We start from the raw sequence: 72,089 nt of genomic DNA, 5'->3' as shown, positions 1-72,089 counted from the left end.
TACCAACTCCCCCTCAGAAATAGCTAATGCCTTTAACACCTTCTTTACTTCAGCCATTCTAAAGCTAGCTGATCAACAACGCCCTGACATCTCCAAACTCACTAAGCCTAGCTCCACCCCTCCTCCATTTCACCTCCAACCCATATCTACCTCCTACATTTTGTCCTTACTTCAAAAACTTAAGCCAACAACCCCTTCAGCAGATAAATTACCTGCAGAATACCTCCAACTAGGTGCCAAAGCAATAGCATACCCCATCTCTCTACTAATTAATAGGACTGTAAAAGAATCTACTATCCCTTCTGTCTGGAAAATCTCCTACATCATCCCTCTCTTCAAAGGCGGTGACTCTTTAGAGTACTCTAACTACCGCCCATAGCATTACTATCTCCTCTTGCAAAATTATGGAGAAATGTATTCATAAACAGTTACTTAATCACCTGCTATGCAACGATCTCCTAGCTAACTGCCAACATGGGTTTCGCCCATACCACAGTACTACCACCGCCCTACTATCCTTCATCGACTCTATCAACATAAATCGCAACAATAACACTACTTCTTCTGCATTCTTTGTAGACCTGTCTAAAGCCTTCGACATGGTTAATCATCAACTTCTCCTACAACGCTTACATTCCCTCTCTCTTGACAATCAAGCCTTAAGCTGGTTCTCATCCTATCTTGAAAAACGTGAACAGGCAGTTCTCTGGGACAACCATCTCTCAAATCTTCTCCCCACCTCTATAGGAGTTCCTCAGGGCTCCATCTTAGGTCCTCTCCTGTTTTCCATTTTTATTAACGATCTACATCTAGCCACTCCTCTATCTACTTGTATTCAATATGCTGATGACACAACCATCATTTGCTCTGCCTCAACCCAGACTGAACTTCCCTCACTAACACAGCACACCTTCACCACCATTGAGCAATGGTTCTCTAACCACTGTCTCCTACTTAACCCCAAAAAAACCAAACTTCTGCTCTTTCCACCCACTCACCTATCACCCTCCATTGATTTCACACTTACATCAAACAATGGCACTCTTATCACTCCTGACCAAACCACTAAACTCTTGGGTATTACTATTGACAACCAACTAAAATTTGACTGTCATATCAACTCCACTATAAAACAACTAACAGGAAACTCGGTTCACTCTATAGAATCAAATCTTTCCTAACCCTGAGGCTAGAACTACTATAGCTAGAACCCATTTAATATCAACCCTTTTATATGCTTCTTCTATATACACTAACCTGTCTAAGTACAACCTCAATAAACTAACCACATCCTACAACAATATCGCCAGATTTGCCACTGCCTCTCCTTACAGAACTCACCATTGCTTGAATCTCATAAAACTAGGGTGGCTGGAACTACCCCATCTCATCCAATACTATCAACTCACTATTGCCCACAAAGTCCTCTACCACCCTGAAAACACACCAATGCTCTCTACCCTCATAAAGCCCTACCACAACATGAGGAATCTACGTTCCTGTAACAAAACTATTGTAAAAACCTCTAGAGCAAATAATGTAGCAGGTGACTCCATATTTTCTAACTCAATTGGCAAAATATGGAATCTACTACCACCAGACCTTACATCCCTGACTTCTATTCCACTATTTAAAACCAATCTAAAACTCTTCCTAACTAACCACTGGCTTTGCTCTTGCAATAACCCTGGGTAACATTGCTCTCTTCCTTTCTTTCCCTCCCTTCCTCTCACCTGATTTTCCTTTCCTCTCTTCCTTTAAAAAAGGTTTTTGGCTATAGCTCATTAGTTATATAAAATTATAGATTTTGTTACTTATGTCTATATTAATAACTTTCATAACCTAGTTAAGCATCTATTATAGACTCATGCTATTGACTCACACTGTACTCAGACACTTAGATAGCCTCTAATGAAGTTTGTGAAAATGGTTTTATTGTATAACTTGTATATTCTTAGCTTGTTAAGTATTAGATAGTGGAGCTTTTCTCCTCGGGCCTCCACTGAAAATGGACATGTATCCAGTTGGACTAGCCCGGTTAACAAATGTAAAATAAATAAAAAAAATGTACCTATGCATGAATTGGTTAAGCAATACCATTATTTATGGGGACATAATAAGATGAAGTATTTAGGAGTATGAATTAAGAAGACTTATTTTGTTGCAGCTAAGGACATGTGGGAAGAGACTAAACAAAAGATATTACAAAAAATGAGAAAATAGAAGCTGTTGTTTATGGATATGGATGGTAAGATACAATCAGTGGAACTGTTTTTAGTCCCTTTAGTTTTATACACAGGTCAGGCATATTTTCATTAACCAGAAGAGAAGATGTGGACAATGTTTAATAAAGAGTTGAAGGGATTTATCAGGGAGATGAAGAAGGCAAGGGTTAAGAGGGGTAAGGTGATCTTTCTAATAGAACAAGGTGGTTTAGGATTACCTGATATAAGGAAATATTTTAGAGCTACACAGTTAAGGCTCATATGTGTAACACAGGCAGACAGTTATAATTCAAAGTGGAAAGGGATGATGATGAACCAGGGGGGGAATTCAAGAAATAAGGAGATAGTTAGAATCTGGGTGCAGATCCTTCGGGAACATAAAAACAGCCATACAGAATATTATATTCATAAAGTAGTAGAGAATATTCTAAGAACTAAGCCAACATGAGAATGGAAAAATACAGTTTTCCCAATAAGAATGACTGCAAGTAGAGGTACAGGGAAAAGGCAAGAGAGGGCTGGAATTTACTGTAGAAAACTGGCAAAGGAACCAAGGTATTGGGAGCAAATAACTAGAGAGTGAAAGGTAATACAATGGGATGAGGCCAAGAAGACACTTGGGCTCCAGGCTAGAGACTACCTTCCCTACCAGGGATTGATATCAGAATATAGGCAAAGAGAGAGGGATAGGGATATCCTAAATGAAAGACCTGTTCTGGTAGTTTTTAGTTGAATCTAGAGCAAAAGCTGCTGTTAAAAATGGATAATTAGTTGGACATATAAAATATTACATGTTAACTATAAGAATCAATCAGAGGGGACCAGAAAATATCTAGAAGAGAGACTGAATAAGCAATTTACAATGAACAATGAGAGGATATATGTGTGGCTCCCAAGTAGTCAACAAGGTTTTAAAGGTTAAGGATTTTTTGCTTGAAAGTGTTTGTACAGCTATTTTTATAGCCCAAGCAGACTCCAAAGAATTTGCCCTCAGGTAGATGTCAAATGTTGGAGATGGGATGGGGAAGAGAAAGTTAACTGGGAGCATATGCTTTGGGACTGTGATGTGTTGGCAGAGTTTAAAAATTTCAATACCGAGTACTCTGTCAGAAATATTGGGTGAGCAAATGGGTTTAACTAATGAAATTATTATTTTAAGCTGGGATACAGTGTCTGAATTATCTAGACACAATAAAGCCTTGTAAAGCTTAATTTTGGTGACTACTAAAAAATCATTTACTAGAAAATTAAAATCAAAGTCTAAACCAACTGTATTTGAAGTATTGAATATTGTAACAAAGATAAAATAACTGGTAGTGGGATCCTTAGAAAAAGAAAGAAGCAAATTACACAGAAATAATTGGAAATAGTGTGAACAATACATGTAGAATAATGTTCTGGAGGAGGAGTGAAGTTTAAGGGAAGGCAGGGATTGAACTATTTTTGAAATGTTGAACTGATGATAGTTTTACAAAAGAACATATGTGATGTATAATGTATGTAAATGGAAACATGTTAATATGGTTTGTTTTCTTTTATATTAATATATGTTTGCCTGTGTCTTAAGTGATGATTCAATAAAGGTGTTAAAACAATTCTTAGTCATATAGCTTATGTGAATCCTCATTTTTGCATAGTGCCTATAATGGTTTTCTAATAGAGTCAAAAAAGCTAAAAATGAAATGATAACCTATAGGATGATGTTAGGGGCGAGAAAAACTGATGTAGCTACATAATCCTTGTATGCTATTAACTTCTTAGTAAGATTTGAACAAAAAACAGAAATATTTTTCTATGTTTCAAGTATACAAGTAATAAATTGTCCAATTCATACTCCTGATGATTAACAAATGCTTACAATGTCTGTAACTCACACATACACTAGTATTTAGGCAGCAGAGCCCAAGTAATCTTACTAGAAACCTAGATATAATGAGATCAGGATAGTATAATCAGGCATAAGCAGTACATAGTAGCATGTATGTAATTAATGCAAGAAAAACTAGTTTGGTGCAACTGAGAGCTACAGTTACATACTTGAAAGACTTCTCTGTACTAAGCCCTATTGACCTGCCTAACCCTAATCAGATGACAGATGTGTGTGTGTGTGTCCAGTTTAAACTTGAAAGGTCTTATTATCAAGGAGCAAAAATGCTGTTTGGGCAAATGGCTGGAAACTGATGACAGTTATCTACATCTATTTTTCTTTCTAGTGCATAGTTTAATTTATTCTTAGATGTTTAACCAGACTGAACAAATTGCAAAACATGCTTTCAGCTGTTACAACTAATTAGTCTTAAAGCTAAAATGTTTCTTATTAACAGTTTCTTAGAAAATAGTCATGGCTATTTGAAATAAATACAGAGCTTCATTTGCTCTTAAATAAACCAGCCAACTTTAAGTAAATAATATAAACATATCCTTTCAATCCACTGACTTTCCAGTACTGTCAAATAGTACAGAAGATGAATATGCAATATTTTAGCTGAATAGGAGCGACAAAAATAGTTGTGTCTCTGTATCATTTACATTTTCATTACATAACTAAGTCTCCTCATTTGCAGATTTTACATTGTTGCTTTTCATAAAATACGGAGTTCTGTCTCCTTGGATTCAGGGATTTCATTTTGTGCCCCCACAAAAATATTAAAATGAGGAAAATATGTCATTTCTTTTTCATTTACATGGGAGCAACACAGGTAAAGTTGAAACTTGCTGAATAATGTTGCAGCAAAGTTTGACAACAGCAATAATAATAATAGTAATAATAATGAAAAATTATGCCATTTGAAGTAAAGGTTTTTCCTCCTACCATACCAGAGTTGGGACCATTTCTTTCTTGGCTTTGGATCTTTTCCCTGATAGCTGTGAACATAATGTATTGTAAAGAGTTACCTGTAGACTGCCATGGGCCTTCATTTTCACTTGGTCCCATCCACAGAGAAATTATAATCTATTGAAGGAGTGAGAGAGAGAGAGAGACAATGTTTCTTTTCATCTTTTTGGTTTGATTGCTGTCTGTACCAATGTCAGCTTTATCATTTCTCTGCAACAGCTAGCTTTGGGAACATTTGATAGAGACTGACAAATACATTTCAAAAGAGTGCTGTTGCTTGCTTATCACAATGTTTAATCTTGTGCATGTCCTGACCAGTGTGTTATTTCATCATTAACACAAGAATTATTCATGGAGAGTTAATAATAATAGGTATGCAATTAACTAAAAGGAAGCAGGCAGGGGAGCAGCCTGAAGGCTTACACCTTTATTTGTAGTCACATGTTTTTACCAGATGTGCCCTAAACTGTACAGGTCATGGATAGTAAGCAATGGCCCATTCTCAGAATATAACCTCCATCCCTATAATTGATCCTTCACTTTTTTCTTAGTCTTGTTACACAGTTACAAATCTGTGCCATTGCATAATTAAGGCATGTCACATAAAATCCTATACTCTCAAATTTTGTGTATCTGAAACAATAGGTAGTGGTACTCAGCTCAGTAGGTATTGTTTAATGATATTTTAAAACTATTTGCAATATCCAGTTTATTTTTTTTTTGTCTCATGGATATTGAAAAATGCATGCTTTAGAGTTGGACCACCCACATGCAAGCATGAAGTGAGCATTGTTTAACACGGTTTAACACTGGAAGCAGGGCCTGAGGCTTTTGTCATTTGTTTTCAAATTATGATCCAGATCTCCAGTCTTGATAAACTTCATATAAAATGAATGGTCACCACCTGCAGCACAGAGAATACTACATGTTTTATTTATTTTGTTCATATGCAAACCAGGTAAGCCCGCTATGCATTTATCTCTTTTTTAGGGCTTACCCAGGAGCATTGTCTTTGGTGATTGCTCAGGACTCCAGTCATTAGTGCAAACTGAGAAAACTCAGACCCATGATTACTGTATGAAGCTCATTAGTAGCTCATATCTTTAACCCTCTGAGGTGACCTGACAGCTTATAACTGATTGCATTTTCCATGAAGCAGCTCATTATGAAACCCTGACATCAAAGTACAAGTTCTCACTAGTAATGCAAACACAGAAGTTTTATCATGGTGACGCTGCATAACTCTGCAATCAGCATATTTCATACTGTATAAAATAGTATTTTGCAATTTTTGTTAGATGAAAACAAAAATCCATAAATTAAAACCTCATATATTCCTATAGCTAGTGCATAAGCACCTATCTGGTATGTGGCTATCACAACAGGGCAGGCATGTAGTAGCTATGCCCTCTGAGACATTGTACATTATGCATTTTTGAGAAAGGGTAACAGTACAAGTAAGGAGAAAAAAGAAACATGGTGCCCTCTTTTGCTGCCAAGTGAGGTATGCTGTGGAATTCATTAACTTGCTCATTTTTTAAGCTAAGTAATCTAATGATTAGACTCACCCTTTTCAGCTGAAACTTAGATACAGAAGGAAAATTACATATTATAAAAGAAAACACAATAGTGAAGCTAACAATTTACACAAAGGCTAGATCAAATATAAAATGTGAATTGCTGACAAAATAGAAAGCATAAAAATATTTTTTTATTCAAAAAGGAAAGCACAAAAGCATGAAAGCAAGCAAATAAGTATTTCAAGTAAACTGAAAGAGCTTAAGCATGATTCAGTAATTTTAAGGCATATATTGCCAAGATTAGTTCAAAAGGGATAATGTAAGCACACATATTGTGGAATGCTGTAAAGAAGTACAATTAAATGGAACCAGTAGATGGAGAAGAAAGAAAGCATGCATAGAAAGGCAGTAAATTTGGATTAAGGGGCAGAGAACACATTAAGCATGCAAAAGATAATGGCAGGTTCTCCTTAGAAAGTTATATGCCGCATATAGAAAGACAGGAGGGACATTCAGGATAAAGGAATAAAAAATCAGGGCAATAGCAGGAAACAAAGTAAAGGAAACTGGGCACATACTATGCATAAGTAAAATTAGGCTTTTATATGAAAATGTAATGCCACATATAGAGTAGAGATAGATGGCATATTCATGATATAGGTAGAATGAGCAATCAGAAAAACAGAAAATGGAGAGGAGTATAAATGCTGTGGTCCAGAGGCTTTTTCTATATATCAGGCCTAAACAGGAGTCTTATGAGTCTTATCAAGTGTCTGTTCAGGTTAGGTATACATATTTAGCTGCTTTTGTGGTCCTGTATTTAATTTATTTAAAAGGCCAAACTTATCATGCATCTGTATCTATTTGATTTTGCTGCTACTGGCTGTATTATTGCATTACTGCATTATCTGTTTACATTGGTAAGCTATTTATTTGTATCATCATACTGTCATTGTAAGGGGAGGTGTACATATTTTCATGTTTGGGTGGATAATGAAAAAATGTGAAATAATATGTCTGCAAATTATGCCAGCCTTGTTACATATTTTGTATAGGGCACTGATTCTCCTTGTTTGTTTAAAACTAGACATGCTTATTTCAGCCAAAGTTTCATGTATTTCATTGTTCTGGCATTTAAATATCAAGCCTATTTTATAATTTCTCCTTGATTCTAGTATTACCCTTTGGTTGTTCCTCTAGTGCATGCTTTTCTGGAGTGGTCTTCTAAGTGCCTTCCTGGCAAGAGGGAGGGTAGCAGGACAGTTCAGCCATGCTCTGTACCTTTGGAATGATAAAAGAATGTTTATTTTTATTAATGAAGCCCCTTGGGGGCTACTTCATATATGTACACCTGACCTACAGCTCTCTGTGCATGCTTTTGTGTGCACAATGACAAAAAATGCCCATCAACTACACGCTGTCCATGTGGTGTTAATGTATCATTTATTTCTATCAGGGCTCATTGTCACAATGAACGACCCCCTCACCTGTCCCTGGGATAGGAGTGCTTATTACTGGCCACAGTTACCCCCCTCCTTAGTTGGCACCACAGAACCAATTTGCTACTGGAATATGGATCAATGGTAGCATAGCCAGGAATATAAACCTTATGAGAGCCTGACTGAACCGGCTGTGTCTTAATTATATATATTATGCCTGCTAGATAAATGTGGCTACCAGCACCCAGAGGAGACTTCAAATGTGGCCCAAATGCAGTAAAACACAGTGAAGAAAAGTAGCATTTTATCACGTTTGAATTGCATCAGAGCAGCATTTATTAAATGTCTGAGATCTGTATAGAACTGTGGTTTCCCATGCCACTAGAAAATTTATTATTTTCACATTATTGAATAACATAGTACTACCCAAATTTGTACAGTTACTTATGTACCATTTGGAATAGTATATGGTTCCCTTTTGGTTCATCAACCCTAAATTTCTCCAGAATCCCTTGTATATTTCTATATTCTGTGGTAGACATGTGGATGTAATTTTCTTTTTTTATCAGAAATGATGGATAAATAGTTCTGTACAATGTTCTGATAGCACACATTAACTGGCAAAAGAGGGGGTGTCATTTTGTTATTTGTAAATCTTTCTTTCATGAATCAAGTTCCAGAATAACTTTTAGTGAGCTTTATTTACTTGTTTACTTATTTTAACTGGGTAAGTGGACTGCTGCAAATACTCTTTCCAGCCACGGAATATGAACTGTACAAGATAGCTTTGAAAAGTTGCAAATTTCTAATGAGATTTTGGGGTGGATATGCTCCTGGAATAATTCAAGTGTGTTCTTCTGTTAATCCTTTTAGCATAACCACACCTCCTGTTTAACAGACATTGAGGCTGTTGGGTTGTTGCTGGGTTGTTAAATATAAACATACATACATACATGCATGTTAACCCTCTCTAATAAGTTCCCCGAATTGTGAAATAAGTTAATGAATGCCCGGAAAATTCAACCACTCTCACATTGTCCCTGCAGTTTACTGATACTAGGTTTCTGAAAGACAGAATTCCTGAGTGACATACATATTAAGCATTCAGAATGTAATAATCTGTAAAAAGATTGCACAAAGTAATGACTTTTTCCATCCATACAATTATTATTAAAGATGTAATTTATAGCCTTTCTGAACATCAGCACTATTTTTAGTTTCAATTCCTTTTTAGTGATATCATTTGATATACTACAGAAGGAAAAGTCTATAGACAGCTCCTTTTCAGATGACCCTAAGTGCTGCAGTAGGCTCTACTTGTAGAAGGGGTACAGGAAAAACATATATTTAGCAATCTAGGGAATGTTGTACTGTAGTCAAAATAGTTTTGTGAGTGAGGATAGTGCCAAAACTAAATTCAGAAAGAGAAATGATGACAGAAAAAATGTAAATCTTGGAAATATCATCTGGAAAGAAATCATCATGGCTGTGTGGCATGACTAGGCTGTGAGCTGCAGATGTGATGTACTATAATTTGCTAAGAGAAGGTTCTCAAGTACATTGAAGGTGTGATGTGAGAAAGCCTTCCTTCTTCGACAAAGCACAATACATGGTGTGACATTTTGAGTTATTGCCATGTGTGCCAGGGAGAATGGGACAGTGTATATGTAACATATACCACCATAGTTAGCTGGATTTTTGTAAATAACTTTCTGTCATTTGACTATCATACTGACTTGTACAGATGCTTACGTTAAAATGTATCAACAGTGTTATTATAACTGATTAAATAAAAAAGCGGTCCAGGCCCACTGGAAATGGCTAATAAATAATTTAATTTATTTTAAAGTACTCAACACACAAGCGCTTTCACCCTGATACAATACAGGGCTTTTTCAAGTGGAAAATCCACATGGCATGAGCTACAGGCAAAAATGGTGATACAGACTAGTTGGGGGAGTTCAAAACTTCATTGTGTATGCATACAATCATTATAGGATGCAGATAAATTTGAAATTAGGAGCAGGACAGGTTATCTAATCATGTGCCCTTGACTCAGAATTCAGTGGCTACATTTAATACAATTACAGTTTATTGAAAGCCATATTTATCAACTCATAGATTCTCAGGAGTAAAGCAAGCATGTGGCATGTGTGGCTGTTCATGAACAACAGAACAGTCCCAATGAGAGAAACTCTGATGTCACTGGCTCCAGGATACTTTTTGTTGGTGTTAGGAGTTTCAGTGGCTTCAGGCTTCAGGGTCAGCCTCTAAAGGTCAGTCTTGGTCTTGACAGTGTTGAAGTCATTGGTAGACTCATCTGGGTTGCCCTTTGAGCCCATGGCCTCAGATCTCTTGACATCAAAATTGTGAGTGATAGAATCATTTGGTCTCATTGGTCAGGGTTAAGCCACTCAGGTCAGGCCCAGAAACAATTTTCATAGTGTCAGTGACAAGTTTGATTGTTTTATACCTTAAGCAAGTAAGATCAGTGCTCTTGACCCCAAGCATGGCATTGATGTCAGTTATGCATTTGGCTCCCTCAATGCCAGTTCCTGTATCAAACATAGCCTTGACTAGAGACATTTCTCTGCCTTCTCATTTGGCTGCTCATCCTTCTCTACAACAGAACAGAGAGACTGAGAGACTTTTGTAGGATCAGCTTGACATATCTGGACAGGTACCAACGTCTTTCTCTTTCTCCCAGACCCTTCTCATCTGAGGTCAGGTAAGAAGCAGAGGGGCAAGAGGAGGCACCTGGAATCTCCATTGGAGGTTTCCACTCCATGTTCTGATAATGGAGATAGTATTGCTTTCCCACCTTCCCACCAGACAGCCCAAGTTCAGAGAAGTCCTTGAAATTATGAAAAAGAGGACAGGATGACTCAAAAACCCCACATCATCTCCACAGTAGATCCTCCAGGAATCCTTTAGTGTTTCTACCTTTCTCCTGGGTAATCCACGTGTGGACAAGATGGTGTCCCCTGTAGTCAAGACAGCATGGGAATAACTTGATGGTATGGTGTCTGTTCTAAGGAGACCAGACAAGAATTTCTGTCCTCCCAGGGAATGGTATTTCTGGCTGGAGACTTCAAAGCCAGATTCTTGTGATCTGGCAGCTGCTGTTAAAAAGGCATCTGCTTCAGAGATTCCTGCTGTCCATCCTCCTGCTAAGGAGCCCAAAGTGATTAACATATTTGAGCAGTACCCCTCCTCCAAGTTAATAATGAGGGCAGTAAACTCTCTGTCACAAATGCAATGTTTCCAGCATGAGCTGGCCAATGAGATGTTCCATTTGCTGGAAAAGTTGCCTTATGAAACATTCAAGACAAAATTACAGTCACAGATGGCAGCTTTATGCTTTGTTTCAAATCATGCTATGCAACTTGCATAAAGCTTATGAGATAATCGTGAAGTTAGGTCAGGAGGTGCCAGTATAGTTCCTTGACACCATGCTTGGCTATGCCTGGCAAACTTTGCTGAAAATTCTAAGATGTATCCTTTCATAACATCCCCTGTGATGGCTCCATCCTAACAAGACTGTTTGGACCAAAACTTAAAAAAGAACTGGAGAATATACAAATGGAGGGCAACAAGACTCCCACAAATGCTGGTGTTAAGTTTCAGGCTTCTCAGAGTCATTTTTCAGGACACAAAAGAATCTATGTCAGTTATGGTACCAGTGTGACCAACAGCAACGAGGGAATTAAAATGAAAAATTTGAGTGGAGCCAAGGAAGTCACAGAGACCTCACAAATCAATGCCAGCTTAGACATAAGAATAATCAACAACAGCAGAACTTCTATGCTTATTGCTTCAGGGATAGCAGTTAAATCCATGAGGCTTTGCCCAGTTGTGTAACTCTGGTGGCAGTTTGTGGTTATCTGTCCTTCCACCTACAACCATGGCTGACCATGATTCAGAACAAGTAGATAAGGACAGTAGTATCCATAGGCTATTTGATTCCCTTCCCAGCCCAACTCTCTCTTTCCATTGCCAGACATCTTACTCCATCAACATACTACAGCAAGAACAAGGTGTTAAACTTCATAAAGAAAAGTACTATCGAAGAGCTGTCTTCAGATAAAAAAGGATTATCTTATTACTCCAGGTTCATTTTAGTACTAAGAAGGATAATGGACATCAGGAGGTGTATCCTGATCAAATTTATCTACAAAGAAATCTTTCATGTGGTCACAATGTAGTCCATCGTCCCCTCTCTGTCAGATGGAGATTAGATGTTCTCTTTGGATCTTCATGACATCTGCTTAGTCCAGTGAGTTTTTGCACTTCTGACTAGGAACCAGCCATTATCAGTTCTGTACTGTTCAGTTCATCCCCCCCCCCCCCGACCCCAAGGTGTTCATCAAATTTATATCCTTAGTTACAGCAGACCAGAAGATGAAGCTGTTTTCTTACCTGGAAAACTTGTCCCCAGCTACTTTAACATGGAACAATGGATCAGATGATTATTTTCCCTGGTGACTTCCATCTATAACCACTAGCTGCCTGGCCATCTGTCATAGCTCTAACTAACTCCTGGTATGGCCTGATGAGAGAGGAAGGACTGATATTACTCCCTAGTGGAAGCCATCATTGGCAGACTGAGAAGGGGGCATGGAGTGGAGGTAGAGCCATCTACATCATACATGCTGACTGGTACACCATAGCTTTTTCCCTAGGCCCTACCACCAGAGTGCTGTCATTATCCCAGCCCAGGTTGAGCAAGTAATGAGGCTTGACCCAGGAGGACACATCTGTTTTGGGCCATAGATCATGCACATCTCCTCACTCTCATATATGGTCATCCCATTGATCTGTCTGAGTCCTATCCAGCACACTCATTCCCTCACCAGAGCAGGTATCAGATGCCTGAGTTGCTACTTAATCCAAGATAATCTGAGCCATAGTCAAGGCTTTTTTTCCTCTCTTCTTCTGGGCTGACTAACAGATTTATTTATTCTTCTTCTTTAGAGTCTTTTCTGAGACTCTTCTAGTCTGTTTGAATTACATTGAACACTGCAGAGTCTCATTTGGACCCCCTCCTAAAATCTGACCTTTGTTGGAAACACACTAAACATTCTGTCTTGTGAAGCCCCTTGCCTTCAGGCATGATCTCTCCACTACATAACTTGGTATCTCGACCTGTTAAGTTTCAGGCAGTCATGGCGTTACAATATCTATGTTCCCAATTACCTCTTTCTTCCCCATCACACCTCCAACATTTGCTGTCTACCTGAGGAAAAATTCTCTGGAGTCTACTTTTGGTATAAAAACACCTATGTAAACATTTTCAAGCAAAAATCCTAAGTCTTGTAGATTTTGTTGCATATTTGGGAGGCATACAAATATCCCCCATTGTTTCTTTGCGAATTGTTTATCCAATCTCTCTTCCCAATCCTTTCTAAACTCCTTTGATTGATTCTTTTAGTTATCATGTAATATGTCCTACTAATTACTCATTTTTTAATGGCAGCTTTTGTTTTAGATTCTACTAAAAACTCTATCAGTACTTGTCTTTCATTTAGGACCACCCTATTTCTTTCTCTTTGCTTATACTCTGATAGCAGTCCTTGATAGGGAAGGCAATCTCTAACCTACAGTCCAAATACATTCTTGGCATCTTCCCATTCTATTACCTTTCCCTCTCTATTTATTTGCTCCCAATACCTTGGTTCCTTTACCAGTTTTTTCCAATAAATTCCAGCCCCCTCTTGCCTATTTTCCGTATCCCTAATTGCAGTCATCCCTATCAGCAGACTCTCATTCCCCCATTGCTTTGTTGGCTTAGTTCTTAGAATACTTTCTGCTACTTTATCAATATAGTATTCTATATGATTATTGTTATCTTCCTTAAAGATCTGCATCCAAAATCCCTGTCTCCTTGTTTTTGAGCGTCCCTCTGTTTCATCATCATCCATTTCCACTTTCAGTTATAGTTTTCTGCTTGTGTATGTGTAGGAGCCTTAACTGTGTTACTCTGAAATACCCCTGCAAATTGGGTAATCCCAATCTACCTTGTTCTGTTGTAAAAATCAGCTTATCCCACTTGACTCTTGCTGTCTTCCCTTCCCAAATAAAATCATTCAGCTCTTTATTAATTGCTATACATAGCTTCTTCTCTGGTTGAATGTTTTTCAGATCTTTGACACATGATTGAACTGTTCATCTATTAATGTGCACCATACTGCTATTTCTAATTTTCACCGGGTTCCATAGCTCTCAACCTCCTAGTGCTTGAAATCTGGACAAAGTCTAAAATAATGGGGAAATCAAAGACCTAAAAATAGGGACAGATTTGAAGTGTTGATCTTGTAAACTTAGTTGCTAAAACAATAGGACTTGTGTTAGCATGAATTTTCTGAAGGATGTAAATCTGAAATTGAAATGTATGTCATTATTTAGTGACTTCAGTCCTCACTGATTTGCCAGAAAACCACAAATTGTATGAGGAACAGATCAAAAATATAAGGCAAAAATCTGGACATTCTTTGAAAATCTGGTCATTTGAGAAGGATGCAGGGTTCTAACTACCTGTCATTAGCAACTTTGTAAGTACATAAGGCTTTTTTGTGAGGTGTTTTTTGCATTCCATTTCATGTCAACGATCCTTTTCTTCCTGAGATTTGTACTTTGTTTTAAATTATTATTATAGAAACACTCTTTCAGGTGGTAATTATTTCAGCTAAAAGAGTTTTTGACTTGTAACCATTATCTGTCAAGCCTCAGATGTTCCATAAGGATATAGTGTCAATGTGAACAAACATGTCATATATGCCCAAGTCAGCCATTGAAACAAACCTTAACCATTCAGTCTGCCTGTATTCTTTCCTTATTATTCTAACAGAGGTAAATATTTGTATCATTATATGGATGCCCAGAGAGACCTCAGATCTTTATGTGGATACACTCAAATCCTTAAGGAAAGACCTACAATCATGTATTCCCTTTTTTAATAATAAGATGAATCCTATAGTTTTTTTAATTACTTTTTCCAGATGGTTGAATAACTGTATTCATTTCTAGGATGAAAAATGCAGTAACTCTTGCCTTCAGAACCTAGAGCTAATTCAGTCAGTGGCTTCCTCTTAGACCTTTTCCAAAAAACTTGCATGTTTAGATTGTATTTGTGCAGCAGCAATGTGAGCTTCACTGAATACATTCAAAAGGTACTACAAGTTTGTTGCGATCTCTATACCTAGTTCTTCCTCTGGGATCTCAGTTATCACAGGCATGTTCTCATGAAGGAGACTACTCAGGAGAATATGCTTAAGACTCTGCCTTACTGTTGACAAGAACGGATGTCTTCAAGCCAAGTATGAAAGCTAAGTACTTCTCATAACATTAGATCTGGATAATGAGGTCCATCCTAGTCAACATAAATCGTCCTTCCCTGACCTTCTTGCTGCGTAACCATTTGAAATTATAAGGCCCATGTGCGTAAGTACCATAGCATGGAGACTGAATTCCAGATAATAGGGAATTATATACTAAGTCCAAGACTGCCATTTCTCAGAATATTCCCTTTTTTGTGGTATGATGATTTTGGAATTGCTATATATAAGTTTGAGGGTGTGGGGTACAGGAGAGGCAAGCCCTTTGCAAGAAACAAGTTTAAAGAGAAGAGTGATATTCAGTATTTGCTGTTCTCTGATTTTTTTATTCAGCATGTCAGGACTTAGCATGTCATATCCCAACATTTCAATAGGGGGCTTTTTTGTTGCCATCTAGAGTCATTTATTGCTACCACTCTGATTTGTTTTTCTGCTGCGCCTTACTACGATCTGGAGAAGAAGCTACTTTGAAAAGCATAATAGGTAAAAGTGGAGGGGCTAGTAGCCAGGTAAAGTTTTAGTTGCCAGGTAACAGTTTAGATTTTTTGTTTTCAACACCTTTATTAAGTTATCCAACAGAATTAAACTTGATAAGGCCTTACTGTGTCTAGTAAATTCAGATTGTGTGTTCCAGCTCAAAAGAATCATTTCCTTAGTTACAGCCATTTGCTCCCCAATATTTCTGACAGAGTACTGTGTAAGAAATTTTAAAAATCAGCAAGCTCATTACAGTCCCCCAAAAAAACATTTTCCCTGTTATATCTTTCTTCCCCATCACACCTCTAACATTTGCTATCGACCTGAGGACATTTTTTTAAGTCTACTTGGGATATAAAAATACCTATGCAAACCCTTCTAAGCAGAAATCCTAAACATTCTGGACTTTGCTGCATACTTAGGAGCCATATATATGTCCTCCCATTATTCCTTTGTAAATTGCTTTTCCAGTCTCTCTTTCCAGTCTTTTCTATCCTCCTCTGATTGAGTCCTATAGTTACCATGCAGTATTTTATATGCCCCACTTCTTCTTCTTCTTTCGGCTTTTTCCTGGTTAGGGGTCGCCACAGTGGATCATCTGTCTGCTCATGATTGGCAGTGAAGTTTTGCTGTGTCAGTTTGCCAGCCCGGTGCCCAACCTTGCACAGAAGGCACACACATGCAAGCACTCATGCCTAGGGCCAATTTAGAGTGTTCAATCCACCTACAGCATGTTTTTGGGATGTGGGAGGAAACCGGAGCACCCGGAGGAAACCCACGCGGCCACAGGGAGGACATATGCCATACTAACTATCCTTTTTTTACAGCAGCTTTTGTTCTTTTATTCAATTAAAAACTTCACCAGAGCATGTCTTCACTTAGAACTCTCCTATTACTTTCTCTTTGCCTATACTCTATCAATCCCTGGTAGGGAAAGTAGTCTCTAGCCTGCAGTCAAAACTTCTTCTTGCCCTCAGAGCGATCTATTACCTTCCCCTTTCTAGTTATTTTTCCCAGTCCCTTGGTTCCTTTGCCAGTTTTGTTCAATAAATTCCAACCCCCTCTTGCCTATTTTATGTACTGCTGCTTGCAATCATCCCTATTGTCAACATCTCCGTTCTCCATTCCCATGTAGGCTTTGTTCTTAGAATACTTTCTGCAACTTTATGAATATAATATTCTGTATAACTGTTATTATTCTCTTTAAGAATCTGTAGCCACTTCATTATCATCCCTTTCCACTTTGAATTCTAACCATCTGATTGTATTATGCAATATGAGCCTTAACTGTTTAGTTCTAAAATGTGCCTTCAAATAAGGTAATCCTAAACCACCTCATTCTACTGGGAGGATCAACTTACACCACTTAAATCTTGGCTTCTTCTCCCCCACATACATTCCTTCAACTCTTTATCAATTACTGTCCACGACTTATCATCTAATTAATAAAATATGCCTAACCTGTACATAAAACTAAAGGAGCTAAAAACATTTTCAGTGTTTGCATCTTACTATCCATATCCATAAACAAGAACTTTCAGTTATACAGTTTTTGTATTTTCTTTTGTTACTCTTTCCCACATATCCTTAGCTGCTATAACCGAAGCCTTTTATTCTTAAATACTTAATCTTATCATGTACCAATAAATATGGGGATTATTGAACCATTTCATTTTTGGATATATAATTTATGGCTATTTCTTTTGTTTTATCTTTATCCACTTATATCCCAAAAAGACTTGAAATTGTCTCATCGTGTTCCGCAACATCAAGATATAATTTTCTGGATTTATCATGTATAAAAGAATATCATATGCAGATAAAGCCAACGTTTCTTAATTATCATAGCAATTATATGCTTGAATTTCTGAGTCCCTTATTTTCTTTTCCAATGGCTCTAAATATAAAGCAAAGAATAAAGGTAAAAGAGGACACCCCTTCCTGTTTCTTCTGCTTGAATACAACTTATTGGAGAGGAACCCTCACATTTTAAATCTTGCCTCCTATCCTTCATATATCCTTCTAATTAACTGTTTTATTGTATCAGGGAATATAAATGCTTCCATTGCCCTACTCACGAATCCCAGCTTACTCTGAACACTTTCTCTGCATCAAGACCCACAAACAATAGCAGAATTTTGTTACATTTTTCTTCTCTCTGGATCATCATTGTTCTATCAATGTTGTCAAATGTTTGCCTCCTTTCCATAAAACCACACTGATCCATAACTATCAATTTTGGCAACACCTCTGCCATTCATCTAACTAGTATAGACATAAACACTTTATAACTGTGGTTTAAAATTGAAATGAGTCAATATGAAACTTGGTCTGATAGGTCTTTACCCTCACTGCGTAATTATGCTACTGCAACATTCTTCCAAAATGCTGGTGCTTCCCTTCCTTTTAAAATACTATTAAATAAAATCTGCCAGATCTTTATCACTATATTCCCTTCTAACTTACAAATTTCCACAGGAATACCATCTATTCCTGGAGACTTCCCTGCAGATTAATTATACATCACCATTTTTACCTCATCTCCTCCTATCTTAACTGTTGAATCCCATCTTCCCCTAATCTTGGCATAATTAAGTCTTGCATAATTAAGTCTTTCATAAATATTTCCATATATGGTCTTTCTCATTTTCCACATTCCTCTGTTTTATGTAAATGTTCATAAAATTTCTGAAATATTTCTAATACCTCTATATGATCTCTGGTTATTTTGTTTGTCTTAGCCTTCCTAAGTTTGGCAACAACTCTTTTTACTTTCTGTTGCCTAAGCCGTTGCTGCTAAAAGTTTTTGAACTCTGGAGTTGTTCTTGAATAATAGTTGCTTAACAACAAAATATTCAGACTCATGCATCTTATCCAAATACTACCTTATTTTCTTTTTAGTACTCTGGAATTGCTCTTCTTCTTGTTCTGTGAGATTACCCTTATTCTGTAATACTTTAACTTTTGTCAGCCCCTAAAAATAATTTCTATTACTTATTAACCATATTTCTTTCTCTTTTATTTCTACCCTATTTTAACCTCCACTTTCATTTTATTTCTCTCACTAGCCATCCCTTCTGAAGAAATTTATATCTCTTCTAATAACTGTCAAATAAGTTCCACTACCCATTCCCTAAAGTCTTCCCAAATGTGCCTTCTGCAGAGGTTGGAGAGTTTGGCATAAGGATTAAGGTCTTCCCCTTATAGACATAAAGTACAGGGTTTGATTCTGACCTTGGGTTATTGGCTGGGCTTAAAATGGTTCCTCAGGGCAACTATCCTAGTATTCACTTATAAAATCCCCTCTTCTTAATAGGTAGGTAGAAATATGTCAGTATCTCATTTTTACTTCATTACCCTGCATTTTTATCTTAGTTTGTATCTGTACATAATCTGAAATAGTTATTGGATATGTGTCAAGACTTTCAATTAAATACACATATTCCTGTGAAATATTATTTATATCCAGTCTAGCCCAGTTATTGTATCTTGGGGAATAATATGTAAATTCTGTTTTGAGTTCTTTTTACTGAATTCACATCTTCAGTACTAAATATTTTTATAAATATCTTCAGAAATCTACCCTCATTTGTTATATTTTCCCTTCTAGGCCCCCTGCTACATCTTCAGTATTGCAAATCAAGTTCCAGTCCCATCAATAAGTAATATTCCATACTGAAAGCTGATTATGTCTCCCAAAAATGTCTTAAGCTCAATAGAAGCAATTTTTGGTGCAATATAAATACATAAATACATGACAGCTTAATCCTCCATGCTTGCCAATAGCCCCTTACTACCACAAATCTACCATTATTGTCTTTTTTTTCTTCTATCACTATTGGAGTCCCTCTAGCAATCAGTTTTATTACTTCCCTTTTCCTTTGTCCCCATTATTCTGCTGAATATCCTTTCTGAAATATTTTTGTGTCAAATTTACAAGCTAATTTCTTCTCAAATGTATCTCCTACATCATTGCTATTTGCACTTTGCATTACTTAATGTAATCCAGTTCTCTTTCTTTTTTGTCTAAACATGTAAGGCCATTTACTTTCCAAGATAATATGGATAGACTAGCCATTATGATAAAAAGCTATTATTCCCACCTATTATATGATACTTTTATGTGTATTTCCAACATTTGTCTTACTTGCACACACTATTTGGAAGGCTGATGTTTTATACAGTTGTTTCTTCTCATCTCCATTTCAACCTGTGTCACATTTCCCAATACTTTTTGCTTAAATGACAGCCATGAAACAAAAAACTAAATACATTTTCAGAATACATTCATTCTCTATTAACTTGTAAGAAACACGCAAAAGTATGTTCATTTTCATCAAATAGAGTTAAACCTCCAAATAGGAACAATTGATCCATGTCATCAGCTGCACTCACAGGAATTGTCTAATCTAAAATTAAGGTTACCCATACTAAAGCACATGCTACAGCCTATGTTCCTATACAGGCTGCTGGGGAGGCCACTATCTCATATTCATGTCTGAACATTTCAAACTTTTTCTCTGAACTGCTTGCCATTGTACCTTTGCATTTCCCTCAGCAAAGAATACTCAGAATTCCCAAGATTAATTACTCATACTTGCAGACAACTCTTATCTATTTAAAAGTTGTCTTCAGTGAGAAAAAGCAGCTAACAACTATGCATAGGTTCATAGATTCATAGGTTGGTACTAGGCTATTGGCCCTATGGCCTATACAAGCCTAGCCATAACAATTCCCTTGCTATTTCTTCCCACACTATTTACTTCCTTGGACCCCTGTCTAGCAGGGTGACTGACATGATCCCTGGGGTGAATTTCCTTTCTCCCATCCAATCATCAAGGTTCCTTTTGAAAAGGGCCAAAGAGGCGCTCTGCTTGACATATATGGGCAGTCTATTCCAGAGTCTGGGGAATCTCTGGGTCAGGAACCTATCCCTCCAGCATGTTTTGTTTATTGTGATGACAAGGTTTAGATCCCTGGAGTGTGTGGCTCTGAGGGATTGGGATTTCTTTAAGTGTAGCATGTTCAACAGCTCTGGGTTTGACATGGGCTTGTATGTTAAGCAAAGATCGCCTCAGATTAGACAATATGCAACAGAGTATAGCTGGAGTTTTTTTAAGGCAGTCAGTGGGTGGCCACGGTGGTGCAGTGGTTAACATTGCCACCTCACAGCAAGAGGTTCTCCGGTTTGATTCTTAACCGGGGTGTCTTCTGTGCAGAGTCTGCATGTCCTCCCTGTGGTCGCGTGGGTTTCCTCCGGGTGCTCCGGTTTCCTCCCACATCCCAAAGACATGCAGTAGGTGGATTGGACACTCTAAATTGGCCCTAGGTGTGAGTGTGTGCATGTGTGTGCCTTCTGTGGAAGGTTGGGCGCCGGGCTGGCAACTTGACACCGTAAAACTCCACTGCCAATCATGAGCGGACAGATGATCTGCTGTGGCGACCCCTAACTGGGAAAAAGCCGAAAGAAGAAGAATAAAAAAAGAGCATAGGGCATCTGCTTTAGGCCTGTGATTCTTTTAGTGAGGTATTTCTGTGGCCTTTCCAGTTGTTGCAGATGTCTTGAGAGGTACATACCAAATGAGGAGTTGTATTCTATAATGGGTCTAATGAGGGATGAGTACAGTGGGACAATGACCTCCTTTTTCTGGATGAAAAGCCCTTAGTGATGAGATGTGCCACATAGAAGGATTTCCTGAATGTGGCAACGCAGATGCACAAAGGAATATTTATAAATTTCACTCAGATCAGAATGTACAGAATTTCCTTGGCCAACTGCCTTCAGCTGCAGACTTCTTGTCTCCCACTGAGAGCCTTTGCTGATGGAAAAAACAAGCTAATATCGTATCATATTCAAGAAACCTAGCGTTTTTCACGGCTTTCATAATTTTGCCTTATTTTTCAAGTGTATTTTCTTACAAACAAAACTTCTTTATAGTTTTAGCCAAGGACATTAATCTAGACATCCACCCTTGTAAAAACAAGAGAAATTATTATCTTAAACATATGTGTAGTATATTCAATGGACTTTTACATCCCACCTCCTCATCCCAACATCACAACATTATATTAACTTAAACTTGCTTCTGTTCAGGCTTACTTCTTTTGATATACTGTAAAGCCTGTATTTCTCACTAAGAAAAGTATAAACAACCATCGTTGAAAAGACTTCCCATTTAAAATATCCCTGACTGCACACTATACAAAACTGCTTTACAATATAACATGCAGTTTATATCATAAAATGTTTTATACGAATACAAATGAGAACAAAATTGTTTTACTTACATTTACTTCTTTTTTCCGTGTAGTGTTCTCCTAAACAGCATTAGTCTTACTACTAATGAAGCTGAACTTGTTTGTCCAGTCTTGAAGTTATGAGGTTTAAGAAGTATACTTTTCTGGTAATTATCATACCAACTGTAATTCCTTTTTCCCTTTTTCCTTTTTTCACATGGATTTTTCTAATGTTGTGTATTTTTGACTTTGGAGGATAAAGTAAAAATGGAAGCAGAGGAAGATTTTATGATTGAGAAGCTTCATCCTTTAAACATTACTACCTCATTTTGTCTGAACGTATTATGAATACAACTGGTTTATTTAACTTTTTATTTTATTCAAATTGAAAGTGAATGTTTATGTAACAGCTTTTTAAATTTAAAGTTTAGCTGCTTAGTTTTCAGACAGATGATAATTTCTGTTTATATCTCCACTTCTGGTCACATTGGTGTGTGATCTGATAAAATATTGTGCTTTATATGTAGGTGATGCTTTAATAAACTGTGTGATATGCATAGGAGAGTACTGCAGATCTGTACACCTTTTTCATAGAATTGCCTCCTTATATTACAAAAATGTAAACCATCAGTCTGATAACCCTATACCACTATTGCTTGAGTACACTGTTCCACCAACAACCCAAGTATATGCTGTTCTTATATATGAAACAACAATAAGGCATTGAAGTGTAGGTTGTCAGTGATGTCACTCACAGAAAAGTAATACAGAATATAAAACAGATGTATAATATGCATGAATGGTTTTGAGCTACACTTAGGGTAAGAAATTTTTGAACTGAATAATCCACGTTAACTGTGCACCAGAGGTCATTCTGTGATTCTGAATTTGTACACTAGTAAATTCAACCACTGCGGGATATACACAGAAACATAGAGAAACACAGATGCATGCATATACATACATGTAGGTGGTTGTGTGTGTGTGTGTGTGTGTGTGTGTGTGTGTGTGTGTGTGTGTGTGTGTGTGTGTGTGTTTGTGTGACACCCCTGCACTGGGCCAGTAATCAAGGAGCCTGAATCTTCACCACTGACACTGGAGAGGGACATTCACTTGGAATACAAAGGGGTACACTCAGTATTTCCAGATGCAGCTCTCTGCACCAAGTACAATTTCCTTTAAGAGAACACAGGGAACACATTCAGCCTGGGGTCTGGATCTCTTTATCCATCTCCCTCCAGGTCATCAGTAAGACTCCCCACTGGTACAGCTGTAGGGTTAGGTCCTCAGCCGAGTGTCCAAGCTAAGTCCTCCAGCACCTTCTCTGTGAAACCAGTGCTGCATGTCCCTGCTCCAAATAGTTGACACACACACATGGTGACATTTGAAGTTACACACACACACACACACACACACACACACACACACACACACACACACACACATGGGAAAGGCTGGCTGAGATTTACCTGCTGTGCCCCCATCTGCCCAGAGTATAAGGCAGTTATCCCTGCCACCAGACACTCCACAATCAGCTACTCTAAGGTCCTTAACAAAGGGTGTCCAATTATACTGTGTAATACTAATACTAATACAAATGGTAGTAGTTGACCAAGATAGCTAGGCCTTCAGGTGTGGCCCAAACAGTGTCACCAAAAATATAAGCACTCTCAAAGGTTAAGGTTAAATACTTTCTAAAAGGACCAGCCACAATAAAAGGTTTAAATATATTTAATAATAAATAATAAAAGAACATGAAAATGCTGCATATATATTTACAGTAAACTTCACTATATTTCCTGACTGAATATAGGAAAATTACTATTCCTTACTTACTAAATAGACCAAGGCAGATGATGTGGTGAATGGTCCTTCTTGTTGTCAGGCCCAAGACAGAATATGCAATGCTGAGAGATTTATTTTTATAATATCTGAAATTTCCAAGATGGCTGACAGAATGACTTCATCTGGTCATCTGACTCAAGCTTCTAACACTATTCCCCTTTGAAGCTTGAGAGAGGTGTTAGCATATATGTGATAAGATGTATATCTAAAGTTTTGCTAATGTTTATTGCAGTGCCTGGGCTTCCCCTCTTTTACTGAGCTAATGAACAAAGGCTTTTTCCAAACATGTTGTCTCTGGTCCTATTCAGGCTGTGAGATAAGCAGTTTTATGGCTCAGCAGGTGTTCCAATTAACAGTGTTTTTCTTAACATAAGACGTAAGCTAGCTGTTTTACCCCTTCTCTTCCAGTGCCCTTTGCTAAGATATATACATACAGTCTCACATGTGTATTCATTGTCTGTCTAGCAGGACCCATTCTTGATAAAATTTTAACACTAGCAACTTTACAAGCACATTTTGATTTTCAAATGCCATACACTTCTAATACATTTGTAACACAAGCATCTTGTATAACACAGTTTGATATTTAAAGGACATATTCTTTACAGAACTCCAGCTGGCTGTGCTTTCAGTAGTCCATATCATCACATCTCTCCCCCCCTTCAAAGACTTAAGCTAGTTTTTCAAGTGACCCTTGAGAAATGTGGCTTGAGAGAAATAAGCATATCTGGGAATATGTAACCCATTCCCTGTTTTGAGAGCCCATCTGTGTTGGCATTGCTGACCCCACTAAGGTATTGCACTGTCATATGTCATATGGCTACAATCCTAAACTTCAGGCTTAATAACTTGGCATTTTGCTGGCTGGCTCTATGTAGCCATGTTAATGGATTGTGGTCTGTAACTATAGTGAATTTCCTTAGCTACAGATAAGGCTGAAGTTTCTGCACTGCCCATACTATGGCTAGACATTCCTTTTCTACAGCTGCATAACATTCCTCCCTGGATTGGAGTCTATGGCTGAGATATACCACTGGGCGCTCTTCCCCCTCTGTGGAAACCTGGCTAGGTATAGCCCCAACCCCTTGGTATTAAGCATCTACTTGCGCAACAAATTATTTTCTGTAATCTGCACTGGAAAACACAGGGGATCCTCCCAAACCTCCTTTAAGCTTCTGCAATGCCTGCTGACATGCTGAGGTCCACACTACTTCATCTGGCCTGTTTTTTATTGTCAGGTCTGTGAGGGGAGCAGCTATTATACTATAATTGGGGACAAACTTTCTATAGTACCCACTGTCCCTAAGAATGTCTTTAGCTGCTTTTTGGTAACAGGGCCAGGCCAAGCCTGAATGGCTTCTACTTTGTCAGGTTCTGACCTGATCTTACCACTCACCACTCTATGTCCCAGGTAGGAGACCTCTGCCATACCCACCTGACACTTACTGGGCTTACTGGTCAACCCTGCCCTCTGCAGTCTGCCCAGCACCTCCCTGACATGCTGAAGGTGCTCTTGCCAGGAATGGCTGTAGATGGAAATATCATCCAGGTAAGCAAGGGCATAATCTTCTGCTCCTCCTAGGATACTATCTATCAGCCTCTGGAAAGTTGCTGAGGCATATTTCATCCCAAAGGGCATCTTCGTGAACTCATACAAGCCAAAAGGATTTACAAAGGCTGACCTCTCTCTAGTGTTGGGAGTCAAGGGCACCTTCCAGAAGCCCTTGGTCAGATCAATAGTGGTCAGATACTTATCCCTACCCAGCTTCTTTAAGGCATCACTGGTCCTAGACATGGGGTAAGCACCTGACTCCGTGTGACTATTTAGTCTTCTGTAGTCCACACAGAACCTGGTGCTGCCATCCTTCTTTTATACCAGCATCACTGGGGAGGCCCAGGGACTGCTGGACTCCTGGATTACTTCCAGTTCCAACATCTCCTGCATCTCCTCCCTCAGAGTCTGTTTGACTCACTCAGGCACCCTCTAAGGGGCCTGCTTTATAGGTTTTTGGGGCCCTGTATCCACATGGTGCTGCATGAGGTGAGTGCACCCTGGTTTGCCAATGAACATGTCCCCAAATGCCTGTAACACTGCTTGGATTTCTCGAACCTGGGTTAGGGATACCTACTGGGACACTGCTACCCTTCCACTGAGGTGTCAGTCGGAGCCTCACTGAGGAGATCATTCACTGGATCCCCCTCAGACTCCTTCTGCCATCCACTGCAAATAATCAGCACAAGGACCTCCCTATCATGGTAAGGCTTCATCATGTTAACATGGTACAATTTTTCCGGCTGCCTCCTGCTGAGCAGTTCTACCATGTAGTTAACATCACTGACCTTCCTTACCACTTTAAAGGGTTCCTCCCAAGCTGCCTGCAGCTTATTGTGTTTGACAGGAATGAGCACCATAACCTGCTGTCCCACAGCATATGCTCTGACCTGAGCATTTCTGTCATACAAGACCTTTTTCTGTTGTTGGGCTCCTGTCAGGTTCTCCTGGGCCAAGCCCATGAGCTCCTAAAACAAACTCCTTGTGGAATTCACACTTATCCTTCAACTTATCACGAATCATATCTAAGGGCCCCCTTACCCTATGCCCATAGAGCAATTCAAAGGGTGAAAAACCTGTGGATTCCTCAGGCACCTCCCTGTATGCAAACAATAGATGGGGCAAATATTTGTCCCAGTCTCGCTTAAACTGGTCTGCAAATGCCAGTAGCATGGTCTTTAGCATAGAGTTTAACCTCTCCACAAGACCATTACTTTGGGGATGGTAGGGTATAGTCTTTAAGTGCTTCACCCACAGTGCTCCCACAGACAAGCCAGCAGATCTGACATGAAACTGGCACCTCTGTCAGTCAGTATTTCTCTCGGGAAACTTACCCTGCTGAAAATCTCTAGCAAAGCATTTGCCACCTTCTCAGTCTCAATGGAGGACAAAGCCACCACCTCAGGGTATCTAGTAGCATAATCTACTACCATTAGGATATACTTCTTCCCTGTGTAACTTGGGGTACTCAGAGTCCCTACATTATCCATAGCTACCCTCTGAAATGGCTCCTCAATCACAAGCAAAGGCATCAAAGGAGCTTTGACCTTGTTCCCTACCTTGCCTACTGTGGCACTGCCCACAGGTCCTGCAGTACCCTGTTACATCCCTAGCATTCCCAGACCAATAAGAGTTCTGCATAATATGCCTTTTGGTATGCTTTATGCCCACATGACCTGCAAAAGGAATGAAATGGACTATGTCTAGAAGTGCCAGATGGTAAGCTGTAGGCACTACCAACTGCTGTATTACCTCACCCTCTAGCCCTCCCTCAGGGTCCACTCTCTATAAAGTAACCCTTTGCTCCAGTATACAGATTCCTCTTTTCCTTGAGAATCAGGCACCTCCCTAGCTACCTCCCTCAGTCCTTGTAATGTAGGGTCTGAGAGCTGAGCCTGTCCCAACTCTGTCTTTGTGACTTTTCTTAGTTCCCCTTCCACAGAAAGTATGGTATCTTCTGACAACAGTGCTTCACTGTCAACCTGGATACTACCACTCACCTCTGCCCTTGCAGTCACCCTGTCCAAGGGAACATCAGTACCTAGCAGCAGCTGTGGCATACCTTCAAGCTCAGTGCTACACGGTAGCTCCCTCCCTGAATTAGCGACATCACCAGCCCTGGCTTCAGGGGTGCAGTCTGTCTGGGTCTCCTGCAAGCTATCAGACCCACATATCTGTCTTCAAACTTGACTGCATGTCACTGCATGTACACAAGGTACTGCATTATCAAAATCATTCCCTATCAAGACATCTGCAGGGATATCCTCAAACACACCTCAAGCAAACCTACTTGCTTGCATCCTTTTCCAACCTCCCAGTCAAGGTGAACCCTAGCCAAAGGCATTTGGGATGGGATCCCTCCTAAACCTCTGACTGGAGTGGGCTCTCCAAGCAAATACTGCTACTCTTTAACCACTGCAGGCTTCACAATGGTTATATCAGAGGCTGTGTCTTTCTTGGCAGTGGCCTGTTTGCAATCCACCAAGATAAGATACAAACTCTGGTGGTAATTTGCTACCCCTGTTGTCTCCATACAACTTACCACTGACTTTCTGTTATTCTCACTTGCTGGCTCCCCCATCTTTTGTTCCCCACCTTACCTCAGTGGACATCTATGTGCTACATGGCACCACTAGTTACATTTAAAACATTTAACCCTTGATCCTAGCTGCGTACCTGAACTAGTGGCTTCCGTCGTTACTGGTGGACTCTGCTAGGCAGTTTAGGCTGCCCACCATGGGTTCATACATATCCATGTACAGCACTGGTCATCTCTTTCCTGTGCAGTGATGACCTGCTTGCTAAGTATAGATCCCCTTTTTTCTTCAGCTCATCTGCAGAGTTGCATTCCCTGTCTGCCAACCAGATTCTCATGACCTGAGGCAAAGTCCTAAGGGCTTGTTCTCTCACCAAAAGGACTGACAGCCATTGAAAAATGATGAACTGACACCCACTCACCCACCTATGGAAATAAGTGCTTAACTCAGCAAAATAATTACACACACTTTCATCTGCCTTGCATCTGTGCTTACAGTACTTTTTTCTGTACACTTCAGGTGTTAACTTAAAACATTTCAATACAATTTTTAACTGTATCATAGTTTAAACAGTCAGAACCAGACAATTTAGAAAGAGCAGTTACAGCTTCTCCATGGAGTAAGGGATCAGGATCCATAGTCAGAGACCTTGGTCAACATTATACTGTTTACATACTGTTTTAAATATATGAATAAAACTATCAGAATTATCACCCTCAGAAATTTACTGATCTTTGCTGCTTCTGGGATTAGGTTATTCCCTTCCCCATTACCTCCATGACCCTGACATAGAGTCAGCATCTCCCTCTCATGTTGACACTGCTTCTCATTTTCTTCAACCTCCAAATGCAGCAGTCTCTCTCTGCTGATTCTAATTCCATCTGTTTGTCCTTTTCTTCAGCCTCCAAACACTGCAGTATCTCTGCTGATTCGAATTCCAAACATTTGGCCTCCAGTTCATGTCTCTTTAACTCCAGATGGATTTTAAGTCCTCTGAGGAAATTTTGAACTGTCCTATTTCTGAGGGCTGCAAATTCTCATCAGTAGACTGGTTATCCTCCTGGATGATGGTCTGAACTGTGACTAAGGCTGAAATAATTTCCTCTTTAGTCAAGTTGGCATACACCAGTCCTTTGACTTTGCACACCTTGGCCAACTGGTTCTTTGTCAGCTTGCCATAATCTTCTGCTGACAACTTTGCCTGCTCTCCCTGATTACTAAACTAAACTAACATAAATAAATAAATAAATAGAACTCTTGTGAAATGAAACTCTGAATGTTCACCTTGTGGCAGCTTGAGAGTACACCTTAAGTGACAACTTCTTACAGGCTACAAAAGTTCAATATCTACATCACTGCTTACCAATATGTGAGGTTCCCACACTGGGCCAGTAATCAAGTAGCCTGATTCCTCACCACTGATGCTGGAGAAGGACACTCACTTGGAATACAAATGGATGCACTCAGTATTTCCAGATGCAGCTCTCTGCACCAAGTGCAATTTCCCTTAAGAACACACAGGGAACACACTCAGTCCAGGGTCTGGATCTCTCCCATGTTCCGAGTGAGACTCTCCACTGGTACAGCTGCAGGGTTAGATCCTCAGCTTAGTGTCTAAGCCAAGACCTCCAGCACTCTCTCTGAAACCAGTGCTTTCTGTCTCTGCTCAAAGTAGCTGAAACACACACACACACACACACACACACACACATGGTGAATTTTAATTTTTCACACAGACACACACACACACACACACACACACACACACACACACACACACACACACACACACACCTGGGAGAGGCTGGCAGAGATTTACTTGCTGTACCCTCTACTGCCCAGAGTATAAGATAGTTATCCCTGCCACCTGACACTCCACAATCAACTACTCTAAGGTCCTTAACAAAGGGTGTCCAATTACACTGTGAAATATTAATACTAATTCAAATGGTAGTAGTTGAACAAGATAGCTAGGGCTTCAGGAGTAGCCAACACAGTGTCACCTAATAAATATAAGCACTCTCAAAGGTTAAATACTTTCTAAAATGACCAGCCACAATAAAAAGATTTAAATATATGTAATAATAAATAATAAAAGAACATGAAAATGCTGACTATCTAATTACAGTAAACCACAGAGATAAAATCACAGGAAATATTGAAAATAACACTGATGGACAGAGTCAGACAAATAAAAAAAAACAATATCTAAACTAAACCACTATATTTTCCTGACTGAATCTAGGAGAATTAATATTCCCTACTTACTTAATAGAGCAAGGCAGATGATATCATGAATGGTCTTTCTTGTTGTCAGGCCCAAGACAGAATACTCAGTACTGAGAGATTTCTCTTTGTAATATCTGAAATTTCCAAGATGGCTGACAGAATGACCTCATCTGGTTACCTGACTCTAAGTTCCCACACTATTCCCCCTTTTGAAGCTTGAGAGTGGATATTAGCATAGATGTGATAAAATGCATATATGAAGTTTTGATAATGTTTATGGCAGTGCCTGGGACTTCCCCTCTTTTTACTGAGCTAATGAACAAAGGCTTCTTCCAGACATGCCATCTCCGGTCCTATTCAGAGCTATGAGATAAGCAATTCCATGGCCCAACAGGTGGTCCAATTAACAGTATTTTTCTTAAGGTAAGAAGTAAGCTAGCTGTTTAACCCCTTTTCTTCCAGTGTCCTTTGCTAACATATATACATACAGTCTCACATGTATATTCATTTTCTGACCAACAGAACCCACTGTTGATCCATTTTTTAACACCGGCAACTTTACAACACATTTTGATTTTCAAATACCATACAGTTCTAATACATTTTTAACATAAACATTTGTGCAACTCAGGTTGATATTCAAATACCATATATTTCTAATACATTTGTAACACCAGCATCTTGTATAACTCAGTTTGATAGTCAAAGGACATATAATTATTTACAGAACTCCAGCTGGCTAAGCTGGCACTAGCCTATATCATCACAGTTTGTATTTTTGTTTGTGTGTCTGCAAGAAGGTGCATTGCTTGTAGCTCCCATTGTCATGTACATACAATGTCTAGATGCAAAAGCTGTCATTCTGTACACACACCACACAACTCCTCTATTTTAAACACACTTGTATTTCACTTATTGATGGGCTTGCTGTACGACAGTCTGTCCACCCTTAATGAAGTGTAGAAATTTTAAAGTACAGTTTGCACATATACGTAGTGGGGTACACACCCAGCTCCTTCTTCTTTGCCCTCCTTCTAAGTCTGAATATTTGGAAAATGCCCACAGCACCACTGGCATATAAGGCACACAACCTGCTGTTGCTGTGTACCCATACCATAGGACATTCTGCTGTAATCAACCTTCTTGTAGTCATCCTTCATCATTCACAAATGCAGTTTGAAATTCATGTCCTTACCCACATCCCAAGCACTTAACACAAATGTCCATATATGCATACGTAAAATGGTCAGGTTCATTCTTATTAAACATTACTCCAGATCCAGAGTCCTTAGCTCTGACACTTGTCATTCTTGTTATTTCCTCCTTTGTGCTGATATCATTCTGTCATCTGGCTCCTACTTTCATAGATTTCATCAATATTCCAGGACCACTAAGTCTTATGACCATTCACACCTTACCAGTACCCTCCCTCATGCCACGCCTTCTTTCTCCAGAAGGAGCATACCAATTAAGTAATAAGTCATCTTGGTTTTGTTTAAAGGAGGATAGTGAGTTGTGCACATTAACATGCAGGGGAGGTTTATTCCTTTCCTTCCAGTGTGTTTTATTTATCTCTTTGTGAAGGTTTGGGACCCTGGTTCTTGTACTGATAGAGATATTGGACTTGTAGAGACACAGAAGGTCCAGGACAACTGGGTTTTTAATGATGTTGTAAGTGAGACACAGATCTCCTCTCAATAGTCTATGACACTGAATAAAGATATAAAGCTTCTAGCCATTCTTGGTAGTTCAGGGAGATTAGGCCTATGATTTATTTGGTTAGAAACCTTTCAGGTCTTTTTAATTGTTTGATATGTTTAATAGGATACATCCCTAAGGGGGCATTGTACTCAATAATTGGTCTGATCAATTATAAGTGAGTGATTACCTTGTTAGACCTTGATGATTCCTTTAGCAATTAACTGAGCTAAATAAGAGGATTTTCCTGACAACCATTGTCACATGATGGTCAAAAGAGAGGGGGTTATCAACCCAAGTTTCTAGGACCCTGACTACATTTTCATTTTGTAGTGGTGTGTTGTCTGTACAGTATAATGAGGGTAGTAGGTTATACACCTTTTGGCAATTAGATGAGCCCATTTTTCTACACTAAGCATTTACTAGACAGACAGTGTTTAGTCTGTAGGGTTTGGGTGTCAGAGGGTGATTCAGCAACTCCCAGACTGCAGTTGTCTTCAAACTTTGGTAGCCAGAGGTCTTGGCTTTCTGCTTGGAGATCTGAAAAGTAAATGCCAGAAAGGAGAGTACCCAAGCACCAAGCCCTGGGGGACACCATAGGTAACTTTCATACTTTCCGATAAGGCACTTACAACTCACACTGTGTGGGTTTTGTCTTTCAGACAGTTTGCTATCTATCTTATCACATAGGAGTCTACTTTTAAAGTATTAAGCTTGTATATGGTGGCAGCATGGGGTCAAAGGCTTTGGTCAGATCAAGATACATTGTGTGTACTGCATTGTCAGCATTTATATCCTCTGTAATCCTTTGAGAGAAGTGTACCAGATTCAATAGCCAGTATCTACACTTCACAAAGCCAAATTATTGGAGGTCAAGTCTAATACGATTCTTCATATAATAGTTTATTAGATCAATTATATGTTCAATGATTTTGCAGATGAGGCTTGTAAGGTGGATGGGTCTGTAATGACCAGGTCAGTTGTAAGTGTACCCTTATACAAAGGCTTCATCACTGCAGTGCATCATTCATCAGAGACAAAACCAGTAGCTACCATTTAAGAAGTATATCTGCAACGGCATGTTAAATACTATTAATTAAGCAACCAGCTACTTTGTTAGGTCCCAGGGAGGAAATATTTTTGGTCTTGGTTAGCACTTTCAGTAAATGACCTTTAGCCATAATTGGGAGAGTAAAGAATTCAGATATTTCAGGATTTTGGATAGAAGTCTTGAGGGTGAAATTGGCTCGAAATTTATTTGCAAGGATGTTAGCAATGTATTTTGGGTCAGAATAAGAGAAGTAATTGTAAATATGATCAGAGCAGTGTAGGGTATTGTTTCTTAGTTTTCCAAGAACTAAAGAAGGATTTATAATTATCTTTGGCTTTAGATGCCAGCCTATGTTTACGGGCTGCTTTAGTGGACCTTTTAGTGTTCTTCAGTTTTTTTGAATTTTGTTGATATTATCCTTGAGAAAAGGGGTTTTGGATCTACTGAATAATTTAAGGAACTTATTTTATTGTATTTTGTTTATTTATGATGGTGGAGCACCAGGGTAATTTCTTTTTGAATTTCCTGAGACATGTTTGTCACTCTCCTATCTAGGACACAATAGAAGAGTCTTCATAGGCTCTGTTCAAGCAGCTTTATTTTATACAAACACATCACTATAGAAGTTTACTGCCCTTAACTTAAGTAACTTGTATACACACTAACAACTGTGATCATGCATCTAGGGATTGCATGTGTCTGGTCAGCATTTTTCTAAATCATGGTCAGGCAAGATGTATTCATAAGTTGATTTTGATATTTAAGTTAAATTTGATATCATAGAATGGGTTGAAATTTGCATATTTATAGTCTTTAAGTTGAATGGGGTTTTCTGTAGGGGCTTTTGGGAATTTAAAGGAGAAGGTCAAAAGTTTGTGATAAGACTTTTCTGGGAAATGGTGCATAAAAGATCAACCTGACAAACAGTATATGCATGTAACACAAAAGCTGGAACTAGATATTTAACAAAAAAGCTGTTATACATAAAAGGTGGGAATAATAACTTTTTAAGGATATGATGCTTTCTGAAATGTATTTAAATGTCAATGGTCTCACAGATAAATACAAAAAGAAAGAGTAGTGAACTATATTAAAAATGTAGAGTGTAAATAGCGATGGTACAAAAGACATACTTGGAAAGAACTAAATATGTGAATTTGATAAAGAAAGGTTTTTAGGATGGTTATTCAGTAGAATACCTGGGTCAAAGGAAAAGAGGAGTACTTATATTAATTGCAAGAGGAGTTCCAATAGTGATAGAAGAGGATACAAAAGCTAATAATAGTAGATTTGTAGTACTAACGGGTTACTAGCAAGGGAGGAGGATTACACTGGCATGTATTTATATTCCACTGAAAACTGCTATAATGGAGCTTAAGAAAATTCTGGGGGAAATAATCAGCTTTCAGCAAAGAATATTACTTATAGGTGGGGATTGGAATTTAATTTGCAACAGTGAAGATGTGTCTGGGGGGCCCAGAAGGAAAAATATAACAAAGGAGGGTAGATATTTTGAGGAAATTTATGAAAATATTTGGCATGGAAGATGTGAATTCATTGCTAGGAGTTTTGAATTTACATATTACTCCCCAAGATGCAAAAACTGGGCTAGGCTAGAAAGAATTTACATTTCACAGGAACATGTGCATTTAATTGGAAGTCTTGATATGCACCCAATGGCTATTTCAGATCATGCACAAATAATAACTAAAATAAAAACACAGGGAAATGAAATAATGAGACACTGACACTTTCCCACCTATCTTGAAAAGAGAGGAATTTAAGGAATGGGTAGTGGAAATTATTCAGGCGCTATTGGAGAAGATAGAAATTTCTTCTGAAAATATAGCTAGAGAGTGGGAAAAAATTAAAATGGAGTTTAAAAATTGGAGGGGGAATAAAAGAAAGAGAGATATGGTTAAGAAGTAACAAGAATTATTTAGAGAGACTGACAAATGTTAAAGTATTGCAAAATAGGGGGAATCCTATGGAACAAGAAGAGGAGCAAATGCAGACTACTAAACAAAAAAATAAGGGACTACCTCAATAATATGCATGAGTTTAGAAAGACTGCTGTTAATCAAATGTTGTTTTGATAATAACTCAAGAGCACAAAACTTTTAGCACAATGACTCAGGCAACAGAAAGTAGAAAGGGCTGTTGCCAAGTTTAGTGACCCTATAACAAGGAAGATAACCGGAGATCCTGTAGAAGTATTAGAAACATTTTAGAAATTCTGTTAAAGCATCTATAAAGCAGATAAGTATGGAAATCAAGAAAAGGTACAAATGGAAATGTTTATGTTAGAATTAAATATGCCAAGGTTAGAGTTAGATAAGGCTCAATTACTAACAGTTAAGATAGGAGGAGATGAGATAAAAATGGTGATGTATAACCAATCTACAGAAAAATCCCAGATGGTATTCCTGTGTTTGGAAGCTAGGAAGGAAAAAACTGATAAAGATCTGGAAGGTTTTGTTTAACAGTATTTTAAGAGGAGAAGTACCAACATCCTGAAAGAAAGCAGTAGTATCTGTAATACCTATTGAGGTTAAAGATCCATCCGATCCAGCTTCATACAGGCCCATTTCAATACTAAACCATGATTATAAAGTGTTTATGTCTATAATGGCTTAAAGAATGGCAAAAGTGATGCCAAAATTGATAGATGTGGATCAATGTAGTTTTGTGGAGGCAAACATTTGACAACATAAACAGAACAGTGATGATCTAGAGGGAAACAGAATATAAGAAAATACCACTATTCTTGGTGGGTATTGATGCAGTGAAAGCATTTGACAGAGTAAACTGGGACTTTATGAGCAGGGTAGTGCAAGCATTTGCATTCCCGGATAAAATTATAAGGTTGATTAGGAGGATATATGAGGGATGGGAAGCGAAAATTAAAGTGGGTGGGGTCTTCTCTGATAATTTCTGCTTGAGCAGAGGAACCAGGCAGAGGTGTCCTCTCTCCCCTTTGTTGTTTGCATTATATTTAGAACCACTGGAAAAGAAAATAAGGGACTCAGAAATTCAAGGATATAATTGGCATGGTAGTTAAGAAAAGCTGGCTGTATTTACAGATGATATTTTATTCCTGACAAAACCAGAAAGGGGCATTACAGTGTTGTAGAATATATCAACACTGTTTCATATCTTTTCAGAATACAAAATTAATGAAGCTAATACAAAGGCAATGACAGTAAATTATGTACCCACACATGAATTGGTTCAGTAATATCCATGTTTACGAGGATATAATAAAATAAAACTGTCAAAAGAAAAATATACTTTAAAAATGATCAAAACATGGTAGGTTCAGGTTAAGGCACTTTAATCTTGCAGCAAGGAGACAAAAACATGCTATTACAAAGTTTGTCTAACTAGAAACAGGAAATACTTTCATTTTTATACATTCACTAACTAGACATGGCCTACCAAGCTGACGTAATAGATTACCACCTTTTTCATCATCATCTGCTGACCATCATTCCCATGAATTTCTGCTGATTTATCAATTTTTATGTGAAACTTCCTGAGGAAAACAACATGGCCTTGATTACTACCAGTTAGATACATGCTATGTTACCATTCATAGGTTCATAGGTTCATAGGTTCATACTAGGCTATCTGCCCGAGGGCATTTACAAGCCTAGCCCATAGTTTTGTGGCTTACGCCACCCCTTTAGTATGGGGAACTATACCCATTATTTTGCTGTGCCTCTGTTGAGCAGTGACACTGAGGTAATCCCTGGGGTATATCTGCGATCTCCCATCCATTGGTCAAGATTTCTCTTGAACAAGGCCAGCGAGGTGCTCTGCCTCACATATACCGGGATTTTATTCCACAGCATAGGGAGTCTTTGGGTGATGAATCTATCCCTCCAGCACGTCCTATTAATAGCCATGTCGAGGTTTAAGTCTCCCACCCTTGTGGCTCTGACGGATCTAGATTTTTTGAGGTGAAGCATATTCATCAAATCTGGGTTTGACATGGCCTTGTATGTTAGGCAAAGGTCACCTCTGAGCATGTAAGCGACTGAATAGAGCTGGAGTTCTTTCAGTCGGGCAGCATAGGACAGATGTTTGAGACCCTTTATCCTTTTGGTGAGGAACTTTTGTGGCCTCTCCAGCTGCTGCAAGTGTCGGGTCAGATACATACCGAATGGGGCATTGTACTCAATCATTGGTCTGATGAGTGATGAGTATAGGGAGACTATGACCTCCCTTGATCTAGATGAGAATCCCTTCATGATAAGGTGGGCAATGTAGAAGGTCTTCCTAACTACTTTAGCTACATGGGTGTCGAATGACAGACTACTATCAACCTGGGTCCCCAGGTCCCTGATAACTTCTTCTATGCTCAGTGGATTGCCACCTATTTGGTAGCTAGGGGTAACCTTGTTTTTCCCGAAGGGTATGACTATGCATTTTTGGCATTTAACTTTAGGCCATGGCTCTGGCACCAGTTATCCGTTTCTGTGAGACCCTTCTGAAGGATATCTGTGTCAGATGTGTTTTCTACTATGGCCCAGTTTGCAGTCATCTGCAAACTTTGTCAGCCATAACCCTCCTGTGTTTGCTTGTACTTCAGAAAAGTAGATGCCAAACAAGAGTGGGCCAGGACTGAGCCCTGTGGTACACCACTTGTGACAGGCTTTGAGTCTGACATGGCGCCAGCAACTCTGACCCTGTGGGTTCTGTCACTCAGCCAGTTTGCAACCCATCTTGTGATGTATGGGTTAACATTTAAGCTGATGAGTTTTTCAATGATACCCGAGTGGGGTATTGTATCGAAGGCCTTCGCCAGATCGAGGTAGGCTGTATGGACTGCCTTTCCTCATCAATGGCTTTGGTGACTGTTTGAAAAAGTCAACCAAGTTTAGAAGGCATGATCTGCCTTTGACAAAGCCAAACTGGGATGGATCCAAAGTCTGCAAATTCCCTATGTCTTTATTTATGAGGTCCATTATGATCCTCTCCATGGCTTTGCAGATAAGGCTTGTCAAGCTAATGGGCCGGTAATTTCCAGGGTCGGTGGAGGCACCGCCTTTGTGAAGTGGGACCACAGTTGCAGTGCGCCACTCCTGGGTGCGTATCCAGAGGTAAGACTATGATTAAACAGCTGTCCTAGCTGTGGGTTTAATTCCTCATTGAGTTCGTGGAGCACACAGCCGGGGACACCATCAGGTCCCATGGATGCTGTGTTTTTGCTTTGGAGAGAGCAGTTCTCACTTGGGCGTTGGAGATGTTTGGGGGCTGCAATCGCTTGGTATAGATATCTCTCCTTTGGGGAGGGGAGAAGTTTGCACTGAACCTGTCAGCCAGTATGTTGGCAATGTCTGTAGGATCAGTAATCTTCACATCATTTTGAACTAGTTCTGAGCATATCTGGGAGGTTCCTCCCAGGTTTCTAACATAGCTAAAGAAGGCCTTATGATTGTCTTTTGAGTCTTTAGCTATTTTTCTCTCAAAATTTGCTTTGGATGATTTTATGAGAGCTCTTAGTTTTTTATTATAGTGATCAAGGGTGTCTTACCTTTTAAGGATTTTGCTCTATCTTGTAGTAGCTTCCTCCTTTTGTTGTAGAGTTTGTTTATGGCTGGGGTCCACCAGACTGGACGCTTGCCTTTGGTACAAAGAGTCTTTGTTTTGCTTGGGATTGCCTTATCCATGCAGTCCTGCAGGTGCTGGTAGAAGGCATTTGTAAGTGATTCAGCGGCTTGAGTACTGTTTTCCGCCAGCTCGGGGGCCTTAAAGGAGACCACACTAGTCTTTAAAGGTACTATGGCTAATTCAAGCACAATGCTAACAGTTCATTTCTCTAATAATCCTTTGTTCACTTTATCTCTAAGCTACTGCAGCTGCACAAGTTCTCATGGTTCGAACAGAGCTAATTGTTTAAGATCATTACATTTACAGAATATAGTATTGTTCATTCATTCGTTCCTGACCTAGCAGATAAGCACCTGCTTCTCAAGTACATTTCCAAAAAGCATAAACATGAATATTGCTGTGCTAGCAGTTACTAGGTCAGAGGGCATCTTGCAAGTTTCAGAAAGCATACTGCAGTTTTCAAAAAGCATCTTTTTCAGTCTCATATGAAACTCAATTTATATATAACATAGTGCATGAAAAATAGAATGAAAAGCGTATTAATTCATTTGATTATTAATTGGCATTAAGCATACACACATTAATACATATTTTTCTAACATTTCCCTCCTGTTAATACTTTTTAATTCTATTTTCAAAAAAGAATAAACAGTTTGCTTCTTTTCCTGTCCTCTTTCAACCAAGATTTGCAGTTAAGAAAGTCATTCAGTTTAAACTTTTATGAAAGTGTTTCACATTCTAGCAGCTCTTCAAATTCAGTACTTTGATACATAGTCTCAGATACTGATATATCTATGAATTCTTTGATTAATTTCTTCATGCAGGGGATTCCACAACAAACACAAACTCCTATTAGGAGTAATCCTACCCCAATGGCAATCAGTATGTTCATTTGGATGGAACCCCAAATACATTCTGGAAAAAGTCTGTCAGAGGGTTTGGGCCTGGTTTGGTCATGGGCAACACTTGCTGAATCACCTCGAGATAATCGTTAATCTCATGCTGATGACCAGGAATAAACGCACAGCATTCTTCTTTGATTAAAGTGCACGTCCCACTCCTCGCCGCTAGGGTGAAGTCAGGAGCCATTCGGTTTTGGAGTACTACAGTTCTCATGGCATTCAGTTCATCATAGTTATCAGTTCAAGAGCAGAAAAAGTCACATTACTTCGAGATGTTTTGACAGTTTTCGCAGCTCCCATATCGATTTAACTGCATCATATGCAGGTAATATACCTGCCCAGGATATGACAGCATCACTCAAGTCCATGTGCGCAAGTTTGGTTCCCACATTACGATGGTCTTTCCAGCCTGCTTCGATCTGTCCCACTGGATTCTCAGGTTTCTTAACAGTCTTTTTGGTTACATCTCAGGTATTTCGAATATTTCTCTGAGGCAAGACTGCAGTGTGTCGGATGGCCGGGACCAGGTACCCCAAAAAACTGCCAGACCAATTCTCAGGTAACCATTTATATGCTTTTTTACCACACACAAAATAACAGTCCTCTACTTTAGTTGTTACTTTGTTACAAAATGACTGCCCTGCATGAAACATTTTCCTATCTATTACAGATAACTGTTTGAAAAGTACAGGATTACGTTGTACCTGATCAAGAGCTTTATGCATAGATTTCAGAAATGAGTCATAATCTGTACTACAAGATCCACCTAAATCATTTGGTTTTCTATAACATTTGTACTGTACAGTGACGTTACACTTACTCCATCCCACTTGGATGGTATCATTTTTGTAAAAACATACAATTCCTTTTTGTGTTACAGGCAAATACAGTGCTACCTTATCATGTGCTTTAATAGCAACTGTGTCAAAAAACAGATTTTCCCAGGTCTCATTGACCCCTAGGGGGATAGCAGCCATCAATAAACCCCCGTATGCTGTTGGTATGGCCGTGCAGATCCAGCAGTTCGAAACATTAAAAGTCTCAACATACACACGTGTAATTGCCTGATAAGTGTTAAAGTTTGGATGCCAGTCTATGTTTGGTTCATTACGTTTAATCAGTTTAACTTTCGTGGCAGGAAAAAGAAGTGGCCACAACAAAAAGAACAGTGTGATTAGCACAGTTATTAAAATGATCATACAAGTTTTCTGAGGTTGCTCAATGTCTCTATTCACTCTGTACCTGGCCATTATGTTCTCGTTGCGCAACAGTAACAAAGTTTTTGTCCAATTCAAAGTTCATAACTAGTTTACAGTGCATCAAATGAATCCAGGAAGCTCGCTCCGCGATCTTGACTGCAGTGGGTGTCGACAGTAGTACCTGGTATGGTCTTTCCCACTTCGGAGAACTCCAGTTCTTTCGCTTCACAATCTTCATCCAGACCCAGGTGCCTGGGGCTACTGGTGCTTCCGATTTTGGTTGCTCTTTATCTGAAACAGAATTTAACTGCAAAAGTTTGTTATTCAAAAATCGTCTCATATACCCTGCAAGTGAACTGTCAGCCTCTTGCTCTGCAGACATGAAAGGTTTCCACTGAGGTGTATAATATGCCCTCCCAAACAAAGTCTCAAAAGGAGTCAATCCCTTTGCATTTGGAACAGTTCTCATGCTCAACAGTGCTAAAGGCAAACAGTGCACCCAGTTCTTTTGTGTCTCAGTCATCAGCTTCCTAAGTTTATTCTTCAATACCCCATTATGCCTCTCTACTAACCCTGCAGATGGGGGTGATAAGCACAGTGATTTTTTAATGATATTCCAAAATAACGACTAAGTTGTTGTACTGTTTGGTTCACGAAATGTGTACCGTTATCACTATAAATCTTTTCCGGTGTAACAAATCTGGGTATAATTTCTTTAACAAGGACCTTCGCAACAGTAGCTGCATCTAGATTTTTAGTCGGAAAAGCTTCCACCCATTTGGAAAACATATCTATAACGATAAGGCAATACTTTTTATTCTCGCATTTATTCAGTTCTATGAAATCCATACAAATAGTATGAAATGGATACGGTGGTGTAGGGAAACTCCCTTGCTTAGGCTTCAATGCCCCTTGTGCATGATGCTTGTTACAAACATGGCATGCTGCACAAAATTTTTTTGTGTAGTTTGTAAATCCATAGGTTGTAAACACTCGATTCACTAACTGTACCATCCCCCCTGTTGAGACATGGCTCTGCCCATGGCTCAACAAAGCTGCATATCTAAACAAGTTAGATGGCAAAATTGGTTTCTTTTCCTTGGAGATGTACAGTCCCTTTTCAAGGATTGCTCCTCGTTTTATCCACTTCTGTTTTTCTACATTTGTAGTAAGTATCTGCATTGTTTTTAACATTTCTAAATCTAAAATCTCAGAGAGTTGTAATTCCTCACTCAAAAGAAAGGCTTCTGAGGCTGAAGCTGCCTGCTTTGCAGCTGTATCAGCCCGTGCATTACCTTTTGAAATCCTGTCCTGTTGCTTTGTATGAGCTACGCATTTGCAAATAGCTACTTTTTGAGGTAACTGAATAGAGTCTAATAAATCTAAAATGAATTGCGCATGATTAATTGGTTTACCAGTAGATGTTATCATTCCTCTATTTTTCCACTGCTGCGCAAAAACATGTACAGTAGAAAAAGCATACTGACTGTCAGTATAAATATTCACTTTCTTACCTTCTGCTAAGGTATATGCCCTTGTCAAGGCAATCATTTCTGCTGCAGATAAATTGTGTGGTAAAGATTTTGCTTCTAAAGTTTCAGTATCAGAAATGACTGCATACCCCACTAGGATCTGTCCTGTAGGACCCCTCCTGCACGAGCCGTCCACATAGTATGTCACCTCGGCATTATCCAAGGGAACATCTGTAAGGTCTTGTCTAGGTAATGTTTTTTCCTCAGTCTCCTGCAGGCAGCAGTGCGGTCTGCCATCTGCAGGGGTTGGAAGCAAGGGTGATGGATTCAAAGTTGTGCATCATTCAATTGTCATATGAGGTTGGCTCAACAGTATAGTCATACAGGAAAGATGTCTAGCAGGAGAAAGATATGCTACTTTTTCTTGCAGTAAAATGATTGCGACTGCATGAGGCACTCTCAATGTGAGAGGGTGGAATAACACTACTGAGGCCGAAGCCTGCACTGCCGTTGCAGCTGCAACTACTGCTTGTACACAGTGGGGCAGGGAACGCGCCACTGGGTCTAACTGTGATGAATAGTAAGCTATGGGGCATTGCTTGTCCCTATGCTGCTGTGTCAATACTGATGTCATATATCCCTGCTTACAGTCTACAGTTTGAAAAAATTGCTTATGATAGTTTGGTAATCCTAAAACTAAGGATGATGCTATCAGTTGTTTCAGTTTGCAGAAAGCTGCTTCTCCTTCTGGTGTCCACTGTAATAATTCCTGTGCTGCCATCGGCTTTTTGAATATTAAATTAGCTAGTGGAGCAGATTCCAAAGCATAATTTGGTATCCAACTCCGACAAAAGTTAGTAGTTCCCAGGAAGGACATCATTTCCTTCTTGGTAGTTGGTCTAGGTGCTTGTAATATTGCTGTTTTTCTGTCTTCATCTAGTATTCTACCTTCTTTGGATATTACATATCTTAAGTACTTAACTTGTTTTCTCCAAAGTTGTAGTTTGTTTTTATTTACTTTGTGTCCTTGAGTAGCTAGAAACTGTAATAATGCTATGGTGTCCTCTTTACATTCTTGCTGGGTGGGGGCGGCCAGCAGAATGTCGTCTACATAAAGTAGAATCTGACTATCTTTCGGTGGGATAAATCCCGCCAGGTTGCTTGCCATTTCTTGTGCAAATATTGTTGGACTTTCACAATATCCCTGTGGTAATCTCGTATATGTATACCATTTACCCTGAAATGTAAATGCAAACCAATGTTGGCTATCGGGGTGTATCGGTATTGATAAAAATGCATTACTAATATCTACCACAGAAAAATACTTTTGCTGAGGTTTTAAATCATTCAGTAAGGTGTGCGGATCTGGCACCGTTGGTGCCCTGGGTATAACTGCATTATTTACAGCTTGTAAATCTTGGACCATACGCCATTCCCCGTTTGCTTTCCTGACAGGAAATAAGGGTGTATTACATGGTGAATCAGGAGATTCTATTAAGACTCCTTCCTTAAGTAAGGCTGCTATTATATGTTTAATCCCTATCTCTGCATCCTTTCTCAAGGGATACTGTCTTTTCTGAGGTCTAAATGCTGACTTTGGCGTGATAGTAACTGGTCCTGCTGTTCGTATAAGTCCTACATCTGATTTCCCTGTTGACCAGAGAGTCTCTGGTATGTTTCGCAGGGCTTTTTCCTCTTCCTCCAATAAGAGTAATACTCAGCTATTCTCACTAGCCTGTGAGTGCACAGCTGGGTGTGTCTGTGTTATCCAATTTAATTTCTGTTTCTGTACTCCTTGTTTGGAGGGTTCTAATTCTGTCTGCTTTTCCCACCTTGTGACTTTTTCTCCTAAGTGTGCCCATTTCAAATTTCTATTCTTAGTTAAGCTAACATGTGGAAATTGATTAGATTTATAAAGTGCTAAAAATTCCTGGGGCAATGAACAGCTTACTACACTGTTTCCTTCTGCGTCCCAGTACAAGTTTCGTAACACTAGTCTGTTTGCATGGTTCTGAAACAATTCCTGCTCATATTCTTTATCAGGTCCTGGTCTATTACGGTAATATAGAGTACAATGCAACAAATGCTGTTTGTCAATGTCGAGGGAGGGGGATTTACTGATGGCTACATTCATCAGTTCTTTGGTTACTGCCCCTGGACCAGTTGTAACCAAGTCCTGGCTGTACCAATAATATGTCTCACCCTCCGGTCGCACTACAAAAGTATCCATTTGTCGCTCTGCTTCCATACCCTGCATGGTTGGAACTACGGCTATGCCAAACATCTGCATTAAGTCAAACCCAAAAGGTTTACTGGGCATTTTGCAGAAACTACAATTTTACTTTTCTGGGTCATTCCTGAAACGGGGTCTGTTATTGCTATGTCATGGGAGAGTGGCTCCTGATACAGCTGTCCATTAGCTGCTTTCACTAGTATATAATCTGGTGATTCTGAATCTTCCGGTAATTTGGAAGGGTGTATCAGGGTCCGTGAAGCCCCTGAGTCGCACAAAAATTTTACTTGCCTCCCCTCTGCCAGAATCATCACTTCTGGTTTTGTATCTGCTAAGTAAAGCTCTAGGCTCAATAAGGCTAAATCCAAAATTTCATTTTCTTCAATGTCTGCAAATTCATGTACATCCTCTACCCCTTCTGTCACATCCTCTACCCTTGCTATCACATTTGTACTTGTCTTTTCCTGTTTATTTCCATTTAGTGATTTCTGACTGTCATATAGTCATTCCTCATCCTCCTTATTTTCTGTTGTTGCCTTCTTATTTAGCCTGCAATCCCTTGCTAAATGTCCTTTTTTCCCACATTTAAAACATTCACCTCTTTTCTTCCTTTCTTCAAAATCTTCTGATCGCTTGTCAGATTGTTTATTTCCCTGGGTATTTTTCTTACCCTTTCTCCCAGTTTGTACTACAAATACTTCTGACCCATCTTCTGCTGAGAATACTTGAGTTTTCTTTTTCTTTTTACTATTAAAATGTCTTTCTGCATGTCTAGCATATTCGAGTAATGGCTGCAACCTACTCGTACGGTGATCTACCATGTGCTTTGTGATAAAGCTGCTAATGGGAGTTATACTACCCTTCAAGAATGCATTCTTTAGCTGTTGCTCATAAGGGGAATCTTGTGTCTGGTTTTCTGGTACCTGCATTCCGCAATGGTTATTAAAACACTCTAATAATTTAGCATAATATCTATCAACTGTTTCACCTTCTTGTTGAATGCACTGATTAATGCAAGTCCGATCAGCCCTAGGCTTCCACTTTTCAGAGATTTGGTCTGTCAGACCTTTCACTCTGCCATCCAGTTCTGCATTAGTATGTGGGAGCGGTCTAAGCTGTGCGTCACGAGGATTCCAGTCGCCACTGATCATGTGCCAATCTGGACCTACAATTTGTCTAACTACTTTTTCTACCTCTTCTCCGTTTAAATGGTAACTTAATCTCATACGCTGTAAGTCTTCTAAAAATTTTTGAAAATTCACTTTCAGATGGGGAATTCCCTCTGTGGCTTTCCGGATATCTTCCGGTGTCCACGGTCTGTAAACTAAAAGAGTTGGATCCTGTCCTGCCTAAGGATTCGGTACTTCTATGAGTGGACATATTTCTTCCTCACTCATAGAATGTGAATTCCTATTTATTTCACATAGTTCAATCTCCCCTCTTAAGTTGCGTGTTCAAGACCTTGTCTCGATAGGATCCCTGACAAATGGTTTTGATGCTGGGGAAACAAATGGGTATAGCGGAGGTGGATCAGCTTGTCCACTCGCTTCATATTCTGGTAAGGGAAGCGGAGGGGGCAAAGGAGGGGCCGTTGCTATTACCAAGTTATTATCTTCTTTGTCTAAGAATATTGTTTTTGAATTTTTAATCTTTTGTTCCCTGCGATTTGCTTCCTCAAGCCACCTATGCGCCTGAGGGACTCCTAATTGTCGTTGCTTTTTTAATTTACCTTTTGCTTCTGTTTTTAGTTGCCTGACGAGTTTAATAAGTGCAAGTTTATCTAAATTACCATTGAATTTATACTTTTCAACCCATTTTGAATAATACTTAACATTGTCGGCACGCTGTAATTGCATATATTTCGCGTCTTCGGTTAGGGGCAGGTCTCGGGAACTTTTTGTACACTGATTTCCCATTGTTGCCTTAGCTAAGCTGTAAATTGTTACGTAACCCTTCTTATCACGTGGTACCACATTTCTATACCTTTTCACAGTTTATCTAGAATAACTGCCTACCTATCCTGTTTCCCTGATCTATGACCAAAACAGTAACCCCTTTTTTGTCCCTGATCTGCACATGCAAATCTTCCTGAAAAAAAACAGTTCTGTAACTAGTCCCTGATCTTAAAACAGAAATAAGGTAATTCCTCCTTACCTGACCCTCCGTGAGTTGATCCACCGGATCTTTGACTCATCCTCCAATCCCAGATCAGAAACAGTGGCTGGCCTCTTTCGAACGACAGTTCAGTCGGAGGTCTTTCAAAACAGAAGAGCCGATTTGGCCTCTTTTCCGTACGGATGCATGCCACCGGGCCCAATTCTGACCTAGGCCTAGAGCGAGAGGTACTTTCCGGTCCGAAGGACCAAACTGTCAAAAGAAAAATATACTTTAAAAATGATCAAAACATGGTAGGTTCAGGTTAAGGCACTTTAATCTTGCAGCAAGGAGACAAAAACGTGCGATTACAGAGTTTGTCTAACTAGAAACAGGAAATACTTTCATTTTTATACATTCACTAACTAGACATGGCCTACCAAGCTGACGTAACAGATTACCACCTTTTTCATCATCATCTGCTGACCATCATTCCCATGAATTTCTGCTGATTTATCAATTTTTATGTGAAACTTCCTGAGGAAAACAACATGGCCTTGATTACTATCAGTTAGATACATGCTATGTTACCATTCAAGGTACTATGGCTAATTCAAGCACAATGCTAACAGTTCATTTCTCTAATAATCCTTTGTTCACTTTATCTCTAAGCTACTACAGCTGCACAAGTTCTCATGGTTTGAACAGAGCTGGTTGTTTAATATCATTACATTTATAGAATATAGTATTGTTCATTCATTCATTCCTGACCTAGCAGATAAGCACCTGCTTCTCAAGTACATTTCCAAAAGGCATAAACATGAATATTGCTGTGCTAGCAGTTACTAGGTCAGAGGGCATCTTGCAAGTTTCAGAAAGCATACTACAGTTTTCAAAAAGTATCTTTTTCAGTCTCATATGAAACTCAATTTATATATAACATAGTACATGAAAAATAGAATGAAAAGCGTATTAATTCATTTGATTATTAATTGGCATTAAGCATGCACACATTAATGCATATTTTTCTAACAAAAACATTTAGGGGTATGGATTAACAATGATTCCAGTGTGGCAGCTAATGATATGTGGGAAGAGACTAAATAAAAGATAATATAAAAATTGAGAAAATGGAAGCTCTGTTATATGGATATTGATAGTAAGATACAAGCAGTTTAAAATGTTTTAGTCCCTTTAGTCTCTGTGGAAGGTTGAGTGCCAGGCTGGCAACTCAGCACCGTAAAACTCCACTCACAATCATTCTGCGGACTGTTGTTCCACTGTGGTGACAGGAGAAGAAGCCTTATACACAGGTCAGGCATATTTTTATCAATCAGAGGAGAAGTTGTGGATTGCAGTTAATAAAGAGCTGAAGGATTTTATCTGGGAAGGAAAGATGGCAAAATCCAAGTGGGATAAGATGATTCTTCCAACAGAACAGGGCAGATTGGGATTACCCAATTTGAAAGGGTATTTCAGAGCAACACAGTTAACGCTTCTATACAATGCACAAGCAGAAAACTATAATTCAAAGTGGAAAGGGATGATTATGAAATGGGGGGAAGCTCAAAAAAACAAGGAGAGACTGAGATTTTGGATGCAGACCTTTAAGGAGAATAACAATAATCATACAGAATATTATATTTATAAAGTAGCGGAAAGTATTCTAAGAACTAAGCCAACATGGGAATGGAGAAAGGAGATTCTACCACCAGGGATGACTGCAATTAGGGATACAGACAATAGGCAAGAGGAGGCTGGAATTTATTGGGAAAAACTGGCAAAGGAACCAATGTATTGGGAACAAATAAATAGACAGGGAAAGGTAATAGAATGGGAAGATGCCAAGAATTTATTTGGACTGCAGGTTAGAGATTGCCTTCCTATTAAGGATTGATATCAGAGTATAGGCAAAGAGAAAAAAATACAGGGATCCTAAATGAAAGACCAGCGCTGGTACAGTTTTAGTAGAATCTAGAACAGAAGCTGCCATTAAAAAAGGAAAAATTAGTAGAGCATATGAAATATTGCACGATAACTATAAGAATCAATCAAAGAAAGTTAGAAAGAATTGGGTAGAGAGACTGGATTTTCTGAAGAATATGAAGTCTGAAACTCAAATGTCTGTCATTATTTTCTAACTTCAGTATTTAACGATGTGTCACTAATTTGCTTGAAAACCACAATTTTATGAAAAATTGACCAAAAATATGAGACCAAAATCTGGACATTCTGTGAAAATCTGTACAGTATGGTAACTCTCTCATTGTCCAGCCTTGTGTGTGATGAGTCAGTGTCCCTGACTATAGAGTGACCTATCACTAAAACATTTCTATTGCTGCTGTGGTAAAACGTGGCAGGTTTGGAGTGTTTTTTGCTCAGGGTGGCTCTCTATGGGAAATATGCATGTTATGAATGAGTGGCCTGATTTTTACTGAAACTTAACCTTATTTCTAGGAGACTTTAAAATGATTCTTTTACAGCCTCAGCATAAGACATTTTAGAGTGATTAGTGAAGGATTGTGGTGAAGGTGTATGAAGCTCATAGAGCTAGTTTTTAGGTAAGAGAGAAGCCTCCTGATTAGTTAGGTATTTATATATATCATACATAGAATTACTGACTGTAAAGTGGTGACCGGAGAAAGTGTAGTTAGGCAGCATAGGATGGTGGTTTGTAGGATGACGTTGGTGATCAAGAAGAGGAGGAGGAGTGTGAGGGCAGCACCAAGGATCAAATGGTGGAAATTGAAAAAGGGTAATTGTGAGATGGAGTTCAGGGATGAATTAAGACAGGCACTGGGTGGCAGTGAAGAGTTACCAAATAGCTGGGTAACTACAGTAGAGCTAGTAAGGGAGACGGCTGGAAAGGTGCTTGGTATCACATCGGGACAGAGGAAGGACGACAATGAGACATGGTGGTGGAATGAGGAAGTACAGAAGAGTATACAGGCAAAGAGGTTGGCAAAGAAGAAGTGGGATTGTCAGAGAGATGAAGAAAGTAGACAGGAGTATAAGGAGATGAGGTGCATGGCAAAGAGAGAGCGAAGGCTAAGGATAAGGCATATGAAGAATTGTATGAAAGGTTGGACACTAAGGAGGGAGAAAAGGACCTGTACCAAATGGCTAGACAGAGGGACCGAGCTAGTAGCAGGTAAAGGTGATAAAGGATAATGAGGGAAGCATACTCACAAGCGAGGAGAGTGTGTTGAGGAGATGGAAAGAGTACTTTGAGGGGTTGAGGAATGAAGAGAATGAGAGGGAGAGAAGGTTGGATGATGTAGGGATAGTGAATCATGAAGTACAATGGATTAGTAAGGAGGAAGTAAGGATAGCTATGAAGAGAATGAAGAATGGAAAGGCTGTTGGCCCAGATGACATACCTGTGGAAGCATGGAGGTGTTTAGGTGAAATGGCAGTGGAATTTTTAACCAGATTGTTTAATGAAATCTTAGAAAGTGAGAGGATGCCTGAGGAATGGAGAAAAAGTGTTTTGGTACCGATTTTTAAGAATAAAGGTGATGTGCAGAGCTGTAGTAACTACAGAGGGATTCAATTAATCAGTCACAGCATCAAGTTATGGGAAAGAGTAGTGGAAGCTAGGTTAAGAAGGGACGTGATGATTAGTGAACAGCAGTATGGTTTCATGCTGGGAAAGAGCACTATAGATGCGATGTTTGCTCTGAGAGTGTTGATGGAGAAGTAAAGAGAATGTCAGAAGAAGTTGCATTGTATTTTTGTAGACTTAGAGAAAGCATATGACAGGGTGCCTAGAGAGGAGTTGTGGTATTGTATGAGGAAGTCAGGAGTGTCAGAAAAGTATGTAAGAGTGGTACAGGATATGTACGAGGTAGTGTGACAGCGCTGAGGTCTGCAGTGGGAGTGACAGATGCGTTTAAGGTGGAGGTGGGGTTACATCAAGGATCAGCTCTAAGCCCTTTCTTATTTGCAGTGGTGATGGACAGGTTGACAGACAAGATCAGACAGGACAGACATGGACTATGATGTTTGCAGATGACGTTGTGATCTGTAGTGAGAGTAGGGAACAGGTGGAGGACACCCTGGAGAGATGGAGATATGCTCTAGAGAGAAGAGGAATGAAGGTCAGCAGGACTAAGACAGAATATATGTGTGTGAATGAGAGGGAAGATAGAGGAATGGTGACGATGCAAGGAGTAATGTGGATGAGTTTAAATACTTGGGGTCAATAGTTCAGAGTAACGGTGAGTGTGGAAGAGAGGTGAAGAAGAGAGTACAGGCATAATGGAGTGGATGGAGAAGAGTGTCAGGAGTGATTTGTGACAGACGAGTACCTGCAAGAGTGAAAGGGAAGGTCTACAAGAGGGTAGTGAGACCAGCTATGTTATATGGGTTGGAGACAGTGGCATTGACAAAAAGGCAGGAGTTTGAGCTGGATGTGGCAGAGTTAAAGATGTTAAGATTTGCACTGTGACGAGGGTGGACAGGATTAGGAATAAGTATATTAGAGGGTCAGCCCAGGTTGGAAGGTTTGGAGACAAAGCCAGAGAGGCAAGATTACATTGGTTTGGACATGTGCTGAGGAGGGATGCTGAGTATATTGGGAAAAAGATGCTAAGGATGAAGCTACCAGGTAACAGGAAAAGAGTAAGGCCTAAGATAAGGTTTATGGATGTGGTGAGAGAGGACATGCAGGTGGTTGGTGTGACAGAGCAAGATGCAGAGGACAGGAAGAAATGGAAACAGATGATCTGCTGTGGCAACCCCTAACGGGAACAGCCAAAAGAAGAAGATGATGATGATACATAGAATTACTGACTGTGAGTATAAGTTCATTATCTGTGAGTATAAGGCAGTTTATACACTAGTAATAAAAAAAAAAACTAGTGTGAAAAGAACAGGAACCGATAAAGCCTTAAAACACAGATTTTAATGAAATTTTTCTTTAATTAAAGTTTAGGATTTAAACCATTACTGGTTCCTGTTCTTTTCGCCCTGGTTGTTTTGATTATTGAAGTTCTCTTCAGTGCCTGCCACTACTGAATGTTTCCAGTTTGTACACTATCTTAGGAGACCTTGGGATAAATTGCTGGCAACCAGGGTGAAGCTAGCAAGATGACATTCTGTCTTGTCAAGTGCTTAGGTGTTTAGACAAGTAAAGTAAATACAGCAGATTGTGTATGCAAATATGGCAGAATACACAAAAATATACAGAAGGCTCACCAGTGATTGGTATCTTGTCAAAGGTTTTGCAGATTTTAAAAGTAATGTAGAAAAAAAGAGGTTAATAGTTCTGAGTATTGCACTATACAGTAAGTAGGAAGGAAGACCGCAAAAAGAGAGTATTTCAAGCTTTAGCAGTCAAAGAGGAAGAATTTCCCAGTTTGATCTTTTAATGCTCACTAGTATAAGCATAAGAGATGAGACAAAAACAAACTAATAATAGGAATAAGCAACTCAAGAGCCACCAAGTTTAAAAGTGCGATATGCATTGGCTTGGTGGATACTCAGTACTCTAGATCTATGTAATATAATGGGACGATAACTATATTTAAAGAGCTTAAAGTTATTTGTGTCTGTTATTACCTTTGTGGTTGTTTTGCTGTTGCAATACATCCTTCTGTGTCTGTCGGAATCATTTTATGATTTGAGATAATTTTTCACTTTTTTCGCTTATTTTTCATCAGGGTCTGTGCTAGCATTTTGGGGGCCCCCAGCAAGGTTCATGTTGGGGGCCCTACTCAGGAGAATATCAAGTGTGACCACATTGCCATCACACCCCCATCCCTGATAAGCTCATCCAGCACCATTTAACCACTATAGTGTCACTACATTCAGGTCATTAAGAATTGATGTGCCAAGGTACACACTGGCATTTAGTGCCAGTGTTACATCACAATAAACCCTTTACCACAGCAAGGTAGCTACTCACAGGTACACACACTGACTGGCATTTAGTATTAATGTTACATTATGAAACCCCTGTATCACAGCAAGGTTGTCACTCAGCTGCACACACACCAACTGGCATTTAGTACCAATGTTACATTATGAAAAACCCCTGTACCACAGCAAGGTAGCCACTCACAGGTGCAGACACTGACTGCATACTCAACTGCCCAGATTTTCACAGAATGTCCAAATGTGACTCATGTTTGGTCTGTTCCTCAAAGTTTGTAGCTCTCTGGATTTTTTGTGGCAAATCATTGATGACTGAATTCACTAAATGACAGGCATTTCAGTTTAACTTCATCTCCTTCAGAACATGCATGATAACACCTTTTATTCTAGCAACTTTTTTCAGTTTATAAGAGCAATATTTAAAATTTGCCTAGATCTTTGGGGCTGTAACCCCATTATCTGTGGCTTTGTCCAGATTTTTTGTGGCATGAGATTGAGAGCTATGACTGGTATTTAGTAGCAATGTTGTTACATTACGACAAGCCTCTGTACTGCATCAAGGTAGCCAGTCCCACAGAGGTACACAAAGACACCCACACTGACTCCCCCACTAAGACACCCACACTGACTAGGATTTAGTAGCAATGTTGTTACATTACGACCAGCCTCTGTACCGCATCAAGGTAGCCAGTCCTGCAGAGGTATACAAAGACAAGGACACCCACACTGACTCCCACACAAAGACACCTACACTGACTTCCAGACAAAGACATACACAAGAGAAAGATAACAATACAGCAAGGCCAAACACAGGCACCCACACAGACTCCCTCACATAGGACAGAAGCACACCAAGAGAAACACTCTTGCATACAGGACAGACACCCACACATGATAAACACGACATTATAGCAAGACTACCAAAGCAATAAGAGCGCCACAAACCCAATAAACCAAAAGGAATCCAGACAGGCAGAGATAAAAGCCACAATTTATTGTACTTGAAAAAGCATGTAAAACCTGTAAAATCACAAAGAACCAAATGTAGTAAGTGCTTTCGTTTGGCTATGCCAAACTTCCTCTGACAAAGATACTGTCATTTCCTGTTATTTAAATAACATCCAGGACAGCCCATAATACTATTTAATTAGTCAATTCCCCTCCAGTATACTATATACAACAAATATATTCCAATTAATGCATAATTAAAATAAATAATTAATCAGTAAGAATGCATTTAATCTATTTAAAACAAGTAAAACTACTGTATATGGCCACATGTTCTTTTAATATAAATAGGAATACTAATCATAGTTAGAAAACCACAAATAGTGTAAGATAAAAACCTCCTCTCTAATATAAATATAAATATAAATATAAATATGTATTAAATAAAGGTAATAGACTGTTATATATTAAAATAACAATAGTTAGTAATACTATCTTTCAAGGGACATTAGTCTAACAACACTTCCAACAGAAAGTGCCCCAGTCAATCCTGGCCAAGAATGTGCATTAAGTTGAATTTGCCATTCTAATTCCATTTTTTCTAAAAAGGCCTGCCATGCACCCCCCTCTTGTCTGATTTTAAAGTGTCCAAAATAATAAATTTGAATGAGTGTGAAGGATGTATATTTACGTGTTTGGCTAAGGCATTTGTTTCAGTTTTATCATGAATAGCTCGAATATGTCCACCCATCCGATCTTTTAACTTATGTTCTGTTTTCCCAATGTAAAAGTTTGCACATGAACATATTGCACAATAAACTATTTTTTCAGTATTACAATTTAACTTCCCCAGAATGCTAATGCCATGACCATTTATAGAAACAAAACTAGTTTCCAAAACGTGCCTACAATATTTACATCTACCACACTTGTACATGTTGCCACAACTAGTATTTCTTGAAATTTCAAAACACTTCTTTAAATTACATCCTTTCTTATAAACAATAGATGAAAAAAAATCAAATTTATTGTGCAAAGAAGCGTCCCTAGTTAATAGACTCCAACTTTTAAAAAGAATATTTTTGTAGTATAACTATCTGTACTAAAGGTGGTAATAAAACTACGTGTAATTTTTTTTCTGTTACTATAATCATTCCATTGTTATTACTTCTACAATAATTAAATTTATTCAGTTCATTCCTATTAAAATGACTCGAGGTATTGCATGTTTCATTATGTGTAGTAGTATCAGTAGAAGAATCAATTAAATTAGTTTGTATCCTACCTAATAAAAGTGTGAAATGCCCCCTATCTCTCTTGGACATTGCTTCATTCATTATATCATCTATCATCCTGATAGGATAACCTCTATGGGTAAACATTTTCTTCAATAAGTTACATTCTGAAACAAAATCATCCCACCTACTGACCATTCTTGCTGCTCTCACAAAATGGCCCTTCAGAACAGCTCTCTTTTGGGTGTATGGGTGATTGCTGTCAAAGTGTAAAAAATTATTGCTGTAAGTTTTTTTACGAAAAATTTCACATAAATATTGGTGGTTGTCTAAGTCCTTTTTTTAAAAAACATCCAAATAGGATATTTTGTTAGTATTTTTTACAGCTGTAAATTTTCAAAAGGAAGTTGTCTCGTTGATGTATTTTAAGAATTCATCAACTTTTTCCTCTTCTCCACACCACAAAACAAAAATATCATCCAAAAAACGTAAATAAACATTACACCACTGGAAAAAAAGAGATTCAAAAATGAACTCGCCTTCCCAGACACACATCACTATATTGGCATAGAGGCCCCCACAAGGAGACCCCATGGCCACACCCTCTTTTTGTAAATACAGTTTATCATTAAATAATATAAAGTTGTTCTTCAGGACAACATCAAAAAGTTGTTCATACAAGTTAATGCTATTTTGTGACAGTCCTTTTTTAAGTAAATTTAAATTTACCCATTCAATATCTTGTTCATGTGGTATTACAGAGTACAAATCTTTTACATCAATAGTAATGAATGTGTAATGTTCCACAAAATTAGCTTTGTCCATCCTGGATAAAAAATCCCAAGAGTCATTACATAAATGCCTTTCACCTTGTAAAAGTGCCTTCAATTTGCCGTCCGGAAATTTTGCAATAGGGTTGGTGATAGACCCCTGGGTGTCCACTATTGGCTTCATTGGTGGTCTAAACATGTCCTTATGAAGTTTTGGGACACCAAACAAGGCCGGTGTCCTAGGATGAGATACTGACATAAAGTTAAATTTGTCGATGTTAATGTCACCTTCAATGAATAAGTCATGTAAGATGCCCCTAATACATCTATAGGCTCCATTCAATTAATTGACAGAACTCGCTGCATAAGTGTTGCTGGTCAAAATCTCTTCCATTCTAGAAATGTAATCAGTGGTGTCAGAAATTGTCATACTCCCACCTTTATCTGGTTTGATAAGTCTAACACCTTTTGCATCCATAAGCATACATAAATTATTATTTTCAGACCTACTCAGATTATACTTTTTATTGTTTTTCTGAGAAGTTGCAAGAGCACGAAAATCTAGCTCACAAGTTCTTTCAAACATTTCTAATGCTGGATGTAGTGGGGGGTTGTAAGTACTAGAAACATAAAAGGGGTTAATGATTGGTTCATTTGATTGAAATAACAGCCCTAAATTCATTTTTTGTACAAACAGCTTTAGATCAATAATAGAGTCAACCAATTTCATGCTTCGATTTGGTAGGAAAGTTAAGCCTCTGGACAATAAATCGCAAACAGATTCATCAAACTCAAACTGAGAAAAATTATAAACCCTAAAGTCTTTTGATTTATTTGTTAAGACCTTAAGGTTTGGTGAGGACATAATGAATTTGATTTGCGACCTCTCCATGGTCCCCTGTTGTTATTCCTCCCCCTGTTCAGGAAAGTGTTTCTCGTATGTTGTTGGCCCCTCATTTCCCAACCATTTATTTGTTTGGGATACGCACATTGGTGTTGTCGCTGTTGTAACCTCTCTGACTGTCTGAGACTTGGGAACACACTTGCTTCTAAAAAATGGTCATCTTCAATTTCAATATCATCTAAACTGTTATCAGCTGTAAAGTGGTTGTCATTCCCTGATATAGCATTAGATAGTTTAGAACCCCATTGTTGTGAATTTGCGGGTGGGGGATAAGCAGAACCAGTGGCATATGCATTTTCATCCCTTACAAGTTTTTTTTAATTTTCTGTCTTTTATCAGTTTTTTTTTTCATCAGTGGATTTGAAAATTCTCTCATAGACAAAATCATTATTGGTAAAAGCAGGATCATTTTTAAGTATATTATCCAACTTGTTCGCTTTTTTAGATAAATTATCAATGGTTTTAAACCCGCGATGGTGGTGCTGCGGTAAGCGTTTTTGCCTCACAGTAAGACATTTTCCGGTTAGATTCTCAGCTAGAGCGTCTTCTGCATGGAGACATGCGTGAATGGGCGTACCTTCGTTGAAGGTTGTGCCTCAGGGCTGGTAACTCGGCATATAAAAATCAACTATCAATCATTAGCGGACCGGAGTTCCGCTGTGGCGACCCCTAACCGGGAAAAGCCGAAAGACACAAACAATCAATGGTTTTATTATTGTCATTGATAACTAAAGTCATGTACTCAACACCGAACTTGTCAAAAAGTTTCAATAAATCAGAATGTAATGCAGAGTTAGCCACAAGACCGGTGGGGTAGCGCCAAATGGGCAACCCTTTCGGAACCAGTTTCTTCCTTAAACATTCTGAAAAATAGTTGTTATCCATCTATAACCTTTTGATTTTAATAAGAACATAGTCCAGCTCAGATAATTTATCCTGAAAGGTTCTAGACATAACTGGATTATTTGTAGTCCATTCAAAACACCCATCATTTTTGAGCCATGTTGAAAGGAAATCTCTACTCGTAGATGGAACAAGTTCTGGTAGTCTTCTGGTCTGCTCATGAGTCCGCACATCACCATTACCCATTTCCACTAAGGCAGCAGAAGGAGAAATAGTATTCACTTGGCTATTAGTGTTAAGCCCATGGATATCGATGAAGGGGTTAGAATGAAGGGAAATTGAAGAACACTGTGACAATGTCCATTGTTCCACGCGATCAAGTCTATCTGTTAAATGCTGAATCAATGAAGATAAACTCCCAAGCGTGTTTTCTTGGGTCGCGTTAGTTTCCACCTCAGCCAATTCCATGTTGCTCAAGAAATCAAACCACCAAAGCAATAAGAGCGCCACAAACCCAATAAACCAAAAAAGGAATCCAGACAGGCAGAGATAAAAGCCACAATTAATTGTACTTGAAAAAGCATATAAAACTTGTAAAATCACAAAGAACCAAATGTAGTAAGTGCTTTCGTTTGGCTATGCCAAACTTCTTCTGACAAAGATACCGTCATTTCCTGTTATTTAAAACAGTCTATTACCTTTATTTAATACATACTTATATTTATATTTATATTAGAGAGGAGGTTTTTATCTTACACTACTTGTGGTTTTCTAACTATGATTAGTATTCCTATTTATATTGAAAGAACATGTGGCCATATACAGTAGTTTTACTTGTTTTAAATAGATTAAATGCATTCTTACTGATTAATTATTTATTTTAATTATGCATTAATTGGAATATATTTGTTGTATATAGTATATTGGAGGGGAATTGACTAATTAAATAGTATTACTGGCCGTCTTGGATGGTATTTAAATAACAGGAAATGATGGCATCTTTGTCAGAGGAAGTTTGGCATAGCCAAATGTAAGCACTTACCACATTTGGTTCTTTGTGATTTTACAAGTTTTACGTGCTTTTTCAAGTACAATAATTGTGGCTATTATCTCTGCCTATCCGGATTCCTTTTTCTTGGTTTATCGGGTTCGTGGCACTCTTATTGCTTTGGTGGTTTGATTTCTCGGGCAACATGGAATTGGCTGAGGCAGAGACTAACGCGACTCAAGAAAACATGGTTGGGAGTTTATCTTCATTGATTCAGCATTTAACAGATAGACTTGATCACTTGGAACAACGGACATTGTCACAGTGTTCTTAAAGTTCCCTTCATTCTAACCCCTTGATCGATATCCATGGGCTTAACACTAATAGCCAAGTGAATACTGTTTCTCCTTCTGCTGCCCTAGTGGAAACAGGTAATGGTGATGTGCGGACACGTGAGCAGACAAGAAGACTACCAGAACTTGTTCCATCTACGAGTAGAGATTCCCTTTCAACATGGCTCAAAAATGATGGGTGTTTTGAAAGAATACAAATGACAATCCAGGTATGTCTAAAACCTTTCAGGATAAATTATCTGAGCTGGACTATGTTCTTATTAAAATCAAAAGGTTACAGATGGATAACAACTATTTTTCAGAATGTTTAAGGAAGAAACTGGTTCCAAAAGGGTTGCGCTTTTGGTGCTACCCCACCAGTCTTGTGGCTAACTGCATTACATTCTGATTTATTGAAACTTTTTGACAAGTTTGGTGTTGAGTACATGGCTTTAGTTATGAATGATAATAATAAAACCATTGATAATTTATCTAAAAAAGCAAACAAGTTGGATAATATAGTTAAAAATGATCCTGCTTTTACCAATAATGATTTTGACTATGGGAGAATTTTCAAATCCATTGATGAAAAAATAAAACTGATAAAAGACAGAAAATTAAAAAAACTTGTAAGGGATGAAAATGCTTATGCCACTGGTTCTGCTTATCCCCCACCCCCAAATTCACAACAATGGGGTTCTCAACTATCTAATGCTATGTCGGGGAATGACAACCGCTTTACAGCTGATAAAAGTTTAGATGATATTGAAATTGAAGATGACCATTTTTTTAGAAGCAAGTGCGTTCCCACCTCTCAGACAGTCAGAGAGGTTACAACAGTGACAACACCAATGTGCATATCCCAACCAAATGAATGGTTGGGAAATGAGGGGCCAACAACATACGAGATGCACTTTCCTGAACAGGGGGTGGAACAATAACAGGGGACCATGGGGAGGTCACAAATCAAAGTCATTATGTCCTCACCAAACCTTAAGGTCTTAACAAATAAATCAAAAAACTTTAGGGTTTATAATTTTTCTCAGTTTGAGTTTGATGGATCTATTTGCGATTTATTGTCCAGAGGCTTAACTTTCATACCAAATCGAAGCATGAAATTGGTTGACTATATTATTGATATAAAGCTGTTTGTATGAACACTGAATGTAGGGCTGTTATTTCAATCAAATGAACCAATCATTAACCCCTTTTATGTTTCTAGTACTTACAACCCCCACTACATCCAGCATTAGAAATGTTTGAAAGAACTTGTGAGCTAGATTTTCATGCTCTTGCAACTTCTCAGAAAAACAATAAAAAGTATAATCTGAATAGGTCTGAAAATAATAATTTACATATGCTTATGGATGCAAAAGGTGTTAGACTTATCAAACCAGATAAAAGTGGGGGTATGACAATTTTTGACACCACTGATTACATTTCTAGAATGGAAGAGATTTTGAACAGCAACACTTATACAGCGAGTTCTGTCAATTAATTGAATGGAGCCTATAGACATATTAGGGGCATCTTACATGACTTATTCATTGAAGGTGACATTAACATCGACAAATTTAACTTTATGTCAGTATCTCATCCTAGGATACCGGCCTTGTTTGGTGTCCCAAAAATTCATAAGGACATGTTTAGACCACCAATGAGGCCAATAGTAGATGTCCAGGGGTCTATCACCAACCTTATTTCAAAATTTCCGGACGGCAAATTGAAGGCACTTTTACAGGGTGAAAGGCATTTATGTAAAGAATCTTGGGATTTTTTATCCAGGATGGACAAAGCTAATTTTGGGGAGCATTATACATTCATTACTATTGATGTAAAAGATTTGTACTCTGTAATACCACATGAACAAGGTATTGAATGGGTAAATTTATATTTATTTAAAAAAGGACTGTCACAAAATAGCATTAATTTGTATGAACAACTTTTTGATGTTGTCCTGAAGAACAACTTCATATTATTTAATGATAAATTGTATTTACAAAAAGAGGGTGTGGCCATGGGGTCTCCTTGGAGGGGCCTCTATACCAATATAGTGATGTGTGTCTGGGAAGATGAGTTCATTTTTGAATCTCCTTTTTTCCAGTGGTGTAATGTTTATGTACGTTTTTTGGACTGTATTTTTGTTTTGTGGTGTGGAAAAGAGGAAAAAGTTGATGAATTCTTAAAATTCATCAACAAGACAACTTCCTTTTTAAAATTCACAGCTGCAAAAAATACTAACAAAATATCCTATTTGGATGTTCTTTTGAAAAAGGACTTAGACAACCACAAATATTTATGTGAAATTTTTCGTAAAAAAACTTACAGCAATAATTTTTTACACATTGACAGCAATCACCCATACACCCCAAAAGAGAGCTGTTCTGAAGGGCCAATTTTTGAGAGTAGCAAGAATGGTCAGTAGGTGGGATGATTTTGTTTCAGAATGTAACTTATTGAAGAAAATGTTTACCCATAGAGGTTATCCTATCAAGATGACAGATTATATAATGAATGAAGTAATGTCCAAGAGAGATAGCAGGCATTTCACACCTTTATTAGGTAGGATACAAACTAATTTAATTGATTCTTCTACTGATACTACTACACATAATGAAGCATGCAATACCTCAAGTGATTTTAATAGGAATGAATTGAATAAATTTAATTATTGTATAAGTAATAACAATAGGAATGATTATAGTAATAGAAAAAAAATCTTTAGTACAGATAGTTATACTATAAAATATTATTTTTAAAAATTGGAGTCTATTAACTAGCGACACTTCTTTGCACAATAAATTAGATTTTTTTCCATCTATTGTTTATAAGAAAGGATGTAATTTAAAGAAGTGTTTTGAAATTTCAAGAAATACTAGTTGTGGCAATATGTACAAGTGTGGTAGATGTAAATACTATAGGTACATTTTGGAAACTAGTTTTGTTTCTATAAATGGTCATGGCATCAGCATTTTGGGGAGGTTAAATTGTATTACTGAAAAAATAGTTTATTGTGCAATATGTTCATCGTGTGCAAACTTTTATGTTGGGAAAATGGAAAGTAAGTTAAAAGATCGGATGAGTGAACATATTCGAGCTATTCCTGATAAAACTGAAACAAATGCCTTAGCCAAACACGTAAATATACATCCTTCACACTCATTCAACTTTGTTATTTTGGACACTTTAAAATCAGACAAGAGGGGGGTGCATGGCAAGCCTTTTTAGAAAAAATGGAATTAGAATGGCAAATTCGACTTAATGCACATTCTTGGCCAGGATTGAATGGGGCACTTTCTGTTGGAAGTGTCCTTAGACTAAAGTCCCTTGAAAGATAGTACTACTAACTATTGATGTAATGGGATCCTATCTCGCCTACATTCATAACAGATGGGTTCGGAGCCGATCCATCATCTCCGACTCGGCCACTATACACTAGAACGAAGTCTCTCATTGGCTGGGCTCCCCCTTATCCCAGAATGCACCACACCTGCTTCCCCAGATCTCGTTTGCCGCTTTTCAAGCTGGACGTGGTCTCGACTTGGCTGGAGCTAAGTGTATTTTCTTGACCTTTTTGGTCTTTTGACTTAGGGTTTCTGTCAGTATTTCAACAAACAGCTGTTTTAACAGCTTTGTGAGCGTTTGTTTCTCAGTTTTGTGATTGAAATAGTTTTTTTCTCTGTTTTTCCTGTTGTATCGGGCTAAGCCCGTTTAAATTAGAGGGCTTTAGCCCATGTATTGGTCCCCAAAATCGTCCTCGGATGACGTCTCCTTCTCGGATATCCTTGAGATCTTGAGACAGAGAGGTGATTGGCAATCCAAAGCCCCTACCGCTGAGGAGTCAGTCTTCCTCAAGGCCTTCGGGGCCCAGCCCTCCTCCTCCTGGGTGTCTCCACCCTTCGACGAGTTGTTAGATTTAATCTCTCGGAGGGTGTAGGAGCATCCTGATACAGTGGAACCGGTACCTGCCAGACCTAATAAGTTCCTTTCAGCCCCTCCCCAGAAGGAATTCCTCACTAAGGGTGTTGCAGTTGATGCGATGGTGGTGGCATCTGCCACTCAGCAGGACGTGGCAGAGGCTTCAACGTCTATTCATCCTCCTAATAAGGACTCTAGGAGCATGGATAGGTATGGGAAGCATACCCTTTCTTCAGCGACTTTTACCCTGTGGTCGCTGAACTATCTCTGTCATTTTACCAGGCTCCAAAGGGACCTCCTCAAGGAGTTAGGAGACTCTCTTGCGGGTAATCTTCCTGAGGTGTTAGCCCAAACCGTAGGCACCCAGATGACTACCCTATCTTCTATAGTCAACTCATCCATGAGGCTCATTTCCTATGCAGCCGAAGGGGCGAGTAGAGCAGCGGGCACAGGAGTGGCTCTTAGGAGACAAGCCTGGTTATGCTTGTGTCCACTTGCGGAGGCCTTTAAGTCTTCCTTCGCCGATGCCCCTTTTGATGGGTCTTCTCTGTTTGGACCCAAGGTGAAGGACACACTTACTCGGTGTGAGCAGGAGGGCAAGACCTTGACTGCCGTTGGGGCCCGTTTTTCCGCTCCCTCTAGACCTTACTCCAAGGCCCAGAGAGGAGGGAAAATGTGGTTCAGAAAATCCCAAAAGTTCTTCTCTACTCCACCAGGTGATCCCCCCCTCTAGAGGCGGGGGGGGGGATTCAGGAAGACGCCGCCCCAGAGGTGGCAGAGGCCCCCGTAACACTGGAGACCGCGATTCTTTTCGTGGTTCTTCCTACCCTCAACATCCCTAGGATGTGGCCCGGCTGTGCTTCTCTGGAGCCAGTTGGGGGTCATTTTGCGAAACACCCACAGGCTTGGGAATCTATAACCAAGGATCAGTGGGTGCTTCGCATTGTAACCAGAGGCTACCTCATCCCTTTCTTCAAGATCCCTCCTCCTACAAGGAAAATGCCGGACGTGCCACCCAGTCAACGGGATCAAGCAGCCATAGAAGTTTCAAAGCTGCTAAGCAAGGGAGTCATCCAGCCCGTCCCCTCCGACCAGATCAGATCAGGAACTTACTCGAGATTATTTTTGATGCCAAAAAAGACAGGGAACATAAGGCCCATTTTGGACCTAAGCTCATTAAATCGTTTTGTGAAAAAGTCCAAGTTCTGGATGGTCACCCTCCAGTCCATTCTCCCGTTATTGGAGAAGGATGTCTGGATGTGCTCCATAGACCTCAAGGACGCTTACTATCACATTTTGATACATCAAGAGTCCAGGAGTCATTTACGCTTCTGCCTAGGAACCAGTCATTTCCAGTTTCGTGCACTGCCCTTTGGTCTCACCACAGCCCCCAGGGTGTTCACCAAGTGTCTGGCAGTGGTGACAGCTCACCTGAGAAGTCTAGGATTCCAAGTGTTTCCCTATCTAGACGACTGGCTCCTCACTGCCACCTCCAAGCATCTACTGATTCGAGCGCTGATGGCCACAGTAACTTTGGGTCTCTCGCTGGGAATCACTTTCAATTGGGAAAAATCTGTGCTGCGGCCATCTCAGCGTATCACTTTTATAGGCGCAGAGTTAGACACAAAAAGGATGCGGGCATTTTTGCCATCAGAAAGAATTCAGGTCCTACAATCTCAGATTCTAAACTTGTTACCCAAATCTCGAGTTCCGGCCATACAGATTCTACAGTTATTGGGCACACTGGCCGCAACTATTCTCCTAGTTCCGTTAGCCAGGCTGCACATGCGGGTGCTGCAATGGCTATTATCGGTTCAATGGTCATATCAAGAACTTCACAGCAACACAACACAATAGACCAGTACCAAAATCAGCCACGTTTATTAGTTACTTTTCTTTCTAGCGCCTCGGCCACAGTAAGCCTTCAAGCCTCCTTGAAGGCTTACTGTGGCCGAGGCGCTAGAGAGAGAAGTAACTAATAAACGTGGCTGATTTTGGTACTGGTCTATTGTGTTGTGTTGCTGTGGTGTTCCTGATTCATCTTTGTTGTTGCTGCTTATCAAGAACTTCCCCTGAACCATTTGGTTCTGATTACGGACAGTTGTCGTCGGGACCTCCGTTGGTGGCTGCGTCAGTCCAACCTGGACCGGGGGCGTCCTTTCGCCCTTCAGCCCCCAGTTGCCACAGTGACCATGGACACCTCTCAGATAGGGTGGGGGGGGGTCATTACCTGGACAGGTCTGTCCAAGGCACTTGGCAGGATTGAGAAGCGCACCTTCACATCAATGTCCTGGAAATGAGAGCGGTGCTTCTGGTTTTGCAAGCACTTCATCATGCTCTCCCCCAAGGTACTATTGCGATTCTATCCGACAACATGTTGGTAGTTTGGCACATAAACTAGCAGGGCAGAACCAGGTCCTACCCCCTTTGCAGAGAGGCCATGAGAGTGTGGTGCTGGGCCATAGCTACCCAACGTTTCTTAGTAGCAACGCACATTCCGGGGAAAGCCAATGTGATTGCAGACAGGCTCAGTAGGACTCTCCTGTTGCCCCACGAGTGGTCCCTCAACAACAGAGAGGCTGCGCAGATCTTCACCAAATGGGGTCTCCCTTGTTGCGACTTGTTCGCCAGCCCCAACAATGCGAAGTGCAGAGAGTTCTTCACTCTGACTCCCTCCCAGGGGCAGTTTCCCAGGGACGCTCTAGCCCACAATTGGCCCCGGGTCTACTTTATGCCTTCCCCCGATCCCCCTTCTCCCGAGGGTGATTCAGAAGGCTATTCATGTAGGGAGCGACATGATTTTAGTCGCTCCACACTGGCCCCGTCAGGTTTGGTTCCCATTCCTTCAGAAGTATGCGGTACAGGGCCCTTGGATTCTGGACCCAGTGCCGAACCTGTTGTCTCATCAGTCGGAACTCTCTCATCCGTCCCTCCGGTCATTGCGACTGGCTGCTTGGTTACTCCACTTCCATCCTTAGTTAGAGATAACTCTCTTTCTCCAGAAGTGATGTACATTTTGTCCTCTTCCCACAAGCCGTCCACTGTTAATCTGTATTCCAGCAAATGGAAAAGGTTTGCCTTTTGGGCCCAGCAGCGAGGCATTGATCCTCTTACGGCCCCAGTTCCGCAGGTCCTGGAATTCCTAGCTTCATTGTTTCATCCGGGCTCTTCAGTCTCCACAATTAAGGTTCAACTAGCGGCCATCTCTAATTTTCATGTTTCCGTAGAGCCTTCCTTAATGGCAAACAGACTTTGCAAGTCCTTTCTTAAGGGAGCTTGGCTCCTCAGGCCTCCTATGGCCCATCCTGTGCCACCTTGGGACTTAAATTTGGTTCTGGCCTCCTTAACTGCCCATCCCTTTGAGCCAGCAGTGACTTGTGATATAAAATTTCTATCTTGGAAAACCGCCCTTCTAGTGGCAATAACTTCTGCTAAGCGAGTTTCAGAGCTTCAGGCTCTCTGTTCTATTCCTCCTTATTTGATTTTTCATAAAGACAGAGTTTCCCTCAGATTGAATCCCTCCTTTTTGCCTAAGGTAGCATCCCCTTTATGCATTCAGCAATCCTTGGAGCTCCCTGTTTTCTTTCCAAATTTTTCTAATAGAGCAGAATATACCTTCCACCAGTTGGATGTTCACAGGCAACTGCGTTTTTATTTAGATAGGACCAGTCAGACACGAAAATCTAACCAGCTGTTTGTGTCCTTTGCGGAGAGTAGGTTAGGTCTACCAGTTGCCAAAACCACCATAGCCAAATGGATTAAGGATTGCATCTCCTTCATTTATTCCCAGTCAGGCAGAGAGTTACCTTTCCCACTCAAGGCTCATTCTACCAGGGCTATGGCCACCTCTGTAGCATTTCACTCCAAAGTTTCAATAGATGATATTTGTGCGGCTGCTACTTGGTCTTCTCCGCACACCTTCATTTCTCATTATAAGGTTGATGTGGCTTCCCGAGGCAGAGCTTCCTTTGGTTCCGCAGTTCTCAAGAGTGTGTTCCAATGAGCCACCCAGGATTTAGGTGCTAGGGACTCTGTCCCATCTGTTTTGAATATAGGCGAGATAGGATCCCATTACATCTTTTAGTTATGTACTTACCATAACTTCGGATGTATGGGATCCATCTCGCCTACATTCATACATACTCACCCTCCTTCCCCCTACCGTTTGGATTTGGAGGAAATATTGCTCTTGCTGAGCTCTTCTCTTGAAGGGCTCTTGTTGGTTACAGTTATTGGTATGTTTTTCTGTGCCTGTATTAATGTATGAAAGCGAACAAACAAGATCTGGGGAAGCAGGTGTTGTGCATTCTGGGATAAGGGGGAGCCCAGCCAATGAGAGACTTCGTTCTAGTGTATAGTGGCTGAGTCGGAGCTGATGGATCGGCTCCGAACCCATCTGTTATGAATGTAGGTGAGATGGATCCCATACATCCGAAGTTATGGTAAGTACATAACTAAAAGTTATTTTTAATATATAACAGTATATTACCTATATTTAATATATATTTATATTTATATTTATATTAGAGAGGAGGTTTTTATCTTACACTACTTGTGGTTTTCTAACTATGATTAGTATTCCTATTTATATTGAGAGAACATGTGGCCATATACAGTAGTTTTACTTGTTTTAAATAGATTAAATGCATTCTTACTGATTAATTATTTATTTTAATTACACATTAATTGGAATTTATTTGTTGTATATAGTATATTGGAGGGGAATTGACTAATTAAATAGTATTACAGGCTCTCTTGGATGGTATTTAAATAACAGGAAATGATGGTATCTTTGTCAGAGGAAGTTTGGTATAGCCAAATGAAAGCGCTTACTACATTTGGTTATTTGTGATTTTACAAGTTTTACATGCTTTTTCAAGTACAATAAATTGTGGCTTTTATCTCTGCCTATCTGGATATCTTTTTTGGTTTATTATAGCAAGACTGAACAGAGATAAGACAGCCAGATACAAAGACTCTTGCACACATGACAGATCCCCACACATAATAAAGACTGCACTACAGCAAGACTGAACATTAACACCCATACAGAGACAGGACAGAGGCATCCACCCCACAGTTCAGAGACAAGACTAGGACAAATCTACTGCAAGACTGAACATAAACCCACACAAGATTAAGTCAGCACTACCACCAAACAGAACTGAGACACCACTCCCAAACAAAAGACAATGACAGCAATATAGCAAGACTGAAACAAGAAGGATTAGATAAACTGGCATCACTCGAGGCAATTAATGACATGCAGAACAGTCACACCGCAGACGTACACAACACAGCTATGGGACAGACATAGAAAAGACTAAAGACACACAAGACATACAATGGAAAGCCATGGGGATTACAGAGTCTGAGGCAGACTCAAACCCAAACAAACCCAAAAGAAAGCAATGAGGATTACTGAGCCTGAGGCAGACAGACTCAAACTCAGAGAAACATACAAGAGAGCCATGGGAATTACTGAGCCTGAGGCAGACAGACTCAAATCCAAAGAAACACAAAAGAGAGCCATGAGGATTACTGAGCCTGAGGCAGACAGACTCAAAACAAAAGAAACACACAAGAGAGCCATGGAGATTACTGAGCCTAAGGCAGACTCAAACCCATGCACAAGACAGCAATTGCGATTACTGAGTCTGACACAGGTAGACTCAAACCCAGACAGAAAAAGGTGAATACCAGTGTCATTTGTCTTCAATGTGCATTTTCCTCTTCAGCTTTTCTGACTGCTGCCACTTTCCTGTTTGTCCTGTGCTTCTGTCCTAGCCTCACGATGAGTCCTGCTGGTCCCAACTGTCCTGGCCTCCCGACGAGTCCTGACACTCCCAAGTCCTATCACTCCTAGCTGCCTTTGCCTAACATCTTGCTAGTTTCATCCTTGTTGTGCTACTTGGTCCTACCTGTTGGAGTAAGCAAAAAAAAAAAAAACAGTGAATACACAGCATACAAGCCACACTTAGGAGCTGCCTAAAATTTACTGCCTGACAGCATTATAAAAGATTACTGGAAAGGAAATATGAGTACATACCTAGAGTTTTACTGAGATCTTACAAATTTTCTTATGGACTAAGTCTTCAATGAGGCTGCCATGTGATACACTTTGTCCCACATTATGCAGTAACAGGTGCAGTCAAATAAATGCGCAGTGAAATATAAGTATTTATATATATGTCTTGCAAGTGGTTGCGAATGAGGAAATTTAACACAGTCAGTGGTGATGATTCATTATCATTCATTCAAGAAAGGCTTTTCAGTTCGTGTCCAAGGTCAGAGTCATCAATACCACAGTGGCCACTCAACCTGTCAGTCAGTTGTTCTTTCAGAGCCTTGCAGTGTTGGAGCAATGTGTCTTCTGCAATGTCACTCAAGGCTTTAATATTTGATAAAAATCCAAAGGCCTTATCAAACTCTGAAAGTTGCTCAAACTGGTCAGTAAATGATTGAATTGTTGTGTTCAGCAGCACATTGATGAACTCTACACGTAGTTTTACCACTGGATCCTGTACAGTCTCATCTTCTCCTTCATAGTCAAAGAACCGCTTTACTTTCCTCTGTCTCATTTCTTGAAGTGTGGTGTCAGCATTCAGTTCTTTCACTATCTTGGAAGCTTCACCCATGGCATGTTGAAATCCTCTTTCTCTGCAATTCTTCAGCAGGTGTATAGTTGATGCCAGCACTTTGACACATGTTGAAATATCAACCGATGGACTCTGCAGAACTTTGCTTGCATGATTTACCTCTGTCAGCACATCATACCAAACCAGTAAATATACAATGAACTGGTATTACATAAGTTCCTAGCACAGTCCCCTTACTTGTTGATATGTTGTAGCATCACTTATACGTACTACTTCATCTATCTGCTGTAATGTTTCAACAACTCCCTTCAACTGAAATCTTACTGCCTTGACAGAGTCTATCCTGCATTCCCAGCTAGTCTCTGACAGTGGCTTCACTGTGACATTTGTGTGCTGTTTCAAGATCTGCCGTCGGTTTGTTGATGCTAAACAGAGTACTTAAATGTTCTGCAGACATCCAAAGAATGACACTGCCTGTAGTGATGAATGTGCTCCATCACTAACTATAAGACTTAAATTATGGCAGGCACATGGCACATAAAAAACCCTTGAATTCATCTGTTTTATCTGGGCCTGCACTCCAGCTTGTTTCCCCTTCATGTTGCTGCCATTGTCATATACTTGTCTTGACAGTCGTTAATGTCCAGTTAATGATTTTGTAGAGTCTGAAGAAGTGCTTCTGTAAGTCCTTCCCCACTTGTATCATTCACAGGCACAAATCCCAGAAAGTGTTCCTCAAATGTGGCTGCAGTCCTTGAAATATCCACATACCTAACTACTACAGTAATTTGCTCTTGATTGTTGATGTCTGGCATGCAAGCAAAAATCATGGAAAAGTACCTAGCGTCCTTCACCTTCCCTACAATGGTCCTTAAAATAGCATTTGGAATCAGCTGGATAATTTGAATCTGTATGTCCTTCCCAAGATAGTAATCCATTATTCTTTATTCCTAATATGACTCAAATGTTCAGCCATGAGAGAATCAAACTGCGACAATAGTTGCACTTGGCCTAAGAAATTGCCATTGCCTTAGGTCCAGGGCATCACTTGTACCATGAAATGCCATGTTCCATTCCACCAAGTATTGGACAATAGCAGTAATGCATTCTAACACACCATGTCAGTGAGTTATCTCCTTTTCAACCACTGCTTGTCCCTCATTGTCCATTGTCTGCCTACTCTTTATTCTATTGTCCAGTTCCTTCCACTTCAACATGCATGCCATATGCTCCAGTGCTTGGTCATGGCTGTGTAAAGCTTTGGATCCCTCTCTCTCCATGCTCTGTAACCACCTGACCTGAGAAAATGGTTAGAATGCCCAAACAATTTGCATGGAAAGCAAAACAGCGCATCCTTTGAAACTGAATATGTCAGCCAAGTGCGTTTTGCTCACTCTCCATTAGGCAGCACATGGAAATAGTTCTCCGATGTAAATCTTTTTTTCTGCTCATTGACTGGGAACTGTGGCAACACCACTTGCACAGGTCCATACTGAATGGCAGCTATCCTAGACTCATCCCTTATCAAGTTTGGCCAAGTTCGTAGATCCTCAAAAGATATACCTAAGACTGCAAGTCATAGGCCACATCTGACACTATGGAAGTATGGACTCCTTCTGTATCAAATTCTGGTGATCGAGGCAACACCTCTACAGCTGAATCTATATTTACTAACATGCTTTCGCTTATGGTAATGGCTGTAGGCTCACAGGAGGTAGCCTGCGGTGTAGCCTCAAGAGAGTGGTCACTTTGTATTGGAAGGATGCTGGCCTCACAATGGGCAGACTGTAATGCAGAACCGTTGTGTTGTCCTGAAGGCAGACTTTTTCCTGAATCTCCCCTCTCTGATGACCCACAGAAAATTTTCATAACGGAACTCTGTCTCTTTGTATCCTCATTCCTCTGCTGTTGAAGCTTTCTTTTTGCTGCTCCTGACAAATATGTATGCTTCACCTCTAACTGGGAATGAAAGTAAAGCAGAATTACTATACATGCAGACATTGGGTTATTTTGTCATACTGTTAGTAAAAAGCACTATACTTCAGGTACATGTTATGCAACTGTCTTTGACCTATCCGGACTGCATAATGACAAACGTTAGCATTCCAAACACATTCTAAGGATGGTATTACACTGTAGGCAGAACTGAAGAGAAACAAGGACCAGTAGGCAAAAAACTACAGTGCAGCCATATAAACCAGAAAAATGGATTAGGTTCCAAAGTCATGTTAGTATGATTGCAGGCACAAAAGAATGAGCAACCTAATACTGAACGCTGTTCATTGACAAGCTATACAGTATGCAGTGCCGTACCGTAGGCTGAAGAACTGCTGAGTAACAGTAACCAGTAGTGAAAACTAACATAGGCAATAGTCACAATTGAAGTGCATACAAAACACATATTGCATAATGACTTGCATTGACATCAGCCACTATTGCACCAGAGGCAGAAAGGCTGAAGAATGACTAACCAGTAGGCCCAAAAAAGTAATGAGAAAGGCCCAGGTTACAGTTTTATGTTAAATACTTAACACTAGAGGTGAACTTCAGCTTTTTCTGTACAATTCTTCCCCTTTCATCCCCCCAAACATGTGAAGAGGCCCCAAATGATGTAAAATGTTGATATTACAAGCTCTCTGGAACAGACTAAATTCTGAAAGAACAAATGACTAGGAGAGGCACAAGTTTAAAGGGGAACACACAAAACTATGAGGCAAGAGAAATGTTACAGAGCAAAAAAGACTACAACTGTCCACTACCTCTCAATCTCTTGGCACACTTGACCAAAACAGCACAATAAACAAAACATGCTGGAGGGATAGGTTCCTGACCCAGAGACTCCCCAGACTCTGGAATAGACTGCCCATACATGTCAAGCAGAGCGCCTCTTTGGCCCTCTTCAAAAGGAACCTTGATGATTGGATGGGAGAAAGGAAATTCACCCCAGGGATCACTTCAGTCGCCCTGCTAGTCAGGGGTCCAGAGAAGTAAATAGTGTGGAAAGAAATAGCCAGGGAATTGTTATGGCTAGGCTTGTATAGGCCCTAGTGCCAATAGCCTAGTACCAACCTATGAACCTATGAACAAAATCATTGGTTGAGTAAAGGAGTAAAATCATGGATTTGCTAGAAAACCTCATTTGTGAGGGATGTAGAAGAGCCACACATCGGGAGACATTC

This window comes from Protopterus annectens, chromosome 3.part1, assembly GCF_019279795.1.
Source record: "Protopterus annectens isolate FY-2018-M chromosome 3.part1, PAN1.0, whole genome shotgun sequence".
In the NCBI taxonomy this organism is placed as follows: domain Eukaryota; kingdom Metazoa; phylum Chordata; order Ceratodontiformes; family Protopteridae; genus Protopterus; species Protopterus annectens.
The sequence above is the reverse complement of the archived record's forward strand: the minus strand, read 5'-3'. Positions refer to the sequence as shown.